At 40.5% G+C, this 72,089-nt stretch overlaps 1 protein-coding gene and 1 long non-coding RNA gene across 2 annotated transcripts; both read left to right on the top strand.

Annotated features, from left to right (window-relative positions):
• On the top strand, window positions 24,147–25,286 carry LOC109845856. The gene has a single exon (XM_020415112.1). The coding sequence runs from the start codon at window positions 24,147–24,149 to the stop codon at window positions 25,284–25,286; it is 1,140 nt and encodes a 379-aa protein (XP_020270701.1).
• Window positions 31,878–44,730, top strand: LOC109845160. Its single transcript, XR_002248237.1, has 2 exons — window positions 31,878–31,961; window positions 44,394–44,730. It is a non-coding gene; the product is annotated as an uncharacterized LOC109845160 (long non-coding RNA).

Genomic DNA, 72,089 nt, shown 5'->3' with positions numbered 1-72,089 from the left:
GTATTCAACCAGTAGTCCAAATATGAGGAAAATTGAAGAAAAAGGATCACCAAAAAAATTAGATCATTCCGAATCTAACTTAATCATTATTGAATATTCATAAGCCCAATTATTGGATTGAATACAGCTCACTATCAATTGGGGACTGCCAAAGAATCATCTTAATTTATTTAAAAAAAATTTAGAACCTGAAATTCAAAATACAACAGTGAAAACCCTACATTACAAATTCAGAAGAAGAAGAAAAAGTGACCTATAGCATATGATATTTATTATTTACTAAAAGTTTTATGCTCTATCCCAAAATATTCCCTCTCGTAAACTTATAAAAAATCCTATCTTTATTCAAAAATCCAAAAGATGCCACTTTTGAGAAACATTTCAAGATTATAGTATATGAGATTTAAGAAAACATAGCAACGAAATAATCACAAAAAAGCAAAAAACATGCATGCAGTCAATAAAAGGTAGGGCTTGTGTTCGTGAGAATTCCCTAGCCAGGAAACCAGGAATAGAGATCTTTACCTTCGTAGTCGTGACTCCTTCTGAACTACTCAACGAAACCCTAAGTGGTTCGAATCGCCAAGGAGGGGTGGGTTGAATCCGAAACCCTAGTTGGCCTGATCGTCTGCTAATCGAAGACGAAGAGGGAGAGGAGGAAAAGGGCGGCAAGAAAGCAAACGGGGCTTGATGGGGGTGATAAGAGCTTTTCCAAGGAGTTGTAGACGAGATCAAAACCCTAACCCAAGATTCTTAAGGGGGAAATTTGTTTGGGGTTTAGTGGAGCGGGAAAAGGAGCCGCCTTTTTTTTTACGGAATCGAAGAGAGCGAGGAGCTAACGCCTCGATTCATTTTATACGCATGTCATGTGGAGGTTAGGTTCAGCTCCTTAGATATTTTCTTTAAAAGGAAGGTAAATGATCGAAAATCTAATAATGCATATAGACTTTTGGCAAAACTTTGTTGTAGGTCCCTCATGTGCTAGCCAAGTATTGTTTCGGTCCTTTCAGATCAATAATATTTAGAAGTCATCAACCACAGTTGTTAATATTATCATTATCATCAGTCTATGTTCTTTTTGCAAACTTTTGTAAAATATTTCTAACGATATCACATGGCTGCCACGTTAGCAAAAATTAGTTGCAAGTTTCATACAAACGTGTATGTTGAACTCGTTAGCAAAAATTAGTTGCAAGTTTCATACAAACGTGTATGTTGAACTTGTGATTTCACTAATTTTTTTTGCTGAACATGGCAGGGTTTTCATACAAACGTGTATGTTGAACTTGTGATTTCACTAATTTTTTTTGCTGAACATGGCAGGGTCAGATCATTGTCACGTCAGCAAAATCTGATGACAAATGTAATTTTAAGAATGACCGCTGTTAACTTTCATCAAATATTAAAGATGCTAACTGTATTTGGGTGGCAAATTCCGTTATAAGTGAAAGAAACTTTACCTGTAGAAATAATAAGGTTGTTTTTTGTATGTCCGCTTGCTTACTACAATACAAATAGCCCATTTTTCTTTTTCTTTTTTTTTCTCTTTTTTTCTCTTTTTTTCATTTCTCAAAACTCTTCATACTTATCGTAATAATACTTGCATGAGATCCCAAGATATAGGCGCTGTTTCTGAGAAAAGAACAGAATATTAAGCTGATGAAACTTAAGTTAATTCAAGTACTAATGAGCAAAACGTGATATAACAGCTATCATAAAATTCAACAGAACAATAAATTTTTTTATAGTCAATAGGTTTTCCCAAATATTTTACTCTTCGAGTTCAAAGCAAACTATACTTTTTTGAGGCACATTAGAGAATGAACAAGAGTGATTTTTGTTTTTGCATATTTAGATGTTGATTTTGCATATTTTGATGTAATTAGAGAAGCAACTGTATTTTTTGGATCTGGATCCCTCAATCCTTACCGCGTATCTCAATTCTTATAGATGAGATCACGCCACATAAAATTTCCACCGGATATTTTGATAGTTGTTTTTAAGTGTACTAGTAGTTTCATGACCATACGGATGTTAAAGATTGAGAGAGTAGAACAACACAACAACTAACTGCATCCAAATATGTAAAAAACAAGAAATCTATGTTGTGAACAAAAAGAGAAAATACTAAGGCAGAATCGTCCAACCAATTCTAGTATACAACACACAGGTTTGTTGATATTTACAGATTCAAGTATCCAGATACTTTATTTCAAAAGGAAAGAACACGAGAATATTGTTCAAATCACATAAACAAGAATTACTATTGCAGCCTGCGGAAGGGGTAGCAACTAAAACTCAATATAAGTGTCAAGGTAAACAAACTTGAAGTATTTTAAATGAAAACAAACTACCAAGGAGACAATTGACAGAAGGGGGAAAACCTGCATGGGGGGATAAATCCAACAATCAAATCCCCCTGACTTACAATATAACAGCCGAAGCATTCTGATTCCTGCATGTTGATCACAAATACAAGTACCAGGAGAATACAAAATACATCTTTCAGCCAAAGATGATGCATGCAGGATCCTTAAATATCAAACCCATGGAGATGCACGTACCATAGTAGCCAACATGAAAATAACTTCAACGGCCAGCTTTGTTAGATCATGATGGGTAATGGAGAAAGAGGTAAACCTTTTTTACTTGTAAGTTGCCTCTTTCTCCATTAACCAAGACATGACTATACTATGTCAAGTTTTAATAAAGACTGCTACCTATATCAAAGCAGAGGCTGGACGTTTTGTCAGACTAAAAAAGAAAGCACACTAGTAAGCATGACCTAACTAAATAATGTTCGATAGACTCATACATAAACTGCTAATACTTCATCATATGCAAATTTATTAGAAGAGGGGTACTATTGTCAAATATGCATATCAAATATAAATATCCCAATGGTTCACATAACATTTTAGGCATAACTTTAAACCTTTTGAGCTAACTAAGGCTTTAAACCTTTTATCTAAATACCTGAGACATATTATGATTTGTAAGCCAGACGAACAAGCATATCCAATCAACAACCACAGTTTCTTCATGCTTTACCAGAAACATTTCTTTATCATTCGCTACAAAAATGATTGTATAATCCACATTTAAATATGGAACCATTATTCTTAAAAAAAACATAATGTAAGACTAACACTGTGCACTGGTATTGAATAAAAAACACTTATTAAATATGTATTCTTACAGGGGAATTTTATAAAAGTTACCTTGACCATTATACGGTAACAGATTAACCCATATTCACTAAAGAATGGGTACAAATCCTTGACTTTCTGCAAATATCGGCCATCTAAAGGTGATAGAGCCATAATGCTAAAAGACTCAAGATCAACAACCTCCTCTTCACGATGATACTCCATCTAAAACATTAAAGTTCACACAGCCAAAACATATTCAACCAGTTTTCCAAATATGATGAAAATTGAAGAAAAAGGATCACCAAAAAAGTTAGATCATTCCGGTTCAAACTTAATCATCATTGAAGATTCATAAGCCTAATTATTGGATTGAATACAACTCATTATAAATTGGGGACTGCCAAAGGATCATCTTAATTTATTTAAAAAAATTAAGAACCTAAAATTCAAAGTACAACAGTGGAAGCCCTACATTATAAATTCAGAAGAAAAAAAAGTGACCTATAGCATATGATATTTATTATTTACTAAAAGTTTTATGCTCTATCCCAAAATATTCCCTCCTGTAAACTTATAAAAAATCCTATCTTTATAAAAAAATCCAAAAGATGCCACTTTTGATAAACATTTCAAGATTATAGTATATGAGATTTAAGAAAACTTAGCAACGAAATAATCACAAAAAAGCAAAAAACAAGCATGCAATCAATAAAAGGCAGGGCTTATGTTCGTGAAAATTCCCCAGCCAGGAAACCGAGAATGGAGATCTTGACCTTCGTAGTAGTGACTCTGTATGTGTAAATTTTGATTTCCCGGAATAGGGGACTTCGTTTGTATTGATAAGAATAGCTTATTACAAACTAATGAATCAAAGGTACATCAGAAGCAGAGGGAAGGCCCTCCATGTTTAACGTGGGGTCTTTGGTAGCGATAGGACGCCTCGCTCAGCTCTCACGCCGAGTTTGCTTCCTTGGACGATCCGATCGAAGTTGCAAGTGAGCTTCAGTACACAGAAGAAGCTCGTGTTGATGGAGTTTGAGTCTCTGAGCTCAATGGCGATCAAGGCCGGAATCTAGAGGAAGATGCTACAGTGCAAGAGCAATGAAAAGAGAGGGTCGCTAACTCAGTCAGAAAGTGAACTACTCAACTGAAAAGCCAGCCAATCTACTGAAAGCTAATGACCCCTCTCATGTAGCTAGGAGAGGCCTTTAAATAGGGCGGATACGGCATGGTCCCTCCCTTGAAACATGGGATCTGACCATGTACTGTTGAGAGATGCCATGCTTCTCACTTGTACTGTGAGCGGCTGCTTGATGGGCGCGGAGCACTGTACTCCTCCCCTTCACATTGTGGGAAATGGGAAATCCCATCCCTGTACATGACAGCGTAGCCGCTAGGTACTCTGGTGAGTTTGGTGAGTTTGTTGATCTCCTGGCTGATTGCCTGGACTTGCAGGTGAGCTTAGTGCTTGAACCGATTTTTTCGTGTAGGCGGGTCAAGCGTGCAGGCGAGCATCGCCGTCGAGTATTGTGGGTAACTACCTGGTAGGAGTGGAGTGCTATCCTCCTTCCTTACATCGCGGGACATAGGAAGGCCTATCTCTACGTGACAGTGTGGTCGCTGAACACTCTCGTGAGTTTGGCGAGCTTGTTGATTGCTATCCATGCAGGCAGGCTCGGTTCTTGAGTAGACTTAACTCGTGCAGGCGAATCAAATGTGCAGGCGAGTTTCTGATCGCCTGGCGGATTGCCTGGACGTGCAGGAGAGCTCAACGCTCACGTGGCCTTAACTCGTGCTGGCGAGTAAAGCACATGGGCGAGTTTCTTTCGTGCTGGCAAACTCAACTCTTGAGTGGACTTGACTCATGCTGGTGAGTCAAACATGCAGGCGAAATTCAGGCCCTTCTGTGTTTAAGGTAATTTTTATAGCCTACAAGACCCCCTTCAAAGTTTTCAGACCCAAACCGAATCACGTGTGGTTTGGAATACTTTGAAAAGAGGCTCACTGTTCGTTAGTGGACACGTACGCCATTAGGTGAGTTTACGAAATAGGCGAAACCAGTCCTAGGCGGGTTTATGCCATATGCGAGATCTGCAGCTATGGAGGGTGAGCCACATGTTCATGGGCGGGGCCTCATGCCTGCTAGCTGCGGCAGCATGGGTGTGTCAGGTCGCATTAAATGCGATTTGATAAGGCGACATCATTTCACCCGCCTCGTCTGGTAACAAATCGTGGCCCTCGATTTGAAGAACTGTTCTTTGAATTTGGCTGTTGGATCATCTAGGAGCCACCTCCTAGTTTAGGTTTTAGTTTTTCTCCACCTGAACCGCACTCTGTTTCGATAGTTCGCCTGTAATCGCCGAACATGAAATATCGAGAGCGATCTGAGCCGTCGATCTCGATCGTGGCAATGCCTCCTAACCGCAAGTTTTCGCCTTTAAATAGGCTTAGTCTCCTTCCTTGGGGGACTACTATGCTTAGGAATTTCTACTCGTTCGAATCTTCTAGAGAGAAAGGACTCAACCTTCATCTTCGACTCTCTGAAAAGGCCCCAGTTCTTGTTTGGTGATGTCGCGACTGACCCTTTGGCTCTATTGCTTGGGGAGAGCATATGGCTCTGAGTTGTGGATGGAGTCCACTACTACCTTCCTAGCATGCCGAGAGGGCTCTTAATCGTTGAGTTGCACTCACTTTTGGTTCTAAGAATAATGAACTAGGATCTAACCCTGACTCAAGATAGGGTGACTTGCAGGATCTTCATGGGTTCCACAGCTAGATACGGGGTCATTAGTTCTTGCAAGCACGTGACCACTCTGCGTCCCAGCCTACTGCACAACAAATTGCTTGTGGGGGAGACGACTACGGTAACGGAGACCTTTCGTCATTGTTTCTTCTGGACCGGCGGGGAATTTCCCCTGAAGGACTTCAGGGCTCCGAAGTGGATTCACTCCGCGCCTGGTAGCAGCACTTGGTGGTCTAAGATCACCGAATACATTTTTGTGGAGAACTTCGACCTTGCGGGTTCAGAGTTGTATGTGGCTAGTAGGGCCACTCAACACAGTCTGAAGATCAATGCTCCCCAGTTCCACAACATCCTGGAACTATACTGTCCGGATAGAGGTACATTCTTCACTCCTAACGGCGAGCTTGGCATCACTCTCCACGAGATGTACGACGTGTTGGGGTTACCGTTAGGAGGATTCCCCTAGGAGGAGTATGTGCCAGGTCAGGAGGAGATTGACTACCTTTTGGCCTGGTTCTCTCAGGTGGTAGAGACCCTGTGGGAGCTGCTCGGCCACTACTACATATGCCTAAACACCCTAGGGGTAGTGGATCATAAAGGTAATAAGAAAAGGGCTCCGAGAATCAGCCATAAGAATTGGGCTGATTACCTATTCTCGAAAAATGACGTAAAGGGGCGGCCTACCCTAATGCTGGGCGAGTGCGACCAGGCCAAAGTGGAGAGGAGAATGGCCAAAGGATGGGCCACCGAAACCCTTGAGCATGATGAGGGCGGGTTCAAAGTGGGGATGACTTTCGAGTCGTTCTATCATTAGGGCAGTAAAGGCTGTGCTCGTGGAGTACCTTATGTTATGGCTGGAGAGGTATGTGGTTCCCACCCATTCCTTTTAGGCGATCCCGATGGAGGTCGTCTACTCCACGGTACGCTTGGCTTATGGGAGGCAATATGCATTGGTGTCGGCGATGGTGGCGTGCATCCAGAGGGGGTTCCGCACGTTAACAACTATATTCTATCGGGTGTCGTACGTTAACGAGGGTGACGGTGAAGTCACCAAGACTCCTAATCCTAGAGTTGGGTAGTCGTACACCTACTTGTTGGCGTTGTTCGTCTACCACTGTGAGTGTTTGATGAGCGCCCCAGCGGCTCTCCAGGAAGAAGGGTTCGTCCTATTCGTCCAATGTCTGGAGAAATGCTCTTGGAAGTATAAGGACATTCCCGATATGAGGAAGACATTGTCCCATTTTGGTCATTATAATTTTCACCAATTCTTTCCTTATTTCACTGGCGGAGGATACGGCGAGACCCTTCGGGACACGTCGACGGCGGGCCAAAATACCATCCTCTCCTGCGGTGCCTTTTGATTGCTGGTTAATATCCGACCGGGGTATCATGTCCTACGAACAGGGCCCGTGTGCTATCTAGAGCCATATATTCCCTGCAGGTTTTCCCGTCAATTCGGGTATGACCAGTTGTACGTAGGGAATATTAACCCTCATTTACATTATGGAGGGTTGGTGAATGGTGTGCGGGGGTGGTTCTGGACCTATGCCGATTGCACCAACGTGTATTTCGAGCTACCCATTGGGGATCGCGACCTTCACAATACACTCATCTATTGCTGGAGGTACCGAGGTGCCAGCGTGAATCCTGAGGGCATTCGGTTCCAGAATTCTTGCTTGGTGGGGCATGGACGCCGCTCGAGGGCAGATCTCCGCCCATCCCGGCAGAGGGGTTTCCAGACTGTTGGGGAGTGGTTCGAAGATGTCCTTGCAGAAGACACCGAAGACCTTTACGTAGGTTTAGGCAAATTCGGGGCATTTGAGGCTCTTGCCTGCCTCCTTTCACTCAGTTGGAACCCTCCGGTGGGCAAAGGGTGTTTGATGAACTAGCTCGGATAGGGGCGCACCTAGAACAGGCCCGAGGAGCGGTAGCTAGGACGATGGGGATGCTTGTTATATCTCCTGGATGTTTACTTCCCTCTAAGCGACAACGGGAGACCGAGGTTGGAAGCTCAGGAGTGGAGACGGTCAAGAAGGTCTGTCAGGAGGAGGCGACGGAGACTGCAAAAACAGCGAAGGTGTTGGCCTTCTTGTTTTGATGATGATTTACAAACAATTTACTACTAATGTTGTTTGTCTAGTGTTTGTGCATTCCTATGTTTTGTAGACAAACAACGTAGTTGGAGGATGGATGGAATAGAGCTTCAACGATCATATCCAAAGGAGGTTGGCGGAATGTCGGATTGAAGCCTATACAATTCAAGTTAAAGATCAAGTTCAAGCTTCATCCGCAAGATTACCCAAGAAGAGCTTATTGAAGATCAAGATCTAGCTTGGGTAATCTAGTATAGGTTTTATATTATGTGTGTTAAGTACTTTAAGCTCAATCATATACACACATACACGCTTTTGGTTTTTGGTTTTGTATATATATAGTTATATACATATATATACATATATGTTTTTGGCTTAATAGGTTTCGAGTTTATATATGAAACAAATGAATAGAATTAGAAAATACTATTTTGTTTCATGTTTATATGCCTATATATGATTTCTTCTTTAACAAGCTTATATCAAATGAAATCATATTTAGTGTTTTGAAAATATTGCATAGAATATGCAATTTTGTGAAAATATTGTATTCTTAGTTTATAGACTTCAATATCAGTTTATACATGTTTTACTAAGTCTATAAAAACATTTCACAAAGTTTCAAAAGTTGGTTTATGTCAAAACATCAAAATTCAAGTATCCCATATTTTCATGTTTTGGACTAGTTTGTAAAATAATGATATTTTTCATTTGGGAAGTCTTTTTTGCAAAAACAGCGAAGGGCCATGTCACGACCACTCTTATGACAACTCTAGGGGTTACTGACCCTGTGATTGATGCCACTATGCCTATTCTGATTGCTGCGTCAGGGATGGTTTCGTTAGCTTCAGAGGCTGCTCCATCGATACTTGGTGTGGGACACTAGGTGAGGGCCTTAACTGCTCCAACGACCCGTCGCAAGTTAACCTTTTAATACTGTGAGCACAAGGTTGAGGTTGTACTAACTGATGTTTGTGTTGACATAACGCGAGCACGGTTGAGGGGGCGATCCCCATTCCTTCCGATGAAGGGGAGGGAGCCGAAGATGAAGAGGAGCTTGGCGACTCAGGTGAGAATGGCATTATACTCCATTGACCCGCGGGGATCTTCATAGAATTTACTGCTAACACTTCTTCTATATTAGTAGCTGACCTGACCTTCGAAGCCACTAGCAAAGAGGATCCTCCCTCCAGGGCTGGTCGGTCGGCTGGAGAGGAGGGAGGTGATGTCTCGATCTATGAGGAGATGTCGAGCGAGGAGGAGGCATCATCTCATGAAGAAGTGTCAGCCCAGCAATGGGAGGTCTCAATTCCTAAGGAAGCATTGGCTTATGACGAAGCGTCAACCCAACCGGTGGAGGTTCTGACTCAAGGGGAAACATCCGCTTGGTTGGTCGCCACTTCATCGTCCCCTGCTTCGATGATCGTTGAGGTTACTGCCAGACCTATGGTCGAGACCTTAGTGGTGTCAGCGCTTGGCCCTTGGCCTTAAGTAGTGTCTACGCACTAGCTCCGGCCGATTATGGCTACGCGGTGCTCCGACATGCAAGCCCGATGGTGGCACTAGTAGCTGATGAGGCCGATCTCTCTCCCGTGGCCTGTTCTCGCAAGAGATCGGTGGATTGAGCCATTTCCACCTTCGAGGACACCCTTGCTGACAACATCAAGCTGTCCCTTCGAGGAGTTCAAGGAGATCCTTGACTTCTACATGGCCTTCTTGGTTAAGATGCTTGGAGCCTCTACTGCCACTCCGTATTATGCGCGTTTAGAAAGGGCCGAGCTGACTATCCAAAAGCTGCTCGCCCTTCGTACCCAGGGCTCCGACCTCATTCACCTTGCCTCTGATGAGATTCAATCAGCCTAGGAGGAGCAGGAGCGCAGACTGGAGGAGAAGATGTCGTTAGAGACACAGCTGAAGGGGGAGTTAGAGCGCGTCATCGCTGAGGATGAACAGGTGGGCTTAGAGTGTCACCAGACCAACTCCAGCATATCCAGTCTATCGGTGGAGATAGCGAAGGTTAAGCAAACCATCGCTGAGGTACATGCTCTCTTGCCTACCAATGAGCAAGCCTGAGAACAGCTGATGGGGTAGTTAGAAGAGCTTCGGTCCCGATAACGGGAGGAGAAGGATCGAGCCCTAAAGGGGGTGAGAGCCAACGTCCAGGACTTACTCTCATGCTCTGAAGCAGACATCCGAAAAGAGGTCCTTAGCAGGCTTGAGCGCAAGCGAAAAACGATACGATAACAGAAATAACAAAGAAACGTACAACTAGAATCTAACCAAATCAACATGCAATCCACTACTAAAAATAATAATGAGAAGAATCCATAAACATCCGAGTAATAAGGTCATACAACCAGATGAAATTAATACTTAAAAATCTACAACAAGAGACCTAGTACGTCGAGCGAAATAATCCAAACAATGAAACCCTCATGTATATACCATATGTCTCAAATTGTAGATAATTAAATATTAACACCGATCTATGTATGAAAAGAAATACAACTGGCCTACATCTCACAAGAATCCGTAATCACCTTAAGTAACAAAGTTAGGCAACTAGCCATTCTATAACAGGTCATTGGTCCACATCTCACACAAAGTCAACGTTCATATTACTGGATAACTGACTATTCATAAATCCTCTACGTGCATCCAATACCGCTGCACGAATCGGTCAGAGGACTACACCTAATCTGATCTCGGTCTGGTCCGAACTCAGGCAAAACTCAGGCGATGAAACAGGTCACTGACTAAAGTGACTACACGAATTCACTTTAGCCCAACAAACTAACCCCAGTGACTACACAAATTCACTGGCACGAGCTAGAAGATATATCAACAGTCACATCCAAGCACATGAACATTAACTTCCCCATCCCAACTCTTCTTGTTTTTCTAAATCAACAGTTGTATTCCATACTAAAACTCTGGTTCACCACCTAAACTTAGTCAACACACCCATACATGTCACTAGGTCTGTTCATGACGCACGAGGCCACTAAGTCATGAACTACTAAGGGTTCACAAACACAATCAGGAACGATAATAATATGACTACTTCTATGCAAATACATTAAAATAGAACGAAAAACATAAAATACAATCATAAATAGTAAAATATGCATGCATTCCGGTTTCATTAATATATTATTATCCGAATCTCAAAACCACTCATAAAAAATTATACGCAGCTAAAGAATGTCGAAAATAACTATGGTTAAAAGAAAACTAAAATCCGTTATCGTTTTTCACATGAAATGTCATAGTCTACAACTACTGACACAAAATCATAAATTAATCTAAAATCTAAATAAATAATCCTTTTTGCAAATAAATTCCTTTAAAACATCATAATTATCAAAAATATAATTCTTTTGCCAAATAACTTAACAACTCAAAATAGTTTAATAATTCAAAATACCCCGTTTTTCCAAAATAAATTATTTTAAATTAGCTATTTTAATAATTATTCAAAACCACCCCTTTTCCAAATAAATTCTTTTCTCATCATAATGATTCTAAAAACATCTCAAAATGACCACTTTTACATAAAATAATTTTCCTTTAAATTACTTATCATAACATCAAGCGCAAATAATTATACCACAATTTAATATATGTAGATAATTCATAACAGGCATAAAATTGTAATAAGTGACAAGCTGAGCAACGGGATATTGCCTAGGGGTTTCATTGAACGAGTTGACATCGACGGCTCAGGTCGGATCTGGCACGGTGGAGCGTAACGTCAGCTATGCGCTGCAGGAGGATGGTGTTGGCGGGTTGGCAAGACAACGTTGGCGGAGGTAGAGGCCTGGTGTCGGAGCTCGGCGGTGGATGCGGGCCTGGATGGGGGTTGGCGTAGCAGGTGCAAGGAGAGGAGAGAGGTGGTGTCAAAGCTCGTGCGCGGATCATCGACGGTGGCGGCCAAGGCGGCGGCCAAGGCGGCGGCCGGGGGTGGTCAGGTGGGGACGCGGGTGAGGCCGAGCAGGGGAACGGCTGTGAGATTGATGAGAGAGAGGTGGTGCATGAAAAACAGCGAGAAGAGAGAGTGGAGAGGAGATAGGAAAGAGGAGAGAGAGAATTGAGATCTGAGAGAGAGGGGGGGTTGCGTGAGAGAGAAAAAGAGAGTAAGAGAGAGAGAGAGAGAGAGTGAATTATTGGAGAGAGAGAAAGTTTCAGGAATAAAAATGGAATGAGTTAAACATGATTATGGGATTGATTGAGAGTGATTAGGGAATTGATTAGGGAGGGGTTATAGAAAGAATTCAAATGAGAGAAAATTAAGGGGAGAGAAAAGATTACAGAAATATCTTACATAATATTCAGAATAAACATTATATTAATAAATTACTAATAACCAAATATATTTATATTTATATTTATATGCTACCGTACTATGCTCAGGTTTACATCAATGATAACAAGGTCATTAATAATGTCAGTGACCAAATAATTATAAAAAAATTCACTAAACTATAACTTAAATTTTAGCAGAACTAATAAATACAAGACTATATATTTTATTTATTTATTTATTTTGAAAACTCAGTAAATTCTAGAAATTATGAAAAATATTAATGAAATAAAATTTAATATTTTAAATACTAGAAAAATTATTTAAATACGTATCGAAAAATTATGGTTGTTACATCAAACCAGGCGAGCTCGAATTATATAGCGAATTTGAGCTATAGGCGAGCTTCGAATTGGGCGAGATCGAATCGTAGGCAAGTTTCGAATTGGGCGAGCCACGTGTTCGTTCATGGCCCTATGTGCTTGCCAGCTATGATGACGTGGGCACATTGTTTCGCATTAAAGGCGGCGTAATGGGGACTCTTCGTTTTCTACGCCCGATCTGAGCCGTTGGCTGTAGATCGTGTGAGTAACTGCCAGATCTCGACTGCTCATGCAGGATCCTGAATCGTCCCACCTTGTTTTTGACCGCTCGATTTGAACTGTTTTAATCAAACGGTGTGCGAGTGACTGAGTCATGCGTATATAACGTTCATCTTTCTTGTTAGGGGAAGTCAGGGCATTCATTGCTTTCTTCAGAGAAAACTCAAGCTTTTTCTTACTGCGTCTGATATGGCACCACGAGTAAAAGCGACTGTTTTGAAGAAAGAGAAGGGGGCTTCCTCCTTTGCTGTTGCTGAGGTCACTGCTGCCGGTGGTAGATGAAGGGTCTCGTGAGTGGGATGATTTCACGATTTTAATCTTTTTGTTGTGTAGTACAGTTCGAGAAGGGGTGCTGACTGTCAGGGAGCCTGAATCGGAACCCATCCTCATCTCTGATGACGAACCAGCGGAAGCTACAGCTGCCTCTGCCTCACATCCTGTTCCTCCGTCAGGAATGGGATTCTGCTCCGAGATCTCGCCTATCGCAGCACTTTCTCCTGGCCAGGAACCTGCTTCTTTAGGCTCCCTTACTATGTAGGCCCGTGTCAGTGAATTGGAGAACGCCGCAAAGCAAGTGATCTCCATCGTTAGCCTCAGTTAGGGGACTTACGCGGATCTCAGACAGTCTCTCCTCGACCGTGTGGCTGACATCAGGCGGTTGACGAATCCTGACTTGCCTCATGCTACATGATGAGGCTCCTCCACTTGGAGTCACGCTTGATGCACTTGGAGGATTTTCTATGGGTGGACCCAGAGCCCAATGTGGAGCAATTTTGGCTTAGGCCCGACGTCGGGGAGCATGGAGCAGGAGGTCCGAGCTAGGGAGATAACTGACTTGGAATCCCACATTGCTCTTTTGACAGCCCTACAGTGTTTACTACAGGCCCGGATGGACGCCTCTAATTCCACCATCGTCCGCCTAAGGGCTGAGCTAGAGCAAGAGGAGACGACTCTGAGGGGGCTCTAGTTTGAGATCGGGAATGTTTGCAGGGTATTGGAGAGGCGACCCAAAACCTTCAGACGTTGCATCAGGAGGATGTCGCTGCCGCCTCAACCTTTGAGGCTCGGATTCAGAAGGAGGTAGAGGACAAGGCTCGGGAGGACCACGCAAGGAGGGTGGCCGCTGCTAAAGTGGAGCTTGCGTCCTTCAGCTTGCTAGATTAGGCTCTTAGGGTTGGGGTAGTGTTAAGGCATTTTTGTTTTATTTTGTTTCCAGTGCAATGTTACGACTCCTCTGATTGTGGGGTCATAACATTATTCAAATGTACTATCTTAGAACTGGTTGATGGATGAAATCTATGCTTTCTTGGTTTCCCAATGTGTTTGTGCATATACTCCCCCTTGTTGCTGTTGCCTCTTATTATCCAGCATTTATATCCCTCTGCAAGTCCGCCGTAAGCAAGTTTAGGCTGTATGCGAACTCTAGTCGGCCGGTGAGTTTAATCCATAGGCGAACTCTAACTGGAGGGTGAGTTCAAATCGTAGGCGAACTCTAGCTATAGGGTGAAATTCAAACGTAGGCGAGCTTCGAATCGAGCGAGCCATGTGTCCATTCGTGGCCCTATGTGCTCACCAGTTAAAATGATGTGGGCGTATCATTTCGCATTAGAGGCGGTGTAATGGGGGCTCTTTGTCTTCCACACCCGATCTGAGTCGTTGGTTAGAGATCGTGTTTAAAACCATCAGATCTTTACCGCTCGTGCGGGATTCCGAATCGAACACCGTTGGTTAGAGATCGCACTCTGGCCGCTTATATAGCGTCCTTCTTTCTTGTTGGAGGGTCCACGGTGTTCATCGTTCTCTCGCGTTCAGGATGGCGCTACGAGCAAAGGTATCCGTCTCGAAGAAGAGGGGGGGCCGCCAGTGGGGCCGTAGATGCTGCCGAGGTATTTTTTATTTATGAACCCTTTAGCAGGTTAACAATCGCGTGAACGCGATGAGTTCATGATCTTGATCTTTTTGTCAGCTCAAGAGGGGGTGCCGAACACAGAGGGACAGGGGCCTAAGCCCAAATCCACGACCATACCCACTTCACGGTCCAGCTAGGAGTAGAGTCTCCTCCCGAAATCCCCTCCATCGTCGCACTTGTCTGTGGCCAGGAGTCTAATCTTTCAGACTCTGTTAATCTGTAGGCCCATGTTAAAGAGTTGGAGAATGCTGTAAAGCGGGTGATTTCCTTCATCAACCATGGCTGTGGTACCTATGCGGACCTAAAGCAGTCTCTCTCAGATCGTGTGGCCGACATCCGCCACTTGGGCGATTCTGAACTTGCCATACGCTATTCAATGAAGCTTTTCGATCTGGAATTGCTCCTAACAAGGTTAGAGAACTTGTGACGGGTGGATCTAGAGCCTGACGTAGCGCAATTCTTAGCTTTAACCCGGAACCATAGAGCGTGGTAGCGAGAATGCCAAAGGAGGGACATAGAACACAAGGAGTCTCTCATCGCTGATTTGGACAGCCGACAGCATCTGTTGTAAGCTAAGATGGAGGCTACCACTTTCTTGGTCGTTTGTGGTAGGATCCTGTATGCTGAGGGGGAATTGACTTTGACAGGCCTACGCCTCCAGAGCGAGACCGTCCAAGGCACCCTTGCGAGGGAGAGCAAATTCTTCCGGTGCTTTGTCAAGAAGACGCTACAGCTAACGCTTCTTTTGAGGCCATGGTCAGGAAGGAGACGGAGGATGAGGCTTGCACAATGTATGCAGAGAAGATAGCCACGATCAAGGCAGAGCTCGCGTCTTTTAGCTTTTTAGGATAAGCTCGTAGAATAAGAGTAGATTCAAGATATTTTGTTCGATCTTTTGCTTCCGATGTCATGTTATGACTTGTTTGATTGTAAAGTCGCAACTCTATTTGAATGCATTATTTTGGAAACTGCTGATGAATGGATTTTGCACTTTCTTGATTTCTCATTACATTGTGCATGCACTCCTTTCTGCGTTTACTGTTGCGTATCGCTATCCAATGTTTAAGCTCCTTTAGTTGGGTTGGTAATAGACAATTTTAAGTTTAGGCGAGCTCATGCCATAGGCGAGCTTACGCCACAGGAAAACTCAAGCTTAGGTGAGCTCATACTACATGCGAACTCAAGCTTTTACTATTGCGTATCGCTATCCAATGTTTAAGCTTTTACTGTTGCGTATCACTATCCAACATTTAAGCTCTTTTAGTTGGGTTGGTAATAGACAATTTTAAGTTTAGGCGAGCTCATGCCATAGGCGAGCTTACGCTGCAGGAAAACTCAAGCTTAGGTGAGCTCATACTACAGGCGAACTCAAGCTTAGACGAGTTTATGCCACAGGCGAACTCAAGCTTAGGCGAGTTTATGCCACAGGTGAACTCAAGCTTAGGCGAGTTTATGCCACAGGTGAACTCAAGCTTATGCCAGTTTATGCCATAGGCTAAGTCAAACTTAGACGAGTTTATGCCACAGGCGAACTCAAGCTTAGGCGAGTTTATGCCACAAGTGAATTCAAGCTTAGGCGAGTTTATGAGTGTAAGGTGACCCCCACACAGCAGTCAGGTTCTTAGGTGTAGGATAGCCTCGATGAGTGAGCCACGCATCTGTCTATGGGCCCGCATGCTTGCTAGCTAAGACGGTGTGGGTGCGTTAACTCGTATTAAATGCGAAGCGATGGGGAGCCGTGCCTTCTGCGCTCGATCTGAACTGTTGGTTTGGAACCCCAAAGGCCGCGGCTTGTATGGGTGTCGAATTCGAACCGCCACACGGAATCAGAGCCCGCTCGAATTATTTGGGTCCGCGGACCTCGGCTATATAGCGCGGTCACCATACTCTTGGCAGGCCGTTTGCTCTCTCAGAATTTCACCCAAAGGGAATTTTGAACATACTCTCTGCTCAGGAAATGGCTCCAAAAACCAAACTGTGCATCTCCAAGGGGAAGGGGTTGCTTCTTCCACCACCGTCGCCGGTGCTATTGTGGTACCGACCGTCGCTCCTATCGTGCCGACCGTCGCTCCTATCACTAGCCGAACTCGGTACGGTAAGTTATCAAGTTTTATTCTTGTGTCTGAAATGGCCTCTCAAGTGGGCAGAATTGAGGGAGGCAAACATCCGTCGTTCGTCTCCTATCACAAACACCGTCGATTTCAGCGGGTGTTTGGTTGTTTCGGTGAACTCCGGATGGTGGGCGAGCTTGGTTCTCCTATCATCGCAGGGTTCACCCTCATCTCGCCGAGTGTAGGTCTTTATGATCATCTTCCACTTTCTGGGCTCAAGTTTCTAATTTTCCCCTGTTGCATTTTGCAGCTCTTGCTCTTTGGTTGTTTAGAACAGCATCTTTCTCGGTTGGGGAAGGGAACCATGACCGGGAGCCCGAGGTCATCATAATCTTTGATGACGAAGGGGTGGAAGGGGCACCCACCACTATCAACCCGACCCGAGGGTCTGCCACTCTGAGCCTCACCTTAGTGTTCGACGTCCTCAAAAAGCTAGAGGCCGACTTACATAGGATGACGACCATTATCAACTAGGGCAGCCGTAGGTGCTACGACATGCTTCCCCGTGTGATTAATGGTCTTGAAGAGATCCGGCACATAGGGGGCGCTCAATTGGCTAGGCAGTGCAGGCGAGAGCTCAATCGCCTAGGAGCTTATGTATCGCCTAGAGGAGCTGGTCCACGCGAAGCCCAGCGACGAGCCGACGTCTCTCATACTCGGTGCCCGGATCCAAAGGGAGTTCGAGCGTAGAGCCCAGGAGGAAAGCATATCAGCCAAGGAGGCACTCGTCGTGCGTCTACACAAAAGGCATCGCGACATGTTGGCCCAGTTGGACCCCTACAATGACGCCGCTTTTTCTTGGACACCGGGTCCCTTCAAGGAGAGGAGGACTTGAAGAAGCTCCAGGCTGATAATGTGAGGGTACTTCGCACCGCAAATGAGGAGGTGAAGGCTCTTCATGCTCTCTGACAGGAAGAGGAGGACGCCGAAGCCGCTCTTGACAACCTTCGACAGAGAGAAGAGGAGAAGGTCAAGGCTCAGCAGGCAAAGAAGCTTGCGGCTGTTAGGGCTGAGATAGCTTCTTTTAGTCTGTCAAAGCTAATTTAGGATGTTCATGTTTTGTTGTGGTTTTGGTTGATGTTTGTTATGTCTTTGTTCAAAACATGTTGCACTAAAACTCTGCCTGGAATGGCTTTTTATGCTTGTGGTTATTTATTGCTTTGCGTATATAGCTTTTCCTTCATTTTCTGTGTTGATCTATGCTTAGGAATTTTAGCAAATCTTTGGCAGTCAATGAATTTGGCTCGCCTTTACTGACTGCTATTTGAGTCTGGCTAGCCATACAGTTTCCCACCGCGGTGAGTTGTCAAGGAGTTTCACTTAGGCTTCATGCTAAGATTTCTCCTTTATCCATGGCTATCTGAAGCATAAGGTTAGGTTAACTCTGACCGTCCAGTCACCGTTATGTTGGACAATTTAGTTCAAAACAACCAATCACCTATGCAAGTGGTCGGGATGGGGTCCGAGTCACGACTTATAACTTGGTAGGTCGCTATCGATGATAACATCACTCGGGGGGAATAACGGTGTGGAGATAATCAAATCGTTTAGGGAAGTAGGAGGATGACGATTGATTGTTGTAGGAGCCATCGCATGGTGAGCTGCTACCCATCGATTGTTCTAAGAAAATATTAGAACATTCGGAACAGGTCAGGTTATTCAGGGATGTATGAGTGTGATGATCGACCGGAGTAGCAACACATCGCATGGTAGGTTACTACTTGGGCAGTGACATTCGTGGGAATGACGGGGCCGGCTATCAGAGGTGACCATTAACAGATAGAATCTTGCTTTGATCGGAGCAACTATGAAGACCTATCATCCTATGGGAGAGGATTATAAGTTGATATCGTCAGAGGTTATGGTTAACATAACGGGAGTGGTACCATCATTCTATTGGAGAGGATCGACGAGGGAAATTTAGGGGAAACTATCAGAGGTGAATAGTTAACTTGATAGTTTTAAGAGATTCATTGTCTAGTTGAATGAGACTGATGGGGAGATGACTATCAGGTGTGGAAATTAACTTGATAGTTGGCTTTGGTCTTGACTGTAGGAAGGTTTGACTGAGTCGGGGTTTGGGTTATCCCTAAGAATACTATATGTAGTATCTTCTAGGGGTTTCCCGTAAGAAGCGGCTCATACTCGTGTATATGTCAGAGTGTATGAGATATGAACAGTTTAGCCTCGTGTACCAGTTGGAGCATAAGAGAGAAGTTTAGACTCATGCACCTGTGGGAGTTGAAGGAGGACTAAGGGTAGTACTTCTTCAGGAATTTACCGTTGATAGGCATCATGATCTTATCGCCATTTGGTTTGACGAGGCGATAAGCTCCATTCGAATAGACTATCTCTATTACGAACGGTCCTTCCCATTTGGGTTGGAATTTGCCTTTCTTTTTGGAGGTGAGGATCATTGGTCGTCGAACGGCAATGACCAACTCTTCTTCCTTGAAGGATTAGCGTTTGACTTTCTGGTCGAAAGCCTTGGCCATCGGGGGGGGGTGATTAGGGTCTTATGCTAATCTAATCCGATTTTATGCCAATTAAAATTAATTAACAAATATATCCTAGCAACTAGTATAAGTATATGTAACAAGATAACTATGATTGGATATGAAACTAACACAAAGGTGAAACAAGATATAAACAAGATAAATAAGATAGTGGGCCATATAAACAATGAGCATGACAAAGGCGATATAATGATAAACACAAAAATAAGTGCGCCAATGCAATCACAAACAAATGATATGTTCACGAGGTTCGGTCCCCACGACCTACGTCCCCGCTCCTCACCTAGAGGAGATCTCCACTATCACACCGGGTTTTCTATGCTTACCCAAAAAACATTTACACCTCACAATACGGTTTTCTAGCTAACCAAAAACTTTACAATCTACACTTACAATATAACTACACTAACTACCACGTCAAATGTTGGTCTCTAGCCCATGTCTCCCTCAAGTGTTAGGAATTATAACCTCTCTCTAGGTATTACCACCTACCCCACTCCTCTTGGGACGACCCTGTCTCTCACTCACACTCCTCTCAGTGTACTAGTGTAATACAAAGTGAACCTCATAATTAAGCTTATAAATAAAATGATTGTTCTCTAAGGAAGGTGAGAACTCAATTAAGTACAACTCAAGGTTATAATCTCTCACAACCCCAAAATACTATGTATGCAAATACTATAAGCTCAAGTGGGTGTGTGTAACAATGAGTATAAATCAAAATAAATCTAAACTCAAATAAATTCTAGCTTATGGATATGAAAATCAAGCAATATAAAACGCTAGATAAGAGTTTAGAAAAACTTCTCTATGATGACAAGAGAGAGAAGGAGAAAAGTTGAATGCTCAAACACTAATGGATGATCTCCTCTAGCTCTTGTGAAAATTTCTTCACAAACTTGAAACTTGAAACAAACTTGAAACCCTTAAACAAACATGTTAAAACACTTTGAAACTTTTCTCTTAAACATCCATAAGAAACAATAAAAGTTGAGGGCTTTTTATAGCCTCTTAAGACAGCCAAAAACACCCCAAAACAAAAACTAGCAGTTTCTAGCCGTTACTAGCCGTTATAGGGTGAAAAGACTAAAATACCCCAAAATCCAGCATTCTGAAAATTTACGTATCTGGCTTTGTAAAATTAATTAAAAATAGTAAATCAACTCTAAAAATTATAAAACTTTTAGGAAAATATATAAACATGTAGAAAGACATTTTAGAGAAAGAATTTCGTAAATTTCACTTCCCATTTATGATAAATAATTATTTTAACACGGATATACAGTTTTTGAAATCTGCTGACATACACGATTTCGTAAAATCAATTGGGTACAGTAAAACAACTCAAAAAATCATAAAATTTTGAGAAACATTTTCAAACATGTATACAAACATGTCAGAAAAGAATTTATGAAATATCACTTCCCAATTGATAGAAATAAATATTTGAACATAGATATTATAGTTCTGAAAACTGCTGAAACACTTGGTTTTGTAAAATCAATTTATCATAGTAAACCAACTCCAAAAATGATAAAACTTTAGGAAATGTTTATAAACATGATAATAAATATGTTAGAAAAAATTTTCTCAAATTGAATTTCTATTTATGAAAACTCATGTATTTTGCATGTATGTCCAAAACATGAAAATGTGATATACATGAAATTTGATGTTTTGTCGTAAACAATGTTTTGAAACCCTATGAAATGATTTTATAGACTTAATGAAATATGTATATAATGATTGTTAAGTACATAAACCAATAAGTTAATATTTTTCAAATACAATAGAATATGAACCCAGTGAATGTGTATATAAATATATATTTGTTTCATATATACAAAACTAAACCAAAACGACTTTACCATATGAAACCAAACATGTATATATATAAATATGTATTTGTTTCATATTTAAACTTGAAAGCCAAAACCAAAACTTGTGTATATATATACATAACTATATATATAAAAACCAAATACGTGTGTGTATATATGATTGAGCTTAAAGTACTTAACACACAAGCATATAAAACCTAAACTATTTACCCAAGCAATCTTGATTTTCAATATAGCTTGACTTGGTACACTTGTGGAAGAAGCTTAAACTTGTATCTTTAACTTGAATGCATTGCTTCACTCCACAATTCTGCCAACCTCTATTGGATATGATCGTGAATGTGCAATTCCATCCATCCTCCAACATATTGTTTGTCTACAATAAATAGATAAATTCAAATACTAGACAAACAATATTAGTCATAAATTATTTGTTAAACATCATTAAAATAAGAAGGCCAACACATCCGGGTTTGGTAGAATTCAATGCGTTACTGAGCTTCAAGCTGCTTCTCATCTAGCGCTTCGAGTTCCATGAGACGCTACCGATGATTATCCTCAATCGTCCGACACGGAGGGATGGAATCTGAATCTCCAAAGGTAATACGGCCTCGCAGCCATATACCAATGAGTAAGGCGTGGTGCCGGTTGGTGTGCGAACCGTCGTGCGATACGCCCATAAACTTTCGCCAAGCTTCTCGTTCCAGTCGCATTTGCTATTGGAGCTCAGCTTGGTTAGGATCACTACAACAAATTGCATCCCGACGCTAATTCCCGACGCGTGGTTAAATACGTCGCCAAAAAGTATGTTTTTCCCAATGTTTTTAGTTAGCATCGGCAAAAAATATATTTTTCCCGACATTTATAATTAGCGTCGCTAAAAGTGTATATTATTAGCGACGTTTTAACTTAGCGTCGGTAAAAGTTATGGATTTCCCGACGTTTTTTTATTTTTGTCGGCAAAAGTATAGCTTTTTAGCGACGTTTTAGGATTAGTGTCGCTAATAATATGCATTTATAGTGAAGTATTAGGCTAACGTCGTTAAAAGTGTTCTTTTCCTGACGTATCTATTTGGTGTCGCTAAAAGTTGTATTTTTTGCGACGCTTCTTTATTTATCCGCATGGCCAACCCGCCCCCCCCGACGACATTTTCCCCACCTCGTTCAAGGGGGGGGGGGGGAAGTTCCCCGCTTTTATTTTCACGAAGACCCCCACCCCGCTCTCTCGCTTCATCATAAAATCGCCCCCAAACCTTCTTCTCTGAAGTTCGCCGCCTTCGGTCGAACCTAAACAGGGCCAGCCATTGTCGGAGATCTCCGCCTCCGTCGAAGTTCACCGCTACCTCCGTCGGATCTCGCCGCCTCTCATCCTCCTCCTCCTGCTCAACGAGGAGGATCGTGAGATCGAGCTCGAGGACCATGGAAGGAAGAGCCAAAACCGCTACCACCGCTCTCTCTCTCTCATCAGAAAACCGCCCCCAAACCCGTGCTTCTTCTCTGAAGTTCGCCGCCTTCGTCGAAGCTTACCGCCGCCATCGTTAGAGATCTCCGCCTCCGTCGAAGTTCACCGCCACCTCCGTCGGATCTCGCCGCCTCTCCTTTTCCTCCTCCTCCTCGTGCTCAACGAGGAGGATCGTGAGATCGAGCTCCAGGACCGTGAAAGGTACTAAATTTGCCCTAATTTTTTGGGTATCTTAGTAGTTTTCATACTCCGGTGTTTGTCGGTGCCCCCAAATCCCCCGTCGGAGTTTTTATTTTTGAGAGTACTTCTTATTTGGTATACTAGAATTTCAAATACTTCTAATATCTGGGTACTTTACATGAAGAGTATCAACTGCTCAGAATAAAGGGGCAACTTTGAAAGCCTGATTAAATTTATTGTATAAGAAATTTTGTTTTAGAAGATAGAAGCAATTTACAATTTGTCTTTGATAGAAGCAGTTCACAGTTTGACATGAAGGCTAATGAAATTTATAGTCCTTCGAACTCACGCCTAAAGTATACATAGATAGAAGCAATTACAATACATAGATAGAAGCAAAATTTCTTCAGCTTGATTAAATTTACAGTTTGTCTTTGATTAAATTTATTGTATAAGAAATTTTGTTTTAGAAGATAGTAGCAATTTACAGTTTGTCTTTGATATATAGAAGCAGTTCACAGTTTGACATGAAGGCTAATGAAATTTATAGTCCTTCGAACTCACGCCTAAACTATACATAGATAGAAGCAATTACAATACATAGATAGAAGCAAAATTTCTAGCGGACCAGTCATTAACAAGATTTGTGGTCATATATATATATATAAACAGAGAACCAACCAACTTGAATTTCTTCAGCTTACAGGTGCAGGGTCTGCTTTAGTGTGTACTTGCCTGGTACGCAATTATGCCATTTTTTAGATGGATTTGGTCGTATGTAGATTAATCTGCATGCAACTACAGCAATAATTGAGAATTGATCAGCTAACTGTTAGTTCTGCGGTGGCAGTTAACCTTACTACTAATTTGCTTGCTATCCTCTAGACTCTATAGTCCGCATATGCGAGAATTAGTCATCACCATTCCTGACTAGTATTAAATTGCTGAGGTGAGGACTGAGAGTTAATTATCCATGCCAGCTACGTGTATGAAATTAAGTATCGCCTTAATTGACTTAGATGAGTTACAGGCGATGCATAAAATTAGCTAACCGTCGACGAGTCAATCCCTCTGTTGCCTTGAGTTACCACTTGAAGTAATTTTTTGAGAGAATAAGACTGAATGAAAGGTTATCGATTTTTTATTTGTTATTGCATATTCATTTGAGATGCTACTTTTTATTTTATGATAATAAATTAATATGATTTTATATTCACACCATTTGTAATCAGGTATGGATAAGAGTTGGATGACACTGATTAGGGATAGATTAAGTCTGCAGTATCGGGCCGGAGTTGATGCTTTTATTGAATTTGCAAAAGTAAATGCAGGCGGACGTAGCACGATTCGGTGTCCGTGCAACAAATGCATGAATCTTGATTGGCATGAATTTGGTATTATGCAAGATCATTTGGTTAGATATGGGATTATGGTATCCTATAAGATTTGGTTACACCATGGAGAATTGCCTGATAATCAACATGGTGATTCCAGTGATGACAGGGATGAGAGCGATGACGGTAACAGAGATGAGTATCCAGAATTATTAGAAGACCATTGCAGAGGAACTTATATGGATGATGATGATGTAGAGATGAATCATGATGTTCAAAACTTCAAAAAATTACTGGAAGCTTCCCAGCGTGAAATGTATCCTGGTTGCAAAAAGTTCACTTTGTTGGCATTTGCTGTCAAGATGCTTCATGTGAAAGTTGAGAATAGATGGAGTAATAAGTCATTCGACATGATTATACAGATATTTAGGGACTTATTACCAGAGGGTCATTTGGTTCTAGGGTCAATTTATGAAACAAAGAAGTTGTTGCGTGATCTGGGCATGGGATATGAGCATATCGATGCATGCCAACATGATTGTGTACTGTTTTGGAAGGAGAACTCACACCTAATAAAGTGTCCTGCATGTGGGGAGTCTAGGTACAAGTTCATTAGTGGAAATGGTATGAAGATCCCTCGTAAGGTGTTGCGTTACTTTCTGTTAACTCCGAGGTTGCGGAGGCTGTACATGTCCAGGAAAACGGCCACAGAGATGAGATGGTATAGGGATAAATGTGTAGATGACGGGATTGTGAGACATCCAGCTGACACTGAGGAGTGGAAGGAATTTGATCTTATTCGACCTGAGTTTGCACAAGAGATCCGCAATGTAAGGCTGGGACTGGCTAGTGATGGGTTCAACCCTTTTGGGAACATGAGCAATGCCTATAGTATGTGGCCAGTCATACTTATGCCTTACAACTTGCCACCCTGGTTGTGTATGAAAGAATCTTTTTTCATGATGTCCTTACTTATTCCTGGACCACATGCACCAGGGAACGACATTGATGTTTTCTTGAGGCCTTTGTCGACGAGTTGAAGGAGTTGTGGGACAATGGGGTAGTAACTTATGATGCCTCCAAAAAACAGATCTTTTGAAGGAGTTGTGGGACAATGGGGTAGTAACTTATGATGCCTCCAAAAAACAGATCTTTCGGATGCATGCGGCTATATTGTGGACCATTAATGACTTTCCTGCATATGGTAACTTGTCTGGGTAGAGCACAAAAGGCTATTTGGCTTGTCCACCTTGCAATGATGATCCATTATCGCATCGATTGAGGAGTAAGATTGGATACTTCGGTCATCGAGTTTACTTGCCTAGGAATCACACTATGAGAAGGAGTAAGGACTTTAACGGTAGGACTGAACATCACATGAAATCTTTGGATTTACCCGTGGAAAAGATACTTGAGAAGTTGGATCAATTACCAAATGTTAATTTTGGAAATCATCCTTTAAAGAGGAAAAGACCCTATGAATCCATCGCCCTAAATTGGAGAAAGAAAAGTATCTTTTTTGAGCTACCGTATTGGAAAGATCTGAAGGTGCGGCACACTTTGGATCCCATGCATATTGAAAAGAATATATGTGAGGCAATCATTGGGACAATATTGGGTATAGACGGGAAGAATAAGGACACGAATAAAGCTCGCCTCGATTTGGAAGACATGGATATAAGGTCAAAATTACATTTAGAGAAACAACCAGATGGATCCATTCGCAAGCTAATTGTAGCCTACACACTATCCCTAGAAGAGAGAGAGGGTTTTTGTGCATTATTAGCATCGATTAAGTATCCTGATGGGTATGCAGCAAATCTGTCGAGGTGCATGAGCACTAGAGGCGGCAAATTGACGGGTCTGAAGAGCAATGATTATCATGTCCTTCTACAACATCTTCTGCCAATTGGGATGCACGGATATGTTAACAAGGAAATTGGTACAACACTTTTTGAGTTGGGAAGCTTCTTTCAGGACCTTTGTTCTAAAACATTGAGGCACAGTAACTTGGAAAAGTTAGAGGAACGCATTGTCCTCATACTTTGTAAACTGAAGAGGATTTTTCCACCGGCCTTTTCGATGTGATGGTCCATTTGGCTATTCACTTGCCATGTGAAGTCATGCTTGCTGGCCCTGTGCAATATCAGTGGATGTATCCAATCGAAAGGTAGATATTATAGGACCACATAAGTAATTAGTTTCATATTTGTGCAACTGTATTACATATAAATCTTATTTTATTTTATGGTTCCTTTGAAGGTTTCTTGGAACACTAAAGGGGTACGTTACCAATCGAGCTAGGCTAGAAGGTTCAATTGTAGAGGCTTACATTGCTAAAGAGTGTCTTACTTTTTGTTCAATGTATCTGAAAGGAGTTGTTCGAGAAGAATGAAATGTTGATTGTGGTATACTTGGTCCTGGATTGTTGGTTTTCACACAAAGTGCTCGTCCCTTCGGACTAATCACAAGAGCTCCAGATGTGTCTTAGAAAGATTTGGATATGGCACAGTGGTTTGTGTTGTATAATAGCCCCGAATTGGAGCCGTTTTTAGAGTATGTATTAAGTTTTTAAGTTTGAATCAGTTGTATAGTTTTACCAACCAATTGATTAACACCTCATCGTGCAGGGAACACAAGGCTACGATCCAAAATTCTAGAGGACATGATATTACTCAGATACAACAAAAAGAATTTTCAAAATGGTTCAAACAACATGTAAGTTACATGAAATACACATAAGTTATTTTATAAATTAAAATTAAATTAACATTATTGAATACCTAATGCACTTGTAACATGTTTATGTAGATAAATCATTTGCGAACTATCGGGTCACCAAGGGCAACTGATGAATTATGGTCATTAGCAAATGGTCCAGATATATTAGTTCATCTCTATGAAGGGTGCATTTGTAATGGCGTTCGGTTCCACACTAAAGATCGCGACAACCATCGTAAGAGTCAAAATAGTGGTTTGGTTGTGGAAGGGGATCACGATGGAAAAACAATTGACTTTTACGGTTACTTATGCAAAGTCTGGGAGCTGAAATATTTGCATGGGGGTAAGGTTGTTCTGTTCCAATGTGAGTACCAGTATCGATGTTAGGGGTCGTTGGTATCAAAATGATGCACATATCACAAGTATCGATGTTAGGGGTCGTTGGTATCAAAATGATCCATTTGTGCTACCAGAGCATGTGAAGCAAGTATTTTACATTGATGATACCAAATTGGGTGCTCATTGGAAAGTCGTAGAATGGGTCCAGCAAAGGAGTGTGTGGGATGTACTGGAACAAGTCCATGATGATATGCTTAACGATGCATTTCAACAAGTTGAATCCACTGTCGTTGTTCCAATTCTCATCGAGCCTACTATAAATTATCCTTATTATAGGGATGATATTGGTCCCGTTATCATTCACAATGCTGACCTAAATACGGAGTATGGAGTTGACAATGATCAGACAATGGAAGAGTATGGCGATGATGAAGAAGATAATCTGGATAATCAGTCTGACTTAGATGGAAGAGTATGGCGATGATGAAGAAGATAATCTGGATAATCAGTCTGACTTAGATATAGACCCTGATATGGATTATGATGTGTAGTATATGTTTTTGTTTCGTAAATGAACAAATATCAAGAAATAATATTGTTTGAACGCAACATAATTACATTCTATCAGTTAGATCTAAAAGTTTAATGTTACAACTTGGCGTAATTTATATTTTCTAACATGTAATTTTTTTCATAGTTATCAAATATGCACAGTGGAAAAAAATTATGGGTCAAACCGGGCTCTACACCAAAAATGGCAGAAATATATGAGGCAAGAAGGAGGAAAACAATAGATGAGAATATAGAGAGAATGAGAGCTTTGGGAATATCACCACTTTCACAAACAATTTCCAGGACGTTGCCAATGCATGAGAGGAAAAGTAAAGGCAATAAAAAAAAGGTTTGTGAGGATGATGATGATTACCAACCGCCTATGGATGATAAATTGGTTAGCTCATCGAGTGAAGATGACAATGATGATTTAGAAGAGATAATATCTATTTGTGTATTGTCATTAATTGTTACTTGTAATTACTTATCCTTGCCATTACTTATTATTATTTGTTATTAATTTCTTTTCATTATGTGTACTAATAATTCATTTTACTCAATTATAACAAGTAGCACGTATGGCTCCAGGACGCAGGTCCAAAAATGTCATACCATCAACTTCTGTGCCCAAGTTTGTGCCCGAGAGGAGGATCTTGGTTGCTTCGAACCAGCCACCCTAGCGTACCTGTAGCGAGCTGCCCCACCCCGAGCCATCATCCATTGCCCAGCCCGACCAACTAGAAAGCCCTCAAACGATCGGGAGCAGCGTAGGTAATGTTAGATTATCTACCCGTCATAATTTAAGTGTTATTCAATTATTGAAAATTTAAAGTATTATCAATAAATATTATTGCTATATGTTTCTGGCGATGCTCCAAGTTTTTGAGGACTTCTTAGTGGAGCACACTCCTTTGATATAAAGTAAATATATTTTTATACAACTTGTTGAGGGTTGCTGCGAGTCAGGTGAGAAAGTTGAGGTTTTTAGGGTTTTTGGGTGTAATTGTTGTAGAACTATGAAGTGTTAGGGTTGCGATATTTATCATGAGTTTTGATTTTTGGTTTAAAATAGTAGGTGTTGTACTCTTATGTTGGTCATAAGCTAGACAATTTTATTCTTACAGGTATTGTTTTCTTTGTCTTTTTCTTGAACTTATACATGGATCACATTTAAAGTTTGTTTTCATTTCTTTATGATGTAATCGTGTTTTTGTAGGATCGGTACCATCGGCCCGTATAAATGTACGCGGTGCAACACGAGGGAAGGGGATAGAGAGATTGGTGAGACAATTGGGTCGTGCAATTCCAGTTCCGATCCCTTCCTCGAGTGGAGCACCGGAGGGGGAGCATGCGACATCCCTCGCGAATGAGATTGGGAAGGAGATCCGATCATCTGCACTGGTTCGCAATTGTGGTTGGGACAATATTGATGCTGGGAGTCGAGAGGCGATCATTATGAGAGTTCGGGTATTTTTTTAATCATTCTTTAATGATATTCACTTCTTCATCACATATATTGGGTAATATATTCTTTGTTGTTTGTTTGTTCATGTGCATGAAGCATGGATCACTTGAGTGCTTTAACTTCTATGCAAGGAGAATCCAGGTTAGATCTAAAATGAATCATGGATCATTTTAGATCTCAGTTAGTTAAACTTTCTATTCTCTTTTTCATAGGCACCTTCTCTTTGTGTATTTTTCAAGAATTATAAATAACAACTTGCAATACATTATACACACACATTTTGCAAATGCAATCTGTCAAAGTGCAGGGTAAACATCATGCTATTTATTTGTTTTCCTTGTTTCCCAGTCTGTTCTTTTTTTTTCTTTTTTTTATTATTTTTTTACAGTTCATGATACCTGGACACTTATTGCCCTGATATTGCAGCTGATCCATATTCATGTCATCTATTTTTTTTCCTACAATCTGTTCACTTAGTGCTTTATAGTGTTGTTGGCTGCTCTGCTGATCTGTTAGAAAATCTTATTTTGTTTTTTTTAATTGAGTATTTTGTGTGCGTTTTAGATATGCTTTAATATAGTTTGAAGAATTCCGTGTTGATGATTGATGTGAGGGATCATTTTATGCATTTTAGAGATGCTTTTAATATAGTTTGAAGAATTTCAGTGGATGATTGATGTGTGTGACCTCTGGAATAACCAGTTGATTATGAAAACGATTATTCAAATAACTTAATGTTTTGTCTCATAATGGATAGCTCTCTGATATCATTATTTATCCAACTTATACTGGAATGCTGTGTTTTTGTCGCAGCTGGTCTCTTATTGCAATGTTTAAGGTAAGAGTGTTTGTCTTGGTCTGATACACATGAAAATGAGTGAACGGGAGGGTTAGGAAGGATTTACCTTCATAGTGAATGTAGAGGAAATTTTGATATTTGATTTTTTTTTTTAAATATGTTTTGAGATGTTGAAAAAAGGTTTTCGGTTTGGTTTCTGAACGTTTCTGCCAGTCCGCTCAATTAAGAATTACATTGCACTTTCAGTTCTAAATTTACTGTCTCTTTGTTGATTGTGGTGTGGGCCTTTTCTTTTCTTTGCAGATACGTTTTACCGACCAAAAGCTGAATATGAACATGGACTGGAAAATTGTTTTCCAGTTTGTTGTAACTGTGAAAATACATATTTTGAGGTAGTTATATATGAAAATTTATGCCTTTCAGAATATCAATGGAGTTCCAACGTCCTCTGCTATGCTGTCCCTTCGATATCTGGATTTAAGTATGTTACCAGCATACGTCCTGCTCATTTCTTCTATGTTCAAACATCTGCATCGGTTATTTGTTGGGCTAATCTTTATTCTGGATTTAAGTATGTTACGCGGATGCGCACCGTATGCTTCTGTGTGCATGTTAATCTTCTAGAAGTCCTGATTGTGAATTTTTTATACACATAATTTCTTGTGTTCAAACTAAAATGCATGCCTATCACATGTAACATGCCAGTTACCAAGCATGTGGCTGTTATGGGCCTTGTGGCTATCAGGGTATCATCTGTATACCTGCCTTTAGCTTATGGTATCAACCATAACTGTAGCAGATCTCCCTGAGAATTCGCTGGCTGATGTTATAACAACATGAATAAGAAACTGCCATAAATTCCCAAGATAACAACAGACAGACCACAATTATTAAAAGATATATAAGCAACTTGAAGATGATTTGAAATTCTCAGCCTTTTTCAGACCTTTCACTGAAAATGATACGCTTGCTTTCAAAACTAGAATATGTCGCAATATCAGCCTACAATTTCTTAACTCTATTAGTATTCTCCTCAATTGTGAAGGGACACTGTTTCATATTCAAAAAGCTAATCCATGACATTTGCCCTTAGGGTACCAACATTGGTTATATGTTACTATTATCATATATGATAGTATTAATACCATGATGCTATTTCACTCATAGAAAACTTTTGGTTGCTAACATTGGTTATATGTTACTATTATCATATATGTATATTCATGCTTAACTGTACTTGCAGCAAAGATTTGATGTCGGGGACTATGAGAATGACCTAGTCATCCAAGATTCCATAAAGAAAATGTATCAGAGTATATATAGAAATTGGAAGCATGAGTTACACGCCTACTATCTTGGTTTAATAGAGAAGGGAGTACCTGATCCCAAGAACCATCCACCGAAGCGTGTGAAACCTAATGATTGGGTATCGATGATCGATGTATGGGAAAGTGAAGAATGGAAGGTATAGATCTGAAATCACTTTATTAAATTGTCATGTAAATTTTTTTTTGTTATATATTTTAATAATATATTTTATATTGGTTATTAGACAAAATCTTATAAAGCGAAGGTGAGTCGATCAAAGTTGCACTACAATCATATATCTGGTTCCCGATCATTTGCAGCAGCTATGTCACTAATTGTAAGTTTTACTTTATAAGTTTTTACTTTTTAAATAGACTATAAATAGTTATTAACAACCTTAATGATAAATTAATTAAATTACAGAAATCAAGGCATGATAGTCAAGCTCCCTCTTTTCCAGAATTTTACAAGGAAACCCACTACCAAAAAAAAGGGAAAGTATGGGTAAACGAGAAAGCACAAGATACCTATGTACGTGAAGGAAATCGTGCTATGTCTACATGCATAATACACAGCGGAAGACATGTATGTACAAAAAAACTAAGCATGTAGAGAGCATGAAATATTCATATGGATCGTCTAATTAAATCTAACATGATCCTTATTATTAAGTGAGCATACAAGAGTTAGAAAGTCATACTTTCGTAGCGTGATTCGATGGAAGATCGAATAACTCCTAGCTCTTGCTCCTTGTAGTAAAAAAATCTCCTTGTAGTGGATCTCCAAGTCTTCAAGTGAGCTTGATAAAATGGGAGTCTTTTTAAGACACAAGGTAAGATATCCACCCCGGGGTTCTTAAAATCCTACTACTTCCTCTTGCTCAAAGATTGCTAAAGTTTAGTAAGAGGAGAGCTCTCTTTTATTCTCTTATGGAAAAAACACTTAGCCAATTTTTCATTAACCTTTCCATAAGAAAAAGAGCTCATATTTATAGAGTGAAATGTGTTCATGATATGAATGACTCATCCTATGAGTCATGCAATGAATCATAAAAAATTAATGATTAATCAAGTGAGTCATGCAATGAATCATCTTATGAATCATTACATTTTAAAATCATGTGCTAATAAACCATGTGCTCAAACCATAGCACTAAGTGACTCATCTCATGACTCATTATACATGGTATGTGTATTTTATAAATGAGAATACCAAATTATTATCACTAATACAGTATTTCATAAATATGGTATATAGTATTATTCCAATCTTTAACTAATTAGTCACTATATGACCAAATAAATCAAGAGTTGACCAAAAGTCAACTGTTGACCAAAAAGTCAACTAGTTGACTAAAAGTTAACTTTATGGGAAAAATACTGGAATTCATTTCCTAAGCACATAGCATTCCGATTTTATCGATATACATAACTGTTTATGTGTATCCGGAAGAAATCATATATGCGTATCAATCATACGCATCATTCCATAAAATGTGTTTCATAGGATTCAAGTACGCGCTTGGTGTGACTCTAGGGCCCAACTTAAAAAACTCGGTAGTGGATCATATCCATAAGTACAACAGAGGTGCTAGCTACACATGAAGACCACCCGGGTATAAGTTGTGATAAAGGTCTGCAAGATGCTTATCCAATTTTATCAGGACCACTCAATGATAATACCGTACAGTCCGGTCTCTTCGTCAAACCATGTCAAACTATTGAGCCTAGGGTATGGCAAACTGTCAAACCCTAATAGCTTGATTAGTGTTTATTGATATTAAACTCATAACCTATAAGATCAAACTGACACTCAGTTTATCTTATTCACCTTGGCCAAGGATTTCCAGGCTATAGTTATATCAAACAATCTTATGACATCAACCCCTATACTGGGAGAGACGAATCCCTTCTTGGCATCTCAATATCTACTTATGTCTCGGGATGTACCCAACAAGAACCGTTATGCACAATTCAATAAGAACTGTGGTTAGGTAAAAGTCTAAATACATCTTTACTGACATATAAGATATTGCACTCATGCCTCAGGTCAAGAGACTACTATGTACTATATCACTTGAGAACTTCTATTTGACAGTTAAGTATATTACCAACTAGATGTTCTCGGCGAGTCGTTCAGTCAACTCATTCACTAATGAGTCACCTGTATACTGTATCTTGATGTCTCACATCAATGATCTAAGAGATTGATCATCTCCTTCAAAAGGAGAAATAAAGCATACACTAGTCTAAACCAAAGTGATGATGTCCTATCTCAACACTTCATCAACTAGGAACATTTTAGAATATACGTTACCGACTAATCAGATCTCTTCATTACGATCACTATCCGAAATGTCTGATAGTCTAGTATTTATTCTAAGGACATTATCTGTATATTTAGAACATCAGATAAATCTGACCAAAATAGCATACTATCATTTTGAACAAGGATGTTATATACATATAGGTCCTGTTACAATATACAATAATTGCCTGCAGGGCACCTATATCTAACAAACTCCCACTTGCACTAAGGCCAATTATAGTATCTAATACCCAATAGCTCAACAAGTTTCTCAAATTGTGAACGAGCAATTGCCTTTGTGAATGGATCTGCTATATTATCTTTTGTGTCTACTCTTTCAATCTTGATCTCCCGGCGATCAACTATCTCCCTGATCAAGTGATACTTCCTCAGAATGTGTCTGGACTTATGGTGAGATCGGGGTTCCTTTGTTAGAGCTATTGCAGCATTATTATCACAGTATAAAGGTACTGGATCTTTAATGGTGGGAACAACTTCCAGCTCTAAAAGGAACTTCCTCATCCAGACAGCTTCTTTAGCTGCATCATTAGCTGCAATGTATTCAGCTTCCATAGTCGAGTCTGCTACTGTATCCTGCTTGGAACTTTTCCAGCTGACAGCTCCTCTATTGAGGGTGAAAACATATCCTGATACAGACTTACTATCATCGATATCGCTCTGAAAGCTTGAGTCGGAAAAAGCCTCCATTCGGAGGTCACTTTTACCGTATATCAAAAATAACTCTTTAGTCCTTTTAAGGTACTTAAGTATATTCTTGACCGCTTTCCAGTGCTCTTCTCCATGATCAGATTGGTATCTACTTACCAAACTGAGTGAATAAGCGATATCTGGTCTAGTACATAACATGGCATACATGATCGATCCTACTGCCGAGGCATAAGGAATTAAACTCATGCGTTTCCTCTCTTCACCAGTCCAGGGAGACATCTTTTTAGAGAGGGAGATTCCAGGAGATGTAGGTATAAAACCTTTCTTGGAATTTTTCATGCTAAACCGTTTTAGCACTTTGCCAATGTATCTAGATTGCGATAATCCTAACATCCTTTTAGATCTATCTCTATAGATCTGAATACCCAGTATACATGATGCTTCACCTAAATCTTTCATGGAAAATCTTTTTGATAGCCAAATTTTAACCGCTTGTAATGACGGTATGTCATTACCGATTAAGAGTATATCGTCTACATATAAAATAAGAAACGATATAATACTCCCAATTATCCTTTTATACACACATGGTTCATCTGGATTTTTGATGAAACCAAACTCTTTGATAGCATCATCAAAACAGATGTTCCATCTCCGTGATGCTTGCTTCAGTCCATAAATAGATTTAAGCAATCTACATGCTTTTCCACTGCTCCCACTAACTACAAAACCCTCTGGTTGCGTCATATATATGCACTCTTCTAAATCACCATTTAGAAATGCAGTTTTAACGTCCATTTGCCAGATCTCATAGTCATAGTGAGCAGCTATAGCAAGGAGGATCCGAATAGACTTGAGCATAGCCACTGGAGAAAAAGTTTCATCGTAGTCCAAACCAGGTCTTTGACGAAAACCTTTAGCTACCAGTCTAGCTTTAAAAGTCTCTACTTTTCCATCTACACCCAACTTTTTCTTAAACAACCATTTGCAACCTATGGGTATCATCCCTTTAGGAGCATTGTCTAATATCCATACTTTGTTGGTGTACATAGAGTCTATTTCAGATTTCATTGCATCATGCCAAGCAACAGAGTCCCTACTCTCAGAGGCTTGCTGATAACTTAAAGGTTCGTCATCATCTATGACGTGATCTAACATGCCACCTTCAACTAAAAAATTATATTGTGTCTTAGGTGCATGAGATCGCCTTGGATATCTGTGGAGTGGTTGAGGTTCTTCTGGTATAACTGAATTTGCTGGTTCCACTAATTTATCAGTAATATTTTGTATCTCTGAAATTTCTTCCAGTTCTACCATGCTCCCACTAATTTCTTTTTCAAGAAATTCCTTCTCTAAGAAGGTGGCATGCCGAGAAACAATTATCTTTTGTTCATCGATGTGGTAGAATTGATATCCAATGGAATTCCTTGGATATCCTACAAATTTGCATAATACTGAGCGTGCCTCTAACTTTTTGGGATCTTGCTTCTTTACATAAGCATGACATCCCCAAATCTTAATATAATTAAGATGTGGTTTCTTCCCACTCCATATCTCATATGGAGGTTTAGGCACTGCTTTAGTTGGAACCCTATTCAGTAAGTGTGTTGCTGTTTCTAATGCATACCCCCAGAATGAAAAAGGTAACTCAGTGTTACTCATCATGGAACGTACCATATCTAATAGGGTACGATTCCTTCTTTCTGACACGCCGTTAAGCTGTGGTGTAAAGGGTGGAGTAACCTGAGAGAGAATCCCATTCTCTTTTAAAATACCTAAGAATTCCGAGCTCAAGTATTCACCTCCTCGATCCGATCGAAGAATTTTAACTTTCTTGCCCGTTTGGTTCTCTACTTCATTTTTGTACTCGATAAATTTCTCAAGTGCTTCAGATTTGTGTTTCATCAAAAACACATGTCCAAACCTTGAAAAATCATCAGTAAAAGTAATAAAGTAGGAGTAGCCACCTCTGGCCATTGTAGACATAGGACCACATACATCACTATGTATCAGTCCTAAGAGTTCTGTAACTCTTACTCCAGTTCCTGTAAATGGAGTCTTGGTCATTTTACCTTTAAGACAAGACTTGCAAGTCTCATAAGACTCAAAGTCAAATGGATCTAAATATCCATGCTTATGAAGCTCGCCAAGTCTTTCTTTATTAATGTGACCAAGTCTGCAATGCCATAAGAAAGCGTCATTCATAACTGAGTGCTTTCTTTTATTAGTGTGATAAGTGTTCAGAATTGTATTTTGATTAAGAATATAGATGCCATTGCACAATGTTCCATAAGCAATCAACTTTTGATTAAATATGATATTCATAACATTGTTCTCCAACTTAAATACATATCCATCTTTATCTAATAAAGATATGGATATTATATTACACATCATAGTTGGTACAAAATAGCAGCTATTTAAAATCAAAACGTTTCCATTTGGTAAAGCTAGATGAAAATCCCCTACTGCAAGTGCTGCAACTATTGCACCATTACCAACTTGCATAGTCATCTCTCCAGCTCCAAGTTTTCTATAACTTTTAAGTCCCTGTAACAAATTACAGATGTGAGATCCTGATCCGGTATCTAATACCCAGGATGTATGATTTATAGAAAAACAATTCTGAGTAACAAACACACCTGTAGATGAAGCAACAACTTGCTTATTCTTGGTGAGTGAGGCTAGGTATTCTGGGCAGTTCCTTTTCCAATGTCCTGACTTATGACAATGGAAGCATTCTGCTGTCATCATTTTTGCCTTTCCTTTATCCTTCTTGATAGCCTTCTTAACACCTTTTCTTGGTTTAGTAGTTTTCTTCATTCCTTTTTTCTTAGCAACCAATTTGCCAGAAGAGGAAGAAGATTGCCCTATAGCCAAGACTGGTGTTTGTCCCTTTTTCAAAGAACTTTCTTCCTGTCTTAACAAATTAAGCAAGGCAGGAAGAGTGGGCTCCAGATCCATCATCAAAAACTGTGATATGAATCGGGAGTATGCTGGTGTCAAGGACTGCAGAATGATATCTGTATATCTATCTGCATCTAGGCCTACGTTCAAAAGTTCAAGCTCATTGACATAGGCGATCATTTTGAGGACATGATCCCCAACAGAAGATCCCACAGTCATTTTCGTCTGGAACAGATTCCTAGACGCCGCGTACTTCATTTGTCGCGGTTGCTCGCCATACAGTTCTTCTGTATTACGAAATATGGATCTGATATCCATATTCTCATGTTGTCTCTGATGGACCAAATCCATAGAGGCAATGGTGAGGCATTGAGCAAGAGAACAATCTTTATCCCATGTATTGCGGATTTCAGTTTCCGCTATAGTGGGTTCTAGGCCTAGAACAGGTTCGGGCGCAGTGAGGACATATGCTACTTTGTCATAAGTTAGGGCAATTTTAACATTCCTTAACCAGTCTTTGTAATTAGGACCGGTTAACTTTTTTTGTTCCAATATGAGTTTTAAACCAGACATAATGGCCTGAAAGAGAGAGAGAAAAGGTATTTTAGCAGATGTTCAATACATAAAATAGATTTGGTTTATTTTTATCTAAGTTATGCCTCCCACTATTTTTCGAGTCCCTCAAAACCTTATAAGAGGTGATCGGAAAACAACTCATTGTTTTCAAGTGGGATCAAGATCCAATTATCATTGAATGCATCAACCTTGGCGTATGTCAACAAATTAACACATTCAATAATTGGTAGACAACTTTTGTCTTTTACACTCTTGTAATTCTTGATATGATTTTACCCCTAGTCTTTTATGACCTTGACGTATGCCAACAAATCATAAAATGCTAGTCAAGTTTGTACCCATCATTTCTTGACTGGCTTAAATTTAACTTATGCAAACTCTTGACGTATGCCAACAAAGTTGCATAACCAACTTAAGCTATCCTTATATCTTATATACAGATGAATACTATTTAGCCATAGAATAGTTATGCCTTGACGTATGCCAACAAACATAGTATTTATAAGCTTAATAGTATTTAACTAAAATGATGGAGGGCTACGGACGATTTCTCAAATCTTTTACCGTAATCGAACTTGATATAGTTTAAAGATGCTCTATATTTATACTTGCAACAATTAAACCGAACTTGATATAGTTTAAAGATGATCTATTTTTATACTTGCAACAATTAAACTAGCCAGGAAAGCGCAAGATTGGTGGGAGGGTTCCGAGCTATATTCACCGAGAATATTTATCAGACCTTAATCCAACAAAGTTGCATAACCAACTTAAGCTATCCTTATATCTTATATACAGATGAATACTATTTAGCCATAGAATAGTTATGCCTTGACGTATGCCAACAAACATAGTATTTATAAGCTTAATAGTATTTAACTAAAATGATGGAGGGCTACGGACGATTTCTCAAATCTTTTACCGTAATCGAACTTGATATAGTTTAAAGATGCTCTATATTTATACTTGCAACAATTAAACTAGCCAGGAAAGCGCAAGATTGGTGGGAGGGTTCCGAGCTATTCACCGGGAATATTTATCGGACCTTAATTAAGTAACCACTTCTCTTTAAGACTATAGCGCGAAAGATTGGGCATCACCCCTAATCTTAAGTTGGGCATCACCCCATGAGCTATATCTCATAATTACTTTCCTTGACACTAGTTAAAAGCTCATTCTAAATACATCTCTTTTAACTGCTTTAGGTTTATTTATCTTTCACACTAACACTATGTTAATGTCGATCTCACCACTCTATGGTCAATAAACTCTTATTGCCATGTCTCACAAAGTTTTAAAAAATAAGTTTTTATAATAAAAACTATTCTCTAGTGAGATAGAGATATAAACTTTGCAAAAAATAGCACCCAATTGTATTGACATCTACAATTTGGGGCACAACCAACATATCAACATATGTAATGTAAAACTTATATAGAATGGTAGTGGACAACTAAAGAAAATAAAATGCAACTACACTAATTACATTTTAGCAAGCCATATGCAACTCCTTGCGGTGCTTGTTCCCTTGCAAACTCTGTATTATTACAATCATATAAACATAGGACGTGCAAGCCCCATTTATAATGGAAAAACCATCTCGTAGGATGGGTAATAATATTGCATTAAATATAAAGCAAAAGCTATAAATGAAATAACTAAACTAAGCAACCATACCCCCCCACACCCGAACAAGGGCCTATACCCGTAGGCGTAGCCCATGATCGGTGAGCAAGTGCCTAAACCCGTAGGCGTAGCCCATGCTCGGGGAGGGAAGAGGTCGTAAATAATTATTACATTTCTAACTTTATTACATCAATACAAAACATACAAGAGAATAGTTGTCCACTACCATCCATAAACATAACATCCATACAAGATGATAAATCATATAACTTAATCAACATTAAGAAATATGCATCTATCTAGTTATGCAACATATTGGAAACTAGATAGCATAAGGATTATCCAAACTCAAAAAAGACTAACAAGCTTCTAACATACAACTACACTAGTTGTAATTAATTATTTTATAAAATAACTTGAATTAATTAACTAGTTTCATGTAAACTAGAAATTAGAAGCAAGAACAAGGTCCTCCATGAGTTAGATGTACATGTTAAGATTCAATTAGATGGAACCATAGCTCTGATACCATGAAGGAAATCGTGCTATGTCTACATGCATAATACACAGCGGAAGACATGTATGTACAAAAATACTAAGCATGTAGAGAGCATGAAATATTCATATGGATCGTCTAATTAAATCTAACATGATCCTTATTATTAAGTGAGCATACAAGAGTTAGAAAGTCATACTTTCGTAGCGTGATTCGATGGAAGATCGAATAACCCCTAGCTCTTGCTCCTTGTAGTAGAAAATCTCCTTGTAGTGGATCTCCAAGTCTTCAAGTGAGCTTGATAAAATAGGAGTCTTCTTAAGACACAAGGCAAGATATCCACCCCGGGGTTCTTAAAATCCTACTACTTCCTCTTGCTCAAAGATTGCTAAAGTTTAGTAAGAGGAGAGCTCTCTTTTATTCTCTTATGGAAAAAACACTTAGCCAATTTTTCATTAACCTTTCCATAAGAAAAAGAGCTCATATTTATAGAGTGAAAAGTGTTCATGATATGAATGACTCATCCTATGAGTCATGCAATGAATCATCAAAAATTAATGATTAACCAAGTGAGTCATGCAATGAATCATCTTATGAATCATTACATTTCAAAACCATGTGCTAATAAACCATGTGCTCAAACCATACCACTAAGTGACTCATCTCATGACTCATTATACATGGTATGTGTATTTCATAAATGAGAATACCAAATTATTATCACTAATACAGTATTTCATAAATACGGTATATAGTATTATTCCAATCTTTAACTAATTAGTCACTATATGACCAAATAAATCAAGAGTTGACCAAAAGTCAACTATTGACCAAAAAGTCAACTAGTTGACTAAAAGTTAACTTTATGGGAAAAATACTGGAATTCATTTCCTAAGCACATAGCATTCCGATTTTATCGATATACATAACTGTTTATGTGTATCCAAAAGAAATCATATATGCGTATCAATCATACGCATCACTCCATAAAATGTGTTTCATAGGATTCAAGTACGCGCTTGGTGTGACTCTAGGGCCCAACTTAAAAAACTCGGTAGTGGATCATATCCATAAGTACAACAGAGGTGCTAGCTACACATGAAGACCACCCGGGTATAAGTTGTGATAAAGGTCTGCAAGATGCTTATCCAATTTTATCAGGACCACTCAATGATAATACCGTACAGTCCGGTCTCTTCGTCAAACCATGTCAAACTATTGAGCCTAGGGTATGGCAAACTGTCAAACCCTAATAGCTTGATTAGTGTTTATTGATATTAAACTCATAACCTATAAGATCAAACTGACACTCAGTTTATCTTATTCACCTTGACCAAGGATTTCCAGGCTATAGTTATATCAAACAATCTTATGACATCAACCCCTATACTGGGAGAGACGAATCCCTTCTTAGCATCTCAATATCTACTTATGTCTATGGATGTACCCAACAAGAACCGTTATGCACAATTCAATAAGAACTGTGGTTAGGTAAAAGTCTAAATATATCTTTACTGACATATAAGATATTGCACTCATGCCTCAGGTCAAGAGACTACTATGTACTATATCACTTGAGAACTTCTATTTGACAGTTAAGTATATTACCAACTAGATGTTCTCGGCGAGTCGTTCAGTCAACTCATTCACTAATGAGTCACCTGTATACTGTATCTTGATGTCTCACATCAATGATCTAAGAGATTGATCATCTCCTTCAAAAGGAGAAATAAAGCATACACTAGTCTAAACCAAAGTGATGATGTCCTATCTCAACACTTCATCAACTAGGAACATTTTAGAATATACGTTACCGACTAATCAGATCTCTTCATTACGATCACTATCCGAAATGTCTGATAGTCTAGTATTTATTCTAAGGACATTATCTGTATATTTAGAACATCAGATAAATCTGACCAAAATAGCATACTATCATTTTGAACAATGATGTTATATACATATAGGTCCTGTTACAATATACAATAATTGCCTGCAGGGCACCTATATCTAATAGTACGCATGTCCAATTTACTTTTGTTAAATCAATCTATACAAAAAACTTATATCTATTCATTAATGATATGGATCTTACATCTTTAAAATGACAGGAGCGATTAGTCAACAAGACTATCGAACAATCTCAGCCGGAAGTTACATCCCCGATGAACGAGTTTGAGATCTCCATTGATGTACTTGGAAGGAGACCAGGTTACCTGAAGGGGTATGGGATCCACCTTCGAGGGAGTTCATCTACCAGGTCTATTGCAAAGTCAGCTGAGCGGGATGCTGAGGTCGTGGTTTTAAAGGAGACAGTAGCTGTGCAAACCGAACAGATTGCCTCACAAGCCGAGCAGATTGCCTCACAAGCCGAGCAGTTAAACGCACAAGCCCAGAAGACAGCTGATCTTGAGGCTTTAGTGCATCAGCTATTTGCACGTAGCCAGCCTGGAGCGAGCAGTGATAATAGAGATTTCTCATCGAGATGAGTTCAGACTTGCATTTAATTTTTCCTTATTAGATTTATTTATGGTTTCTAGACTTATTTTAGACTGAATGAGAGGAGCTATTTTGAAAGTTATTGGGGACTTATTGCAAAACGATGAAAGTTCAATGGACAAATTTACAGACCTGGGCTTTACGGGCTTTTTTTATTTCTAGGCATATGATCAAAGGAGAAATGCGTCAGGGACCCCAAAAAAAGGGACCCTGAGGGGACAGGTGAGGTGTCACCCCCTGGTGGGGTGATTTACTGTTCATAAACAGTAAATCACTCCACCAGGGGGTGACACCTCACCTGTCCCACAGGGGTCCCATTTTTTGGGGTCCATGTAGAACCACTCATGATCAAAGTCATAACAAAGCTGGTAATAGTTTGTAGACGACCAGTACGTATCCTAAGACGTATAGACACGTGTATAAGCGAATCAATCTGTGATCGACATGTGGCAGACAAGTAGGAGACAGTATAGCTTCACAAATTTCTTTTCTCCTTTACGATATCTTAATATATCATGTGGCAGACAAGTAGGAGACAGTATATTCTTAATATATCTTGTGTTAAAGGATATTCTTTTGTTGGAGATTGTCAATTTGAGTTAAAGGAGACGATATCTTGCGGATTATCTCAACCTGAGTTTTCCCTGCCTAATAAGGTTCGTCGAGGGACGAACAGACTGGACTATTTATTGCTGCTGAGAAGAATTGAGCATCGAAAACCACGAAAACATTGGTGATAACGTGATGGAGAAAGACAGCGATCCAAGAATTAATATTGGTAGATTCATTGAATGAGTACTCAACACAATCTAGCCCACAAAGTCTCTTTTTTCTGGTGATATCTATTTCATGGCTTCCAATTGCACAAGTTGGCTCATTTACCAAGTTATTGAGCGCATATGGAGAGAGGGTATTCAAGTAACCTCCGCCAGTAGACTTTTGGTGTGCTAATGTACAAACTTACAAAATCTTGTCACCTAGTCTTATGCCTGTCATGTGTTACTACTACCAGACAAACATGCTGGTATCTGAGGCCTCTAAGTGAACAAACCTCTAGCTATTCAAGATGATATGCATACAAATATTCTAACTTTATGCTACTTTGATTGAAAATGTATGCACGCGAAACATCTGGAGTCATCGGCATGTGATGCATCACCAACTTCTTGTAGGTTTTTCAGCCACAAACACATACTATCACATAATCGATCACTGCTGTATACTATCACATGATCAATCATTGCTGAAAACAATTAGGTAGGATTCAATGCTTCATTTTGGAATCAAATGGCACATAATCAACAGGCTTAGTTTAAGTGCCAGAACTGCATGTATTTCTGATATTGGGAATGACCCTAATTTCACTTTTCTTCAAAAGGTAACGAGTAACGGTGTTAGAAACTAAAAAATATAGAAGGTTGAGACTAACAATTTGGCCTACCTAGATATGAACAACCGCTAGCTGACAGTTACTGTCACTAACTCATTAGAGCCAAGGGGTCAGAGACTAACAAGGATTTTGGAAGGCAATAAAAGCAGCATGTATAAACTTCAGTTACATGTTTGTTTCTTATGACAATTCCTGACACAACTTAAATGGATCGCCGATTTATTTTCATAATTATGATAGTTCTTATGACAGAATGGAGCTATAATATATCTTGTTTTGCTAATTAGTTTCAGAATTTTTTGTGTTAAAGGTGTTTGAAAGTAGAGAGTACGTATTCCATTTGTAAACTTCAGTTACATGTTTGTTTCTTAGTGTCATTTGTAGTTCTGTGCTCTTAGTTTTTTTGTTGGGACACTACATTATAAACTGCAGTGTAGGTGTATTTAATTAGCTCATTTTATTGCTATGTATCTTATTTCTTTGGCTGGAGCAGGTTGCCATAACACCAGAGGTGACTTCAAGGGTGACTTCAAGGGCTGTTTGTAGGAAGATTATTTGTGAGCTTGTAAACATTTACAAGGACTACCACACATGAAAGCTTATGGATATGTATTGCGGCCCTGATAGAGTGACTACAAAGCAACAAATGCAGGAGTTAGACAGAGTCGCAAAAACTCTACCAGGGAATATACTTCATTTGTGAAGAGGTTCACTAATCGTGCCGTTCTTTCACTTCAAGTTTTCTTTTTTTTCAACTTAGTTTAGTTTCTTGTAAATCTTATAATGTGTCATTCTCTGAAATGGAAAACACTGAATATGGCAAACTGGAATATTTAAACAGACCTTTGAGTGTTGACTTGGAAATGAAAATGAATGTAATTATTTTGTAATGGGAGCAAATTCTTTGTTTATCATAATATGCAACTTGTTTGGAGTATAATTTCATGTTTGGTTTCTTTGTTGATGTGAATGGGAGTAAATTTTTTGTGGATGTTCAAGTTTAGTGTAGGCTTGTAGTTGACAGAAAAGATATTACTTTTGATGATGTAAATTAGTGTCGACAAAATTATACTTTTTACCGTTGTTAAAAATTATACTTTTGCCGACGCTATCTTGCGTCGGCAAAAATATAGCTTTTAGCGACGTAAGCTTGCGTCGCCAAAAGTATAGCCTTTAGCGACGTTTCACTCTGCGTCGCTAAAAGCTGTACTTTTGCCGATGCTATCTTGCGTCGGTAAAAGTATAGCTTTTAGCGACGCTATCTTGCGTCGCCAAAAGTATAGCTTTTAGCGACGTAGAGTTAAGCGTCGCTAAAATCTATACTTTTGGCGACGCAAGATAGTGTCGCTAAAAGCTATACTTTTACCGACGCATAGCTTTTGCTGACGCTGCATGCGTCGCCAAAAGCACACTTTTGCCGACGTAAAATATTATGCGTCGCTAAAAGCTATGCTTTTCCCGACGCATGGCGTGTCGCCAAAAGTGTACTTTTGGCAACGCGGTGTATTTGTGTCGCCAAATACTTTCCTTGACGCACTTTTGACGACGCGTTAGCGACGCTGCATTTTACGTCAGGAAAGATTTTTCCCGACGTTTTTTAAACTTTTGCCGACGTTTTTGTTTCGTCGGAAATGTTGTATTTGTTATAGTGGATCTTGATGATCGTTTTGTTGAAGGCTTTGGCTAAACCGTTTGCCGAGGGAATATAAGCCGTAGAGGAAAGGTTCTGTATTCTGAACTTGTCACAGAACCGAGTAAATGCGTGACTGATAAATTGCATGCCGTTGTCATGAATGATACATCTGGGAACGCCGTATCGGTATATGACGTGATGTTTGATGAATCTGATCATATCATTGGTCTTGACCTCCCTTAATGGGACAGCTTCGGCCCATTTGGAGAAATAGTCGGTAATCACAAGGATGAAATGGTAACCTCTTGCTGATGGTGGGGATACTGGTCCGATGATATCCATCCCCCACGCTTAGAACGGCCATGAAACTGCTGTCGGATGCAGGTCTTCGGGTGGTCGGTGCATATAATTGGCGTGGATTTGACATGAGTGGCAACGTTTGGCGTAAGCGACTGCATTGCTGACTATTCAGGGCCAATAGTAGCCCATCCTCCGCAGACGATCCCAGAGCTTAGGTCCGGGTTGATGAGCCTTGCAAGTACCATCATGGGCTTCACGCAGAGCTTCCTGTACTTTCGTCTTCGAGAGACATCATAGTAGCATGCCGCCATACGATCTACGATACAATGCCTTTGTGGTTGAGTCGTAGTAGAACCTTGAGGCGCGCCGGCGGACAGACTCTCGCTCTCTAGCGTCTTCGGGCAGTATACCGTGCAAAACATAGTCGATGATCGAGAAGCGCTAATCTTTCGGGTCAAGTTGGTCCGGGGCTTGGTGTGTGGTGTTCGCTTCTAGGGCATCTTCTGCCCGAAAGAGTCGTCGGCTCACGACAGTGACACGCTGAGTCGTCCCTAACGGTTGGGCCAGGTTAGCTGCTAATGACGTGAGGGCGTCTGTTCAATGCAGAAGTTTTCAAATGACTCAGCTAGTTTGATAGCTACTTTATGAAGTGGGATCAGATCATCATTTCTAACCACGTATTCCCCTGTCGTCTATTTGACGATGAGCTGAGAGTCACCATAGGTCTCGAGATGCTTTATCTCTAATTCTTTAGCCAGTTCGAGTGTGATGAGAAGTTTATTGTACTCAGCCATGTTGTTGGTGCATGGCTCTGTTAAAGAAAAGGCCCTTGGCAACACGTGGTTTTGGGGGGAGATTAAAACTACCCCCACTCCTGCGATGATGGATCCGTTCATGCCGACGTGAGATGCCCCATCGAAGATCATCTACCAAACCTTCCCTGGGGAGGTTGTGTTGACTTCGAAAGTTTCATCCGACAAGTCTTCGAATAAGTCAGTCTTTATCGCTAGCGTGTGGCTGTCCATGAGATCACAGATGGCTTTCCCTTTGACTGATTTTTGCAACATGAAGTGGATGTCGTCCTGAGATAACAGGAGTGCCCATCTGGCGAGGCGCCAGTTTAAGGCTCCGGGTTGTGTCATGAAGACTCGGATGGTGTTCATCAGGGAGATGACATGGATGGTTTGGCTAATCAGGTAGTGCCGCATCTTTTGGACAGCGAATACCAAGGCTAGGCATTCCTTTTCGCCTATAGAGTACCATCGCTCGACACCTTGTAGAGTCCTACTTAGGTAATAGATACCTTGCTCATGGCCCACATCGTCATTTTGTGCCAAGAGAGTACCTAGAGAATGCTCCAAGGCTTGTATATAGATTACGAATGGCTTTCCTGAGACCGGAGCCGCCAAAATGGGTAGGTTCGAGAGATCAGCTTTGATCTCCTTGAACGCTCGTTGACAAGGCTCGTCCCATACAAATGAGACACCTTTCTTCATCAGCTTGGAGAAGGGTTGGCATTTGCCTGAAAGATTCGAGATGAACCTTCGGATATAAGCCAAACATCCCTGGAGACCCCTTAATTCTTTGTGATTCTGGGGCGGCTGAAGCTCTTGGATAGCTCGTACTTTATCGGAGTCGATACAAATTCCCTTTGTCATGATGACAAATCCAAGGAATTTACCACTAGACATCCACGTAGGATTCATCTTGAGTTGATGAGATTGCATGAGTTCGAACATCACTCTCAAGTCTTGGAGGTGGTCGTCTTTGATACGACTCTTTACGACCAAGTCATCCACGTAGCATTTGTCTGTCTTTCGTAGATAGTCCCGAAAAATCATGCTCATGGCACGCTGATAGGTTACGCTAGCATTTTTGAGTCAGAAAGGCATAACCATGTAGCAGTATACCCCCATCGGAGTTTCGAATGAGGTGTGTTTCTCATTGTCATGGTGCATCTTGATTTGATTGTACCCTGAGAATCTATCCATAAAGTACATTCTCTCAAACCTGCACGTGTTATCGATGATGACATCCGTGATGGGTAGAGGAAACTCATCCTTTGGATAGGCTGCGTTGAGGTCTCGGAAGTCGATGCAGATGCGGATCTTGCCGTTCTTCTTCAGGACCGAAACAATGTTAGCTACCCAGTCAGTGTGTTGTTCTTCTCTGATGAAGACGGATTCGACCAGCTTCTTCACTTCAACTTCGATTGCATCCATGATTTATGGACGAAACCGTCTCTGCTACTGTTTGACGGGTTTGGCATCCGAGCCTATGTTGAGGCGATGCATGGCGATCTGAGGATTGAGGCCAGACATGTCCTCATAATTTCACGCGAAGACATCGATATATTCTTGTATGAGGGATATGAGGTCTTCTTTTTCCTGAGGAGGTAAGCTATCATTGATAAATATAGGATTGGGGTTGGCCTCATCACCCATATTTACCTGAAGGATTTCATCCTCGGTGGGTGGCTCATGCTGCTCGAAGTGACTGTTCTATTGAGCATTGATACGGTGGTCCCATGCTTCATCATAAAGCGGGACCTGCTCGTCCTCCGCTATTTTAGCAGGATTAGTCGTAGTCATGTTGACTGTGAGATCTTTAAACAAGTCTCCCATAGTGACGTCTGAGTCCCATGCCGAGGATGTTGATGATTGATCATCCGAGTGGGCGTCACCAGAGTTCTCACCGAAGTTGCATAACAATTCTGACGAAGAGGAAGTGTAACCCAAGCCTCTTTGAGTCTTGCTGAAGTAGTTTGAGGGTCTAACTTTAGGTACATAGGCAGGCCGAATAAACGTCTTTCGTCCTCTGCCGTAGTTTAGGCATTCTTGACAGGTGAAATTGTAGGCCATGTCTTTCATCATACGTTTTGCCATTTGATTGTACTGCAAAAATTGTGGCGCGGGTTCCTCTTCTTCGGATTCGTCCCACAACGTGCGTAATGGGTGATCGATCCTTCCAAAGATAATATTCATCTGATAATTATCCTGGGCAGGCACGATGAACACAGCCTACAAGGACTCGATCGTTTGTCCTTTTGTAGTATACGATGAGTATACAGGCAATTGTAAGGAAGAGTCATTCTACAACCCCGAAATTGAATCACCGGGCCTGTCATCATCAGATTTCGGACAAGATGACAAGTAAGCAAAGTCAATCTTCTCATTCAGGATAATCCCATCCGCCTGATTAGCATCGATTACATTATGGCTTTCGTAGCCGATTACAATTGATTCAAAATCGTTCAGAATAAGACTGTCACCGTATTCAGGTTCGCTATCCGCTTCGTTACCACTTTCAGATTCTTCAGTCGGTGGCGGGTCGTCCGAATCGAGGTCCTAGTAGAGTAGAGAATCTGTGAAGTAGTTCTTGACTCCTATGAAGTGTTGCTTGTCGGCAACCATGATTTTCACCCAATCGTAGTTGTCCACGTACTTTAGGCATTGGTGTAACATGGATGGGACTATGCGGTTGTTTTGGATCCATGGCCGTCACAACAGCATGTTGTAGGAAGGATCAACATTGATGACATAACAAGTCACCTCCATCTTCATGTCACCTATATGGTATTTAAGACGGATCTTGCCGAGCGGCCGAGTCCTAGAGGCATTAAAGCCAAAGATGGTCGTAGTTGTCATGGATAGACGCCTCTGGGGCACCCCCAGGTGCTTGATAAGTTTTAGGGAGACAATGCTCAGCGCGGATCCAGGGTCAACTTGGATTCAATCCACCTTGGAGGAACCGATGTACCCCGTGAAGTACAAGGGTCGATCATGGGACGTGCTTTTGATTAGCATGTCCTCAGGGGTGAATGTGATGTAGGGCACCCGCTGTTCGGTGGCCTGACAGCATTGTAAACACCTTCTTCCTGTGTCTTCCTCCCTCGTAGGTGAGAAGTGCATGGCAAAGGCTTCCGAGTCGACTAGCGCCTCTTGTAGAGCTTCCCGTGTAGGTCTGGACAACCGTAGGAATTCATACATAGTGCTTCTGGCTGGAATGTTCTTCAACTGTGCGAGCACATTGATTCAGAAGGGCTGACTACTCGAGCTTGGCCCTTCGGGATTCGGGTGGGTTATTGCATGTGACCCCGTGGGGGGTCCTGCCGGATCCTCTGCCCTTGAAGGGTAGTTCTTGACGAACTCCCTGCCTTCTCTAGTGACCAACACGGTAGCCTCTTCGTTAGAGTCGGTGAGTACGGTTACCCCTGCTTTGTCTCCATCTGGAATAGCAGAGATATCATTGCAGGGTTTACCTTTGGTCTTCCTCGAAGGCTTTGATGCCCACTGCTCATCACTGAAGTGGTCCGGGTGGACCTACATCACTTGCCCTGATAGCAAGGTTTGCGATACTAGGCCTTTCTCTCTCTGATTGTGAGGATCGGCATTAGTGATCTTCAACACCGCCTTGGGGATAGGAACCACTCCCGCAGGTGCATGAACTTTTGGGAGATCTGTTTCGAAACTCAGGGTGATCATGTTCATGGTCACCTTCTTTTGCACCTTCTTGATGAGAGTGTTGAAGGTTGCTACCACTTGGTCCTCCCTAAAGTCATATTGCCTTGGAGGGCGCTGCTCAAATAGCCTAGGTTTTTGCCTCTGGTTTGGTTTGGGCGCAGGAGCATATTGCCTTGGAGGGCGCTGCTCAAATAGCCTAGGTTTTTGCCTCTGGTTTGGTTTGGGCGCAGGAGCGGAATCAACAGCCATGGTCTCCTTTCCTCTCGATCGAGGAGGATTTCTAGGCGCGTTTGGTGTCACAGCTCCATTTTTGGGGTGAGGTTCTTCAGCCTCCAGCCTTTTGATCATATTCTCAACCTGCTCGCCCTAGTGAACAAGTTCTTTCCAGGTTTGGGTTTCGACCGTGCTAACCTTAGACAGAATGTGCATCGAAAGGTTGTTGTGGAACATTTCAATCAGCGTGGCTTCGAAGACTTGGTCTCGGCAATGAACTGACCGATTCGTGAACCTCTTCACGAAATTGTTGACTGACTCTGACTTTCTTGCTTTTCGGCAAGGCGGGTGGCCATCGACACCTCTGTGTCATCGACGAAGAAGCAGGCCAGGAAGAGTCTTTCTGCATCGGCCCACGACGTGATAGAGCCTGGTTCTAACTTGCGGAACCACTCGAACACTACTCCTTTGAGGGTGTTAATGAACAACCGAGTGACGATAGCATCGTTCCCTATGAGGAATCTGGTTTGAGACATGAATTAGTAGATGTGCTATGAGGGGGAGCTCTTGCCATCAAACTGTACTAAACTGATAGGCTTGAACTTTGCTGGGTAGGGGACTATATCCCACTCGATAGGGTATGGCCTGACCACCCCCAGCTTGTTCATGTTTTGCTGGAACTTCAAGGCATTGAGTTGGCTTTGGAATTCGTCGAGCCTCTTATCTCGGATCGATGTTATCTTCCAGTTCAATCGTCAGATTAGGAGTAGGTTCACATTCCTTGTTTCCTACCAGCTTTCGTAAGGTATGCGTAGCCCTCTTCTTCTTTTTCTTCTTGTTCAGCAGCTGCTCCAACATTTCTTTTATAGACTCGATGGCGGCCTAGTGCTCTTCAAACTTCTTAGTGATTGTTTGATCGTCCGTAGTTTCTTCCATGTGCACCCTCGCTCGTTCATCTTGAACTAAGTGTGAGGTTTAGGATGTGGCTGCTGCTGAGCAAACCTCATTTTCGCCGCCAGAAGGAGACGCTAAGAGTGCATAATTGAGCGGGATGGCCGCTCCCATACGAGTACGGGTGCGCATGAATATACCCTGGCGTTCGCGTTGAAAAAGGGGGTAATTGGGTCTCAGGTAAGAGTCCAAGTCTGGGGAATTCGGAAGTGCAACTTAACCCTTCCCGGTCATGTTGACCATAGCAGACGGGAGCCCTAAATCATCGACGGTCCGCCTCCTTTGGCGGCTACGCCTTTGACGAGAAGATCTCAGCTTGGGAGGCTATTGAGCAAGCCTTTTGAACACCAAAGGTCTCACTGTTCCTACACACCGACAGTCGGTGAGTACCACTTGGATAAGCCTTTCGTAATGACACTGAGGATTCGCCTCATGGATGGTGCGCTTGTGGGTTAGGTGATCCCGGAGATCTCCTGTAGGTCACTGGTGACGATCCCTGGAGTTAGAGAGTCCATGCATGTGACTGTGTGAGGGAGGTTGGAATGAATTCTTCTGATCGCTCTGGATGGGACGACTAAGTGTCGAATCTAGGCGAGCTCACCCTGACAGGCGGGTTATCGCATTCGGGTGAGCTCCTACCTGTTGGTGAACTTAAACCGTTTGTTCATGTAGGTGGGTTTGGGAGGTCTCGGATGCTATCTAGCCTTTGTTCTTAAGGCTTGTTCGCCCCTGATGTTTGTCTATCAAGTGGGATCGATGGGGCTCGCCTGATTCCACTGGCTCGCCTGCTCGGGCAGATCACCTGATTTGGGCAGTCTGCTTGAATCAGGGATGTGACCTGAAAAACAAAGTCCGCCTAAGTTGGTGGGCTCTCCTGACCTGGTTGGTTCGTCTTAGTGGCCAGAATGACCAAAGGTACCAAGTCCGTCTAAACGAGAAACATTGTGATCAGGACGAAGTAAGCCTGAACGCAAGGGTTCACCTGATTTGGTGGACTCGTTAGCATCGATAGGGAGACATCTCCGTTTGGTGTTCTTTAGGCCTGAGTAATAATCTAGGCCGTCATGAGAGGTGAAGGCTCAGGCCTTTTGCCAGGCTAGGGCCTGTCGTCGTCACTGGCGGGCTCTTCAAGAGAGAGGAGTGTTCATGCAGACTATGCTAGCGTGGTCTGTGCCAAGGTGAACAACTGTCTCTTCCTAAGCAGAGGTCTATGAGGATTGTTTAGCGACCCATCTAGCAGTCTTTCACCCTGTACTCTTGGTCTTCCACTCGGCCTTGATTGATTTGGAGGAGATAAGACCCTCTGCCATAACTCGGATAGAGTCCTCAGGGGCGGAGGCCTCGACTGCTTGGGGTCGGGCCATACACACAACTCTATGGTGTTTGCAGGATGCATTGCAACTAGAGGAAGAGGAAGACAAGTACTCTTCATACTTGGCTTGGTCGAACTCGATTACGATGGACTCTATGGTTGTCCCGATAGCAACCTTGTTGAACTGCTCTACCACCATTTCGGTTGAAGAAACGATATCTCCCACTGTGATCGTCATCTTCTGTATGCATAAAATTTGATTTCCCAGAATAGGGGACTTCATTTGTATTGATAAGAATAGCTTATTACAAACTAATGAATCAAAGTTACAACATAAGCGGAGGGAAGACCCTCCTTGTTTAACGTAGGGTCTTTGGTAGCGATAGGACGCCTCGCTCAGCACTCGCGCCGAGTTTGCTTCCCTTGGACGATCCGATCAAAGTTGCAGGTGAGCTTTAGTATGTAGTAGAAGCTCGTGTTGTTCGAGTTTGAGTCTCCGAGCTTAATGACGATCAAGGTTGGAAGCTAGAGGAAGATGCTACAGTGCAAGAGCAATGCAAAGAGCAGGTCACTAACTCAGTCAGAGAGTGAACTACTCAACTGAAAAGCTAGCCAATCAACTGAAAGCCAATGACCCCTCTTATGTAGCCGGGAGAGGCCTTTAAATAGGGCGGAGACGGCATGGTCCCTCCCTTGAAACATAGGATGTGACCATGTACTATTGAGAGATGCCATGCTTCTCACTTGTACTATGAGCGGCTGCTTGATGGGCTCGGAGCACTGTACTCCTCCTCTTCACATTGTGGGAAATCGGAAAGCTTATCCCTATATGTGACAGCGCAGCCTCTAGGTAATCTGGCGAGTTTGGCGAGTTTGTCAATCGCCTGGCTGATTGCCTGGACATGCAGGCGAGCTTAGAGCTTGAACCGATTTGTTTCGTGTAGGCGGGTTAAGTGTGCAGGCGAGCATCGCCACCGAGTATTACTGGTAACTACCTAGTAGGAGTGGAGTGCTGTCCTCCTCCCTTACATCGCGGGACATAGGAAGGCCCATCTCTATGTGACAGCGCAATCGCCAGACACTCTGGTGAGTTTGGCGAGCTTGTTGATCGCCTAGCTATGCAGGCAGGCTCAGTTCTTGTGTAGACTTGATTCGTTGAGTTTGGCGAGCTTGTTGATCGCCTAGCTATGCAGGCAGGCTCAGTTCTTGTGTAGACTTGATTCGTACAGGAGAATCAAATGTGCATGTGAGTTTCTGATCGCCTGACGGATTGCCTGGACGTGTAGGCGAGCTCAGCGCTCGCGTGGCCTTGACTCGTGCTGGCGAGTCAAGCACACGGGCGAGTTTCTTTCATGCTGGCGAACTCAACTCTTGAGTTGATTTGACTCGTGCAGGCGAGTCAAACATGCAGGTGGAATTCAGGCCCTTCTATGTTTAAGGCAATTTTTATAGCCTACAGACTCCTTCTGAACTGCTTAACGAAGCCTTAATTGGTTCGAATCGCCGAGGAGGGGTGGGCTGAATCCGAAACCCTAGCTGGCCAGATCGTCTGCTGATCGAAGATGAAGAGGGAGAGGAGGAAAATGGCGGCAAGAAAGTGAACGAGGCTCGAGGGGGTGATAAGAGCTTTTCCATGGAGTTGCAGATGAGATTGAAACCCTAACCCTAGATTTTTAAGGGGGAATTTGTTCGAGGTTTAGTTGAGCGAGAAAAAGGAGCCGCCTTATTTTTTTAAGGAATCAGAGAGAGCGAGGAGCGAGCACCTCGATTCATTTTTTACACATGTCATGTGGAGATTAGGTTCAGTTCATCAGATATTTTCTTTAAAAGGAAGGTAAATGATAGATAATCTAATAATGCATATAGACTTTTGGCAAAACTTTGTTGTAGGTCCCTCATGTGCTAGCCAAGTATCATTTTGATACTTTTGGATCATTAATATTAAGAAGTCATCAACCATAGTCATTGATATTATCATTGTCATCAATCTATGTTCTTTTTGCAAACTTCTGTAAAATACTTCTAACGATATCACATGGCTGCCACGTTAGCAAAAATTAGTTACAAGCCTCATACAAACATCTATGTTGAACTTGTGATTTCACTAATTTTTTTACTGAACATGACAGGGTCAGATTATTGTCACGTCAGCAAAATCTGATGACAAATGTAATGTTAAGAATTACCGCTGTTAACCTTCATCAAATATTAAAGACGCTAACAGTATTTGGGTGGCAAATTCCATTATAAGTGAAAGAAACTATACTTGTAGAAATAATCATGTTGTTTTTTATACGTCCGCTTGCTTACTACAATACAAATAGCTCATTTTTCTTTTTCTCTTTTTACATTTTTTTCTCCTTTTTTTCATTTCTCAAAACTCTTCATACTTATCATAATAATACTTGCATGAGATCCCAAGCTATAGGCGCTGTTTCTGAGAAAAGAACAGGATATTAAGCTGATAAAACTTAAGTTAATTCAAGTACAAATGAGCAAAACGTGATATACAAGCTATCATAAAATTCAACAGAAAACTTTTTTACTGTTAACATGTTTTCCCAAATATTTTACTCTTCAAGTTCGAAGCAAACTATACTCTTTTGAGGCACATTAGAGAAGGAACTAGAGTGATTTTTGTTTTTGCATATTTAGATGTTGATTTTGCATATTTTGATCTAATTAGAGAAGCAACTGTATTTTTCGGATCTGGATTCTCTTTACTTATGCGATAATTAAAGAGGGTTATTTGGTTGGAAAATTGTCTTCATTGCAGAATTCATTACAACTTTGGGCGTTACAATAAATTCAGAAAGATAGCCTTTTTATGAGACTTTCGATACAATGAAAAGTTAATTACAACTCTCTCTCAAACAATACGCAACAGGTGTTTATCGCCTATCACTTTTTGCGCGGGATCTTTGCCGGTGCCGGGGTTTATCCGTGCACCGCCTGCAGATCGGATCCGATTGACAGAAGTAATATCAAAGCTCCTACTTCACTAAGGAAGTGTTCACTGAAGTACTAAAATCGACCAAGCAAAATCAGTACTCTTCTCGAGATTAAGACCAAGCCTTATCCCAAGGAACGGACGGGAGAAAATACGATTCAGATCCTTCAAAAGTCTTCCTCTTTATGTTGAAGTTTGTCGGGATCTAACTTGCCTTCGCTATAAATTCGTGCTCCTTTGACTCTTCACTCTAGCAGCACCTCACCCTCTTGATCAATTTTTCCACCCCGGGTCAGACTTGACTGACCCGCACTGGCGCGGGTCAGTAGCTGCTGAGCCGCATTAGCGCGAGAGATTTGGCCTTGGCTGGACACTTTGGCACTTTGCGATTTTTCGAGACTTGTATTTTCTACCGTTTTACATATCTAGTCGTCCTGTTGACTTGTACGCTTCGCTAACTTTCTTAATGTGCTCGTTAGCTTCTTTACAGTACTTGAAGCTGAATGACAAGTGTGGCGGGCACTTGGAACTAGCCGACAAGCCATGGTCCACTTAGATAATCCTTCTTGACTCGGATGATGATGTTCATCGTCTTCTATTCATCTCGAGCTACGTGTGAACACCTATAGATATTTTTAGATGCCTAAAGATACCCCCTCTCCAAAGTGTTTCAGTCTCGTTTCTTTTATAGAAGATGCTGAAATACTTTGGATGTGATAACCCCCCACCTTCAGTCGGTGTGTAGGGACTTGTAGTTGACTTTGGTTCTTGACTTCTTCAATTCCTAGTCTATTCAGTGCTTTGTTAAATAGCTAAAATTTTCTCGGTGCTACGTTTATCGTCTGACCATTGTCTAGTCTATTCAGTGCTTTGTTAAATAGCTAAAATTTTCTCGGTGCTACGTTTATCGTCTGACCATTGTCGAAGTTTCAAATAAAAACTGATGAATTGGTTTTAGCTCGTGTTGTTGAGTTGACTTTGAACTGACTGTATTCATTAGAAATTCATATCTGAACTTTGGCGTTGATCCGAGGCTACGCTTCGACCGTCATTGCTATGCGTTGACCGAAGTTGATCGGAGGCTTCATGTTGGCTATCATTGCAACGCTCTCACTGGCGTTGACTTGAGGCTACGCGTTGACCGTCATTACCATGCGTTGACCGGAGTTGACCGGAGGTTCTTAAGGGTTGGCGGGTTATCCTTAAGAATATTATACGTAATATTTTTCAGGAACTTCCCGTCAAGGGTGGGAAGTAGTTTAGACTCATATACCCATTGGAGTATTAATGCAGGTGTCGAATACATCGAAAATGAGCAAAGGCAGGTGAAAAATACTGCTAAAACAACCGCCGTACCAACCACATATGCGGGTCACATTAAGATGACCCGCAAGAGCACGGGTCACTTTAACGTGACCCGCAAGAGCGCGGGTTACTTTAACGTGACCCACAAGAGTGCGGGTCATGGGCTTTTGGGGACTTATAAAACCCGATTTCTTTCCCCTTTCTTCTTTTCTACTGTCGTCTTCAAAGAAACTCCTCCACCAGAATTTTTGCTCCCCCAAGTTCAGTTCTCCTCTAGACTTCTTCTCCTTCTAGGATTCTTCTCCAACAATTATTCTGAATTCACAAACCCCTTAAATCTCCTCAACATCTTCACTGAGGCAAGCTGGGGTTTCGGTCGTTCTTTGGCTCAAATTTGAGCTCTTCAGTTCAAGTTCCTGCCGATCACGGTTTCAAACTCTTCATTGGGCTCTTCGTGACTACGTTCATCTCGCCTTCGATTTCAGGTGAGACTCCTCCTTTATGGTTTCAATTTTGGTTAAACTTCTGAGCTTTGATTTGATGATCGAAACCCTAGTTCTTTGAACTCCGGGGAAAACCAAAATTCCAACTTGATTTCTTGAGTCTTGATGATTTTCTTTCTTTTGCTTTGGTGATTGCTTTGGTTTCAACATTGAACAAGAATTGAACTCTCCCTGAAGCTTAATTTCGGGCCCCTTTTTTTTCAAAATGAAACCTATGGGATGCTTGTTTGTGTATACCCCCGTTCTAGAATTTTGATCATGGATAAAAACTGAATCAAATTCTTGGTCTGAGGAAAACATCGAAGCTCTGTTGTGTTTTTGCGTGAGAACCCATCCCTCTTTGCTTGATGTGGATGACTTGAATTTGTCGGGACTATAATTCTTGAACCTGTGCATGGCCGAAACCTTTAGTTCTTGTCCATGTTCATATGTATAGCTTGACACTTGAATTGATACCCATGCTTCTAATTTTTTAGCAGATTTTGTAAACTTTTAAAGCAGCTGATATTCTCTGCTTGATTTGTGTGGGAATTTACTAAATGGTGACCAATATATTATTCTTGGCTCTGAATATAACTAAAAATCCATAGCTTGTATACTGGTTGAGACCAGAACTCGGCCGTGTATGGCTTGACTAAATTTCTGACATGCTCGGCTTGATTGCATGCATATGAGACGTGGAGTTAATTGTGATTGTGAGCTGATGTCCTCGATTCATTCCTGTATGTTCAATTTTTTTAGTTGTGTACGAGGTTTGAATACGAGTTTCCAAGATTTGTTATCATGGCTGAATCCTTTTGCTTTGCTTCAAACTGACACTTTGACTTGGATCTGATTTTGCCTTTGAATTCGACCTATAATGCTTGATTATGGATATGAACCCTGTGTGAGACACTTAGTCTGTTTGACTTGTCATCGTGCATGAAAACTAGACTTACGTGCATGTTGTACCCCCTTAGTTTTGTATATTTGATTTTCCCCTCGCTTTAACCTGAATTGGGAACGTCACATAGGTTTAATTAGATTTTAACTGGAAAATTCTTCAGTTAAAATTTGCAATTTCCCCTTTTGATCATGGATTTATACTTCTCGGTTCTATTGTATAATTGACTTGTCAGTCCCCATTGTAGGTTAGCTATGTCGACCAGGAGATCTCGTGTTCCGAGGAGCCGATCGACCACCCAGTCTCCTGAGAGGGAGCCTCTCTCTTTTACTGGTAAACTTCTATAATTTCCCACTTGTGAATTCGACATTTATCATATACATTGCATATTACATCCCCGCTTTGTTCTCCTTGGTAATGCAAATGGGAAGAGATGATACCCTCATTTGTGGGGGTGAACGCTTCTATATTACATTCCCGCTTTATTCTCTTTGGTGAGGCAATTAGGATGAGTTGACACCCTTTTTTGTGGGGGCTGACGCTTATCAGATACGTTTTGCCTGGTCAAGACATGTTTTAAGACAATATGGGGTGATTTTTGTTGTATCACGTTCCATAAAATAGGGTATATCGTCACACTATCATTGTGATAATGTACACTATCCTAGGCGTTCGCGATATAGTTAAAATCGTCTCGTCAGTTACAAGGTAGTGACTCTATCTCACGGATTCGTGAGATGAATTAAACGCCCTGTATTTCCTTAACTCTTTTTTTAATGAACACGAATTCCTCATTTTAGTTGAATACCCTGCGACGGCATTTTCTCCATTCGAGATTGATAGCCACAGGAGTCGGTATTACACCGCTGTTGATGATACAACGTCGATTCCGCCCACCTCTCAGTTTGCTTTGGACATGCTAGATGAACTTTCTCAGTTGGTACGGAAAGGGGATTGTCGCACCATGCGCCAACTAATTACCGACGTGCCGTTTGCAGAAGATACAGATCCTGCTCACTCTCCCAAAAAAGCCAAATTATATGTTTGGCGATTCTGTCACAGATCCATCCTCCGTAACCCTTGGAGATGAGCGCTGGTTACATAGGGATGGTACAACTTATTTATACCTCCCTCTATTCCCTCGTCATCGCTCACTGATAGAGTTGCAAAAGCAAGCGGTAAAGCGACAAATAGCATGGACTCTGATAGAGGAGCACACCAACGTCCATTGCGGATACGTCACCAGTCATTCACTTCCGGGCTCAAGTGGTAGAAACCATATTATAGGATTACACCCCAGTGGATACGTCACCAGTCATTCACTTCCGGGCTCAAGTGGTAGAAACCATATTATAGGATTACACCCCAGTATGATGGGATTGGAGGATCCGCCTAAGGGAGAACTACCTATAGTAGCTCGCATAGTGAAGAATCGCCTTGCCATGCTAGGGCGAGAATTACCCGTGGAAAATTATAGATGCTACAGCTGGTCTCATTCTTTTAATATGTTGTGGTGGGGTAGGATGACAGGTTATGTCCTCAACCGATAGGGTGCTGAATTGAAGGCGATGGGGTTGTACGAAGCTATTAGTGCTCCGAAATATGTCCTCAACCGATAGGGTGCTGAATTGAAGGCGATGGGGTTGTACGAAGCTATTAGTGCTCCGAAATGTGGATTCCCGATGAGCGTTGCCCACTTTACCGGATTAATAGAGCTATACAATCCAGATACCAATACTTTCCTAACCCGGAACGGAGAGTTAGGACTATCCTTCTTAATAGAGCTATACAATCCAGATACCAATACTTTCCTAACCCGGAACGGAGAGTTAGGACTATCCTTCCATGAGATGTATAAGGTCTCTGGATTGCTGATGGGAGACTGGCCATACCAGGAGTATTTTCCCTCCAACCGGGAGTTGCTCCAATTGAAACTCACAAGCCTGCTCGATATGTCACTATCAGATAGCTTTAGCCGCCACCAATCTAATTGCGAAGAAGAAGTCTCCTCAAATAAGCCTGAAACAATTCTTGAATTATCTATTCAAGAATTTGGAGAAATCAGATGAGGCAATTTGTGAGCTGACACCGCTAACTCCTTTGGAGATCAATAAGTTGATTGAGAAATGTGGTGCCCGATCCTACACCATCGTAAGTACCTAAGGTAGATTCTCTGTAGGGACTAAGTTTAAAACTTTCTTATGGTGTGCGGAGAAGTCTATCCACCCTAAGACCTTGTTGGCCCGTTACTTCGCACTTTGGTTGAAGAAGCGCGTGGTGCCCTATCAGACCTCCGACGCCTTGCTGATAGAGGTGTTATTCCCTGCCGTCCAGCTTGCCTACGGAAGAAGTTTATCTCTTCTACCAGCAATGGTCGCCGACATCCATCGTGGGCTTCGTCAAGTGGTCACAGTTTTTACCCAAGCAGAGGATACTCCATCTGATAAGATCCCTATGGCGAAGGTGGAGCTCCCTTACACCTATCTGATGGGATGGCTAGTTCTTCATCTTCCTGACCTGATGTTAGCCCCGACTGATGCGGATCCATCCAGTCCTTTGTTACAATTACTCGAGGAGTTCAAATGGAAAGCTCGGGACCTCTCGGATGTTAGAAAGATCTTGTACATTCATAAGGGTTGGGTGTTCAATCCAAGCTTTCCCCGATTTGCCAGCCGATATAGTGGATTGCTAGCTGACGTAGAAGCGTCGGGGACAAATCGGACTTCCATCGACATTGGCTGTTTCAGGTAGTTGATGAATATAAGGCTAGGTCATCTCATCTTCTGAGTGAAGGAACGCTGCTACTTAGAGCCTTACTTGCCACGCTGATTCGCCCGTCAATTTGGATATGACCAAATATACATTGGGAATCCGAACTGATAGTTTCATACTCATGGCGTCCTAGTAGACGGTGCTCGAGCTTGGCTGTGGAATGTGACGGGCTGTACTGGTGCTAAATTCAGTCTTCCCAATGTTGAACGTCGCTTAGAGTTAACATATCTATGTTGTAAGTTGCTTATGGCCGCTAATTAGCCCATCCTACTAAGGCCAATTAAGGAGTTGATGGCCGAGGCTGCATCACGTATTGCCGACCGTATGGTCCGAGAAAGTATACAAGAACGAAAGAGACGGGCGAAGAAGCTTGCTGGTCCCTCAGACAAAGGAAAACAGAAAATGGAGGAAGTAGAAGAAGAGTCGGTCGCTTCTGACGAGGAGACTTCTGAAGAGGATGAAGTTACTACTGGTGGGGGTACGGAGATTAATAGAGATATCGAGGAACACGCGACAGGTTTGTCTTAGTCTTTTCATAAAGAGCTATAGGATCTATCGATCGCTGATGGAGGTCATCGACTTAGTGCTCGAAAGAATTGGAAAATTTTGCCCACTCATAATAGAATGATAGTTGAACTTTTAGCTGTAGGTTTTGAGGAAAAAGAGAGGAGAAGTAGCCCTGTCACCCGTGCCCAACCTCGGACCGCATCATAAACAGAGTCGCAAGTTGAGCCACGTGCTACATCAACACAGGATAGAGATGTGGATCTTGAAGAGGTTCGACCTGCGAAACGAATGAAAATGATTTCAAGCGACGTGCTAAGCCCTAGGCTTCTCAAACAAGAGCGGCCAGTGATGTGCCCATCGGTGGGGAAGGTAATGTTTCGATCCCTATTGTTCTTCAATCCTTTCATCTATGAAGTCATAAACTTAGCGAACTTTATATTTTAGGGGGCCATGAAGACGATGCAATGACATACAACCCTCCTTCTCCAGACTTATATTTCTTTGGCGGACCCATATTTGCGCCACAAGCCGAAGAGACTATGACTGAGGGTCCGACAAGTGTTGAAACAGGCGCGGTCCTTGAAACCGGCGAAGGTGCTATTGCAGAGCCTGGTTTGTCCACAATGATTGCTAGCCCAGGTACATCTATTACCGGTAGTGCACCTTTCAGATAGCAATATAAGGCATTAAGCGACTCAGATTGCTTCCCTCCCCTAATTGTTTGCATGCTTCTGGCTCTTTTCGAAAAGCTACAAGAGGCGAGTGCTAACGTCGTGATCACAGAGCCTACAGTTGCCACCGGAGGTAAATTTAATTCTCATTCATTGTTAATTTTCAACTTCTCTTTTCATTTCTTGTCATTTATACTTTTCTGTAACTATTTTAATGGAAGGTTTAAGGGACGAAGAAACCCTTCGTAACACAGCCGACGCACCTCTACCTGCTCCGGTGCAAGATCCTTTGGGGTCTGATGTCATGTTGTTCGGTGGCATGTTATCAGAACAGGCTCATCGTGTGGCCATTGAACCGATCATCGAGGTTGGTTCTCCTACAGGTATGAATTTTATTCCCTTACGACAGTTATTCATTTATCGGTTTCACTTAACTGTAGGGCAGTTTTACTTGTAGGACCAGTCATTAAGACTGATACAGCTACTAGTGTTGGGATATTTAATGATTCTGATGGTCTTAATTCCTTGCTGCGGGGACTAGCCCTGTTGAGCAAGCTGTGAGACCAACTAAAGAGGCTGGTATTTCAATGGCTACGACACTGGAAACAACCCTAACAATTCGCGAGGTCATGCAGGTGGAACCGAGCACAGGGCGTTAACCCGAGGAAACATCATTCGACCTTGGTTAAAAAAATATTTATATCTTATTTTCCTTGCGGGGCCATCTTCCCAACTTAATGACATAGTCAAGGCTCTATTGTCTGATGATGATCCGGAACAAACCCTGCCCTGTATGGAAGTCAGTTCTCTCTTCTTCTTTGTGAACATAATGATTAACAGGCTTCTCCTCAGGGGGCTTTCCTTCCATGTCAGTTCTCTCTTCTTCTTTGTGAACATAATGATTAACAGGCTTCTCCTCAGGGGGCTTTCCTTCCATCAATTCTGACCAGCGTTGGTCACCAAAATAAATGCAATAGAAAAGGCGGGATCTCCGGATCTGGCGCAAGCTATAGCTGATGATTTGGACCGGCTAGAGCACGACCTTCAGAGGTTACAAGAATTAAAAGCTGCTAGTGCTCCATCATACATAGATTCCCAGATGGAATCTTATCTACAAATATGGCATGACACTCGAGCCTCCGCTGGACTTAAATTTCAAACGCAACACAGTCGGGTGGATCAAATGAAAACCATCCTTACTGAGAAACAAGCAGCTTTTTGTCAATTCAAATCCTCTATTGCATCGAGCAAGGCCAGGGATCGACTTAAAGAGGAGCTCAAGGCAGAGGAGGATGCCTTGGTTATCTTAGAGATGACGAAGGTCGACCTAAAGCATTCACAGGCTGTGATATCCGGGAAGTTGGAGCTCTCAAAACAGAAGTTAGCCAAGATGGAGGAAGAAGCCGCGAAAACCCTATCCGTTCCCGAGGAGTCCTTTAAGGTTGAATTACAGCATGAGCTTAAGCGAACTTATGCAGAGGAATTGACTAAACTTGAACAGCAAGTCCATAGCCATAAACTTTATGTAGATTGATTGTAACTTTTGTATCTGCAGACTCAGTTTTATGTTAATAAAGTGTGTTTCCTTTTTATTCATTATGCCTCTTTTATTATGATGTCTCATTCTGTTTGGAATAATCAACCATAATATTTATAGGATTTTGGCAAACCCTTAGCCCTCAACGGGTTTGATGAGCCTTTACCGACTACCGTTTGAGTCGGGCTAGCATGTGGATTGTTTAAATCCGTTCCGCATGTAACGTTGTGCTAAAAGAGTTAACTCTTTTAGTGCTACAATATTGAATATGTAGACTTCATATTTCTCACGGGAATAGACTACCCGACAACGCGTGTTAGGCGCTGACTTACCCCTTCTTAGGCTTCGGGATAAAATTCCCCAGACTTGGATTCTAGTATCTTTTTCAATCGGTGAAAGACTAAACCGGAGACGTGTGTTAGGCGTTGACTTAGCATTTTTGGCAAATCCTCAGCCTTCAACGGATTTGATGCATTCTTTACCGATTACCGTTTGAGTCGGGCCAGCATGCTGATTGTTTAAATCCATTCCACATGTAACGTTGTGCTAAAAGAGTTAACTCTTTTAGTGCTAAGATATTGAATACGTAGACTTCGTTTTTCTCACGGGAATAGACTACCCGGCAGCGCGTGTTAGACGCTGACTCACCCTTACATAGGATTCAGGATAAAAGCCCTAGAATTAGATTATGGTATCTTTTTCAATTGGTGAAAGACTAAATCGACAGTTATTAGACCCTAGAGGGGGGGTGATTAGGGTCTTATGCTAATCTAATCCGAATTTATGCCAATTAAAACTAATTAACTAGTTTAAACAATGAGATATATCCTATATGATGAAATATATATGCAAGGATATATAAACTAACACAAGGGTAACATAAACAAATGTAAACAATGTAGTGGACATACTAGATAATGAGATAATGGCGATATGAGCAATGAGCACAAATATAAATGAACGCCAAAGCACACTCAAACACAATCAAATGATCACGGAGTTTAGACCTTCCGTCCTACGTCACAGCTCCCCACTCCCGGGGTGAAATCCACTATCATAACCGGGTTTTCTTTGCTTACCCGAATAACATTTACACCTCACAATTTCACTCAAGGAGTTTGGTCCCCACGACCTATGATGCGGCATAAACATGTACCAAAAAGGTTGCAAGTGCACAACCGTGTCAAGTTATAGTATAAAGATATCGATCCCATGAGGAAGGTGTTTTTGTAGGAGAAAATATAAAATCGGTCCTTATGTTGTGTGCGTGTAATCTACAATTGAACCCACTTCTTAGAAAAGGGTGATTCCCTAGAGGGTTCTAGCCTAAAGGCGAATCAAACAAAATAAAAATAAACAAAAAGAAAAACTAAACCCAAGAGGGTTCTAGCCTCAAGGTGAATAGTATAAGAAATTAAAATCTAACTACAAAATAAATTGCAAAATCTAAACTACAAAATAAAATTGCAAGAATTAAATGCAAGAAAATAAATCTACTCTATAAGCATGAAATAAATCTAAGGCAAGAGGGTTCTAGCCTCTTGGCTATTTAACAAGAAAATAAAATCTAACTACAAGCATAGAAATAAATCTAAACTAATAAGCAATAAAAGAGAAAAGAAAGAAATGCAAACCTTCAAATAATTCTCCATCTTCATCTTCATCTTCATCATCCAACAAAGAGAAGAAGAGAAAAATTTAAAGAGGAAAAAATTATTTTTATTAATTGCAACTAAAGTTACAATTTTTGGAAGGCCTTCTCAATTAAGAGTAGCCCTCCTCTCCAAAAGGAGTTTACAAAATTTTCACACCTCTAACCCCTCACTCTCTACCCCTATTTATAGTAAACATCAGTGAATGAGAGCCATTGGATCAAACTTGAGCCCCAAGACAAGCAAAATCAGCTATTGATTCGCGCTATAGTAAACTGGCATCGATGCAGACATCGATACCCACTATATCCCAATTCTGATTTCACGGATAGCTTCGTCTCGTCGAGATAGGCGATTTTCATATATTATATGTTAAATTCCGCCTTCCGGATTAGGAGATATCGTCATTTCTTTGCGGCCTACCATTTTGAATATGATTTCTTTTCATATTGGATTTTTGATTTTCTCCGGGTTCTACAGGCTACACGACTTCATTTTGGGCTTTTGGATAATTTGGAAATTGATTTTTCAATTTGCTTCATTTCTTCATTTAATCAACTGGTTTTTGTTAAGAGATTAGAGTTTGAGATTTATTCTTCATTAACCTGCAATTAAAAGATAAAAACAATTATTAGTGGTATATTTATTCATATAAAATAGATAATGAGGGTATAAAAATACAATAACATGTGATTATCAAATACCCCCATACCTAAACTTTTGTTAGTCCTCTAGCAAACAAAGAAAAAAAAAATCCTAACTCACTTTCGCAGGAATCACGGTTGTATTTAGCACATACAACAAGCCTTTAAATCCTAACTCACTTTCGCAGGAATCACGGTTGTATTTAGCACATACAACAAGCCTTTAAACCCCTAGGTTACCCTAGTGGACGAGATACAACAAGCCTTTAAACCCCTAGGTTACCCTAGTGGACGAGTTGTAGTCTTGTGAGGGTTTGCAGTGAGTATACCCACAAAATTCGGTCAACTTACTAAATTAAAAAAAGTCAGTAAATAAATAAATTCACTTGATAACTTTTAGATAATCTAATTGGAGCCAGTTATCACTCAAGAAAACATATTTATATATAACTCTAAGGTATATTTTCAAGAAAATCTTCTCATTGTAGCAATACAAAACCAAGCCAAACTTAGAAATTTAATTTAAAAGTTTTGAAAAGAACGTGCTAACTCTTTGTTTTAAATAATTTTCAAGTTTCTTGATTTAAAATATTTTCCAAGACCATATATACAGCTATAAAACATTTATTAGTTTTATTTTTAATTTAAAATTTTTTTTAACTCTTTCTTCCTTAGTGATTTTTTTCTACTTTAATGGGCTTTCTAAGTGACCATTTAACGAGTTTTGGACCAATGAATCCCAACCCAAATGGGCTTAGGTCATTAAGTATGGAAATACTCCTCGGGCTTAATTACTCGGTCAGCTTAGGCTTTATAAGATAGAATCACCTTGAATTCAAGAGTTTTTTTTCTTTTTGGTGCCCATTTTTCACACTCTTCTTTTCCAATTTTTTTTTGTATATGTATATATATTTTGAAAATATATAAATCAAGACACTTTAAAAAAATTATTTTCAACTCTAAGTTAAGCATGCAAAAATTTCATTATTTTAAATAAAAGTTCAAGTTAAGGCTTAAGTAAAGTATACTACTTTGAAAATCATTTCTTAAGAAATTTATTTAGAGTTATCATAAAAGGTAAACTTAAGTAAATAACCAACTAGGGATTAGAAAATTTAAATTTTATCAAATAAATCAATTATTACATAACTCTATCAATTTGTCAAGTGATGATATTTTTAAAATTTTTTTTAAAGAAAAAGGGGGAAAAACAAAAATGTAACTAAAAATGTAAAATAAAGAGAAAAAAATAACTAATTCCCACCCCCACACCTAAATTTTACATTGTCCTCAATGCAAACTTTATGATACATAAAGTAAAGCAGATAAGAAGTGAAGTACTTATATTTGGTCGGCTGATAAAAATCTGCAATTACCTTTGGTCTGAGGAGGATAAAATCAAAAATTTATTCTCTTTTTTTTCTTTTCTTTTTTTCTCTTTTTTTCTTATTTTTTTTCCTTTTTTTCTTCTTTTTTTTTCTTTTTTTCTTTTTTTAACAACTGAACAAGAAACTCTCAAATGAGGGAAGAATAAATTCTTTTTATTATTCTGAAATAAACAAAATAAACAATGTAGAATGAAATATTCAACATGAAGAGTTCCTGTTCTACATTGAATCCTACCTTATTGCTGAAAATTCTCCCACGGATTTTAAACAATTTCAACATGATATAAGCAATAATGTGCTGAAATTCTAAGCATTCCGGGGTGTTCAATGATTTTTGTGGCAATGGAAGGTAGGTATTATTGCTGTCATGCATGTGGAACTTAGATTCTTGATTTGTGAATGTTTGTTCTCGAACAACCAATTTTTCTTTAACAATTTTCTCAACCACAAGATTCATGGTTGATGCGTAAAAATTTGGTTGTTGTTTATTTTCTAAAAATCTTAGTTCATCAAGAAAGAGTTTTTTAAAATTCAATTCAAAGCAGCAATTGTCCAACATAGTTTCTTTATTTTGACAAACCCGATCTGCTTCTCCTAATATTTTTAGCTCCTCACCGAAAATTTCCTCAAAACTTAGATCTGACTCTTCTTCTTCTTCCCCCGGTCTTTCTTGAATTGAATTATCAGGGGAAGAATGAATTGGAACAATAATTTGTCTTAAAGGTGTTCTTTCCTGATTATCGACCTGTTTTCCTGACTGTAGTGCATTCATTTGAGTGTCCTTAGGATTGACCACGGGTTGACTCAAAATTTCTCCTTCCTCTTCTTCACTTATGGCACTAGCTAGTTGATCAATGTGGGTTTCTAATCTAGCTATAGCTTGAGTGTTAGAGTTAAGTATGAGTTCGGTTGATTGCATAAAGGAGTTCATCGTGTAGGATGTTTGAGTTAACATATCCATGGCTAGTGTGGAGGCCTTAATTATGATTTCAAAACCTTTTTCCAAAATATTGAGACGTTCATCATGATCTGTATCAAGAGGAGTGTGAGTTACAACTTGATGATGTGGAGACTGATTTTGATGTGACAGAATGGGTTGTTAAAATTATGGATGAAAATTGAAAGGAATTGTATTTCCCCTAGAAAAATGTTGGGTCAAAGAGGGAGTGAAGTTATGAGTTCCAGAGTAGTTTTCCTGATTCCATGCAATGTTTGTGTAATTTGCCCAACCTGGGTTGTAGGTTGAAAAAAATAGATCATTCACCGAATACTGAGATGGACTCTTTACAAACTCCCGAGCTTCATTGGAGATTTCAATCCTATTGGGATAACATAAATTTTGAAAAACTTGTGGATTAGCCATTTGTTCAAAATGAATTTTTTTTGATGTGTATTGTCCCTAATCCACGTTTTGCATGCACCAAAAATAATTTCTTTTTATATTTTTTTGAAAAATAAAAGTTAGTTCTTTTTTTTAAAGAAGAAAATAGAAAATCCTAAAACAAATCAAAATCAATCACTTTTTAATCACTCTAACTCTAGGGTTAAGCCTAACTCAACTAGACTAGCTCCTAACCAAAAATTTCTTAAGTGAAAAGATAAAAGTTTTACCCGGGTAGTTAGCCAGGTAAGGATAGTACTAGAGGGTGATCAGAGATTAATTAAGTACCTCGTTCCTTGCGGAGCGCTTTACGTAACCCCTAAACATTGCCTTAGACACCAACTAATCCAAGAAAACTTAAACCGGTTCACTTAAGGATTCTTTATTCCTTATTGAGCTCGAATCCTTAGGGCCAACGTCTAATGAGTTTTATTATGCTTGGGTGGTGTAGTGAGGAATTAGTGATTTTAGGCTAAGGAAAGGGTGATGAAATCCCTCACCTTATCTTGATTACGGGGTTTTGCCCTTAAAAATATTTTTAAGTGTGTGCCAAATCAAGATGCTCAAATCACTTGGTGAATTCCTACTAACAATATGAAATGCAACCCTATGAATTAAAAGCAACTAAAAAGGATGAAAAAGAGAAAACGTTTTTTTATTAGGGTTAACAATCAAACAAATGAGAAGGGGGGAATTTGTTTGAATTTATTATCTTGTTAGTAAATGTCAAAGTGGAGGGTGAATTTTATTATGGTCAACGGAAATAAAATCTTTTTTTTAAGTCATAATTGTCTCTAATTGTGAAGAAGCTAGCTAAAGGTGTGGAATTGAAAATATAAGGAAGAAGACTTACCACAAGCGAATCTCTAATTCCTTAATCTCCAATTCATGATCTTTAATCTTCAAGTAGTTCTTTCACAAGAAACACACAAGTTAAAGAACCAAAATAATTAAAACCTACTTAAGCACCTTCCCCGGCAACGGCGCCAAAAACTTGATGCGGTATAAACATGTACCAAAAAGGTTGCAAGTGCACAACCGTGTCAAGTTATAGTATTTAAGATATCGATCCCACGAGGAAGGTGTTTTGTAGGAGAAAATATAAAATCGGTTCTTATGTTGTGTGTGTGACAAGTAGGAGTGATAAGTGAATGTGATTGTGGAGAGATAGAGAGAGTGGAAGTGATAGTGTGTAAATCGGCACGAGATATAAGTGAGAGTGGATGTGACAAAGAATGAATATGATCAATAAGGCAAGAAGGAAAAGGAAAATAAAAATCAAGAATAAAGAAAATAAAATTCAAGAATAAAAGAAAATGCAAGAAATTAAAGATGGTGGATTCAATTATAGATATGGGTAATCTACAATTGAACCCACTTCTTAGAAAAGGGTGATTCCCTAGAGGGTTCTAGCCTAAAGGCGAATCAAACAAAATAAAAATAAACAAAAAGAAAAACTAAACCCAAGAGGGTTCTAGCCTCAAGGTGAATAGTATAAGAAATTAAAATCTAACTACAAAATAAAGTGCAAAATCTAAACTACAAAATAAAATTGCAAGAATTAAATGCAAGAAATTAAATCTATTCTATAAGCATGGAATAAATCTAAGGCAAGAGGGTTCTAGCCTCTTGGCTATTTAACAAGAAAATAAAATCTAAACTACAAGCATAGAAATAACTCTACACTAATAAGCAATAAAAGAGAAAAAGAAAAGAAATGCAAACCTCTAAATAATTCTTCATCTCCATATTCATCGTCCAACAAAGAGAAGAAATATTTAAAGTGGTGAAAAAAATTATTATTATTAATTGTAATAAAAAATTATAAATTTGGAAGGCCTTCTCAATTAAGAGTAGCCCTCCTCTCCAAAAAGAGTTACAAAAATTTTCACACCTCCAACCCCTCACTCTCTACCCTTATTTATAGTAAACATCAGTGAATGAGAGCTATTGGATTGAAATCTTATCAAAAAACAATAAAAATCAGCCATAGATTCGTAACAAACTGTACGTCGTATCGATGCCGGCATCGATACGGGCATCAGTGTATCGATACTAGCATCGATAGGGGTATCAATGCTGGCATCGATATAGGCATCGATGCGGGTATCGATGCCCCCATCGATGCAGGCATCGATGCCTGCCTCTCTTCTTTTGCTGTCCGCAGAATTCCTTGTTGTTTGCTTTTGGGCTTTGGACTTTGGGCTTTGCTTGACTTTTGGGCTTGGATATTTTTCTTCTTTTGGGCTTTTGGATAATTTGGAAATCGATTTTCCAATTTGCTTCATTTCTTCATTTAATCAACGGGTTTTTGTTGAGAGATTGGAGTTTGAGATTTATTCTTCATTAACCTGCAATTAAAAGATAAAAACAATTAATAGTGGTATATTTATTCATATAAAATAGATAATGAGGGTATAAAAGTGCAATAAAATGTGATTATCAACCTACGTCTCCGCTCCTCACCTCGAGGAGATCTCCACTTCACACTACACAATACGGTTTTCTAGCTAACCGAAAACTTTACAGCACTCTTAAATAATAATAAATGATTTGTTCTTTAATACATGGCGAGAACTCAATTAAGCACAACTTAAGGTTACAATCTCTCACAAACCAAAATATACTATGTATGTAAATACTAAAAGCTCAATGTGGGTGTGTGTAACGATGAGATTAATCAAATCTAAACTCAATATAAAAACTAGCATTAAAGAATGATAATCAAATAACTAAGCAAATGTAGAGCTAGATAAGAGTTTAGAAAACTTCTCAATAGATCAAGAGATTGAGGGAGGATGGTTGGATGCTCAAGCACCAATAGGATCTCCTCAAGCTCTTGTGAAATTGATTTCACAAACCTAAAACTCTTAATTGCTTAAAAGCTTCTTAAACAAACTTAAACAACACTTAAACCATTGTTAAAATCTTTTTAAACCATTCTCTTAGATGTAGAAGAGCTGAAGGCAATGGGGCATATAAACAAGAAAGGCTATACTCACAATATTTCTCTCCATTTGACAACATCAAAAAGGGGAAAACAAGGAATGAAGAGAGCGAAAGTTCCCCCTATCAATATGCATAGGTGAGTAACAAAAAATATATATATGTAGGGATTGCTCCC

The sequence above is a fragment of the Asparagus officinalis genome, chromosome 6 (assembly GCF_001876935.1).
Source record: "Asparagus officinalis chromosome 6, Aspof.V1, whole genome shotgun sequence".
In the NCBI taxonomy this organism is placed as follows: domain Eukaryota; kingdom Viridiplantae; phylum Streptophyta; class Magnoliopsida; order Asparagales; family Asparagaceae; genus Asparagus; species Asparagus officinalis.
The sequence above is the reverse complement of the archived record's forward strand: the minus strand, read 5'-3'. Positions and strand labels throughout refer to the sequence as shown.

Bases quoted from the DNA above. Each gene is read 5' to 3' on its own strand.
- LOC109845856 (XM_020415112.1), top strand. From the start codon at position 24,147: ATGGATAAGAGTTGGATGACACTGATTAGGGATAGATTAAGTCTGCAG.